Source organism: Molossus molossus, unplaced genomic scaffold, assembly GCF_014108415.1.
Source record: "Molossus molossus isolate mMolMol1 unplaced genomic scaffold, mMolMol1.p scaffold_m16_p_2, whole genome shotgun sequence".
Taxonomy (NCBI): domain Eukaryota; kingdom Metazoa; phylum Chordata; class Mammalia; order Chiroptera; family Molossidae; genus Molossus; species Molossus molossus.
Window position 1 is genome coordinate 7,825,617 of NW_023425355.1, and position 72,089 is coordinate 7,897,705.

A 72,089-nucleotide genomic window follows, 5' to 3' on the forward strand; every position below is an offset into this window, starting at 1 on the left:
GGAATAAACTTAACCAAAGAAGTAAAGGACCTATTTACAGAAAACTACAGGTCATTGAAAAAAGAAATAAAGGAAGATATAAAAAAGTGGAAGCATATACCCTTTTCATGGATTGGAAGAATTAACATCATTAAAATGTCCATACTACCCAAAGCAATTTATAGATTCAATGCAATCCCCATCAAAATACGAATGACATATTTCATAGAACTAGAACAAATACCTCAAAAGTTCATATGGAATCAAAAAAGACCCCGAATAGCCACAGCAATCTTGAAAAAGAAGAACAAAGTAGGTGGGATCACAATACCAGATATCAGGTTATACTACAAAGCGACTGTAACCAAAACAGCCTGGTACTGGCACAAGAACAGGCATATAGACCAGTGGAACAGAACTGAAAACCCAGAAATGGACCCAAGGCAATACGCTCAATTAATATTTGACAAAGGTGGCAAGAGCATACAGTGGAGTAAAGACAGCCTCTTTAATAAATGGTGTTGGGAAAATTGGACAGCTACATGCAAAAAAAAATGAAACTAGACCATCAACTTACACCATACACAAAAATAAACTCAAAATGGATAAAAGACTTAAATGTGACCCGTGAATCCATAAAAATTCTAGAAGAAAATGTAGGCAACAAAATTTCGGACATCATACGGAGCAGAATTTTCACTGATACATCACCTAAGGCAACAGAAACAAAGGAAAAAATGAACACATGGGACTACACCAAACTCAAAAGCTTCTGCACAGCAAAAGAAACAATCATCAAAATGGAAAGGCAACCCACAGTATGGGAGAACATTATTGCCAATGATGTATCAGATAAGGGGATAATTTCCAATATATAGAGAGTGATCATACAACTCAACAAAAGGAAGACAAAGAATCCAATTAAAAAATGGGCAGAGGAACTAAATAGACAACTCTCCAAACAGGACATACAAATGGCCAAAAGACATATGAAGAAATGCTCATCATCACTAATCATCAGAGAGATGCAAATTAAAACAACAATGAGGTATCACCTCACACCTGTCAGAATGGCCGCCATCAACAAATCATCAAACAACAATTGTTGGCGAGGGTGTGGAGAAAAGGGGACTCTAGTGCACTGCTGGTGGGAATGCAGACTGGTGCAGCCTCTGTGGAAAACAATATGGTGTTACCTCAAAAAATTAAAAATTGAACTTCCATTTGACCCAGTGATCCCACTGCTAGGAATATACCCTAAGAAGCCTGAAACACCAATCCGGAAGAATATATGTACTCCCATGTTCATAGCAGCATTATTTACAATATCTAAGATCTGGAAACAGCCCAAGTGTCCATCAGTAGACGAATGGATAACAAAGCAGTGGTACATATACACAATGGAGTACTATGCAGCGGTAAGAAAGAAAGATCTCTTATCCTTTGAGACGACATGGAGGGACCTGGAAAGTATTATCCTAAGTGAAAGAAGCCAAGCAGAAAAAGACAAATACCACATGATCTCACTTATATATGAAATATAATGAACATAACAGTCTGAGGAATACAGTAGACCCAGAAACATGGAAGTAGGGCACAGACTGACATCCCTCAGAAGAGGGGGTGGGGGGGGGTGGGAAGAGATAAACCACAGAACTTATATGCATGTATGCATGACCAATGGACATGGACAACTAAACCAGGGATGGGGCGGGGGTGGGGTGGGGAGGGGGGTTGCCAGTGGGGTAAAAAAGGTAAAATATCTGTAACAAAAAAATGAATACAAAATTTATAAATAAAAAAACAAACAAACAAAAAAAAAAACTATCAGAACTAATAAATGAGTCCAACAAAGTTGCAGGAGACAAGATAAATAAAAATCAGTTGTATTCCTATACACTTGCACTGAACAATCTGAAAATAAAATTTAAAAAATACCATTTACAATAGCAAAAGAAGAAGAATAGAAATAAATTTTTAAACTGTGTACTCTGAAAATGACAAAAATTAAAAGAAATGTGGATATCTAAATAAATAAAAAACATTGCATGCTCATAAATCAAAAGATTTAATATAGCTAAAATGGCAATACTTCACAAAATGATGTACAAATCCAACCCAGTCCCTATCAGAATCCCAGCTCAGTTTTTTTTCATACAGAAAATGGTTTATTCATTGTAGTGGTTTTTCTTGTGGTGTACTTTTTTTGTTTGTTTGTTTGGTTGGTTGATTTAGTTTAATGTATGATTAACAATTATGATTCCAAAAGTGGTTAAATAATATAATCTATTGGATAAGTGATGCTCTTTACAGTAAGGCACACATTCAATATATTTTTAACTTACTTCACACTGAAATTATTTGTATCAAATATCTTTTTATATATTTTTTAAATTTCTTTAAAAATTTTTTCTTTATTAATTTTAAAGAGAGAGTAAGAGAGAGGGAGAGAGAGAGAGAAACATCGATGAGAGAGAACATTGATTGGCTGCCTTCTGCATGCTGCCCACTGGGGATTTGGCTCACAACCTGAGCATGTGCCCTGACGGGGAATCAAGCCAGCGACCTCTTGGTGCATGGGTGGACGCTCAAGTGCTGAGCCACACAAGCTGGGCTGTATCAAATATCTTTAAATCAAATAATCAAATGCAGCTAGTCATAATAGATCATTTCATTATGATTTATTGTATAGCAAGATTTTTACTCCTTGCCTTTTTCCAAAGTACTTTGTTAGACACCATTGATACTCATTTTTATTAGAAAGAGATCTGTCTAGATTTCCTGATAATTTTGTGAGAACTTTAGCATGCCTCGGTCATTATTCATTACACAGACAAAATCTAACTCATAATCTTAAAAAAAAAAAAAAACCTTCACATAGTGTATTTGCAAGTAACTTGAGTTTACCATGTTCAGTCTCAGCTCAAGTCTTGAATATAATATAAAGTAAACCAGGTGAGATCTTTGTAGAAATTGACAAGTTGATTCTGAAATCCATATGGAATTTCAAGGGATTCAAAATAGTCAAGACAATTCTGAAAATGAAGAATAAAGTAGGAGGACTAATACTTCCCAATTTCAATTTTTACTGCAAAGCAGTAGTAATCAAGACAATGTGGTCCTGGCACAAGGACAGACATATAGATCAGTATCATACAATTGAGAGTCTAAAACTGAACCTATCCATCTATGGTCAATTAATTTCAACAGGGGTGTCAGTACTGTTTAATAAGGAAATAAGAGTCTCTTCAAAAAATTGTTCTACAACAGGGTAGACACATGCAAAATAATGAAATTGAACACTTAACTTCACCATATACAAAAATTAACTCAAGATACATCAAAGCTCTAAAAGGAAGAGCAAAACCTATAAAATTTTTAGAAGAAACATAGGAGTAAATCTTCACGACCTTGGATTTTGCAAAAGCACATGCAGCAAAAGAAAAAAGAAAAATAAGACTTCATCAAAATTAAAAACTTGTGCTTCCAAGGACACTATGAGGAAAGTAAAAAACAAGCCTGGCTGGTGTGGCTCAGTGGTTGAGCATTGACCCATGCACCAAGAGGTTGCTGGTTTGATTCCCAGTCAGGACACATGCCCAGGTTCTGGGCCCGATATGCAGGAGGTGGCTAATTGATGTTCTCTCTTGTTGATGTTTCTATCTCTCTCTTCCTCTCTCTCTGAAATCAATAAAGAAAAAATTTTTTAAAAGAAAGTAAAAACCCACAGAATAAGAGAAATGTATATAAACCACATATCTGGTTTAGATATGGGAATAGAAGAAAATTGCTTCAGTTTGATAGAGTATCTACACACACACACACACACACACACACACACACACACAATGGTGAAAGACTGAATGTTTTCCCCTTAAAATTGGGAACACGAATGGATAAAAATGCTGTGGTACATATACACAATGGAGTACTATGCAGCTGTAAGAAAGAAAGATCTCTTATCCTTTGAGACTACATGGAGGGACCTGGAAAGTATCATCCTAAGTGAAACAAGCCAAACAAAGAAAGACAAGTATCATATGATCTCACTTATTTGTGAAATATAATGAACATAACAGTCTGAGGAATGGGGTAGTCCCAGAGACGTGGAAGTGGGGTACAGACTGACAATCCCCAGAAGAGGGGGTGGTGGGGAAGAGATAAAGTACATAACTTATATGCATGTGTGCATGAACAATGGACATGGACAACAAAGCTGGGGACAGGGCGGGGAGGGAGGGGGAGGGGGGAATCAGTGGGGAAAAAAGGAGAAATATCTGTAACAAAAATTAATTAATAAAAAAAATTGGGAACAATGCAAGAATGTCTACTCTCAGCTCTCTTATTCAACATACTACCAAAAGTTTTAGCCAGTTCAATAAGGTAAGAGTAGCTAAAGCAATTACGGAAAAAGAAGAAAGTTGGGTGGAATCACTCTACCCATCATTAAGACTGATATATAGCCACAGTAATCAAAAGAGTGTGGTATTGGTGGAGTAATAAATACACAAATCAATGGAATAGAACAGAGAATCCAGAAATAGATCCACACAAATATGCCCAATTTTTTTTTTACAAAGGTGAAAGATTTTAATTAAGGAAGGTATGAACAAATTGGGCTAGAGCAATTAGATATCCATAGGCAAAAAGTTATTCTCACTCTCTATACAAAAAATAACTCAAAATGTATCAAACTTCTAAGTACAAAATATAAAGCTATTAAGCTTTCAGAACAAAACATGAAAGAAAATCTTTGGGACCTACAGTTGGTAAAGAGTTCTTATATCTGATACCAAAAGCATAATCCATTAAAGATAAAATTGATAAATTGACCTGACCTTATCTATGTTAAAAACTTTTGCTCTGCAAAGGAGCCCATTGAAATAATGGAAAGACAAGCCATGGGTTATAATAAAATATTTGCAAACCCCAAAATTGTCAAAGGACTTGTATCTAGAATATATGAAGAACTCACTTGGTTCCCAGAATTTGTCAAATTTGAGCACTGTCTAGCGTTTATTTCTATGTTTGCAAAACATTCCTAAACTTTCTATCACCAGGCTGGTGTCAATCTGACCTTTATATTTCAGACCCCTAGTGTGATTCTGATGCCTAAAAAAACTGCACAGGCTGTCATACCTTGGTACAGGAAATCTAAGCCATTTACCATGAATTTACAAACACTTGGCTGCTCACAAACTGGCCTGAGAATACCTCCATGTAAAAAAGGATCGACAGTACCTGGCCTACCAAAAAGAATTAGGTGACTTTGGTGGAAGAAGTTATTTATTTATTTATTTATTTATTTATTTATTTATTTATTTATTTATTTTTATTGATTAATTAATTTATTTTTGTTACAGATGTTTCTCCTTTTCCCCCCACTGATTCCCCCTTTCCCCTCCCTTCCCGCCCTGTCCCCAACTTTCTTGTCCATGTCCATTTTTCATTCATACATGCATATAAGTTCTGTGGTTTATCTCTCCCCCACCACCACCTCTTCTGGGGATTGTCAGTCTGTACCCTACTTCCACATCTCTGGGACTACCTCATTCCTCAGACTGTTATGTTCATTATATTCCACAAAAAAAGTGAGATCATATGATATTTGTGTTTCTCTGTTTGGCTTGTTTCGCTTAAAATAATACTTTCCAGGTCTCTCCCTGTCGTCTCAAAGGATAAGATATCTTTCATTCTTACAGCTGCATAGTACTCCATTGTGTATATGTACCACCACTTTTTTATTCATTTGACTACTGATGGACATTTGGGCTGTTTCCAGATCTTAGCTATTGTAAATAGTGCTGCTATGAACATGGGGGTACATATATTCTTTCTGATTGGTGTTTCAGGCTTCTTAGGGTATATTCCTAGAAGTGGAATCACTGGGTCACATGGAAGTTCAATTTTTAAGTTTTTGAGGTAACACCATATTGTTTTCCATAGTGGCTGCACCAGTCTGCATTCCCAACAGCAGTGTACTAGAGTCCCCTTTTCTCCACACCCTCGCCAACACTTTTGCTTGATGATTTGTTGATGGCAGCCATTCTGACAGGTGTGAGGTCATACCTCATTGTTATTTAATTTGCATCTCTCTGATGATTAGTGATGTTGAGCATTTCTTCATCTGTCTCTTAGCCATTTGTATGTCCTGTTTGGAGAGGTGTCTATTTAGTTCCTCTGCCCATTTTTTAATTGGGTTCTTTGTCTTCCTTTTCTTGAGTTATATGAGCACACTATCTATATTGGAAATTAACACCTTATTTGATATATCATTGGCAATTATGCTTTCCCATACAGTGGGTGGCCTTTCCATTTTCATGATTGTATCTTTTGCTGTGCAGAAGCTTTTGAGTTTCACATAGTCCCATGTATTCATTTTCTCCTGTGTTTCTCTTGCCTTACATGATGTATCAGTGAAATTTCTGCTGCATATGATGTCCGAAATTGTGTTGCCTACATTGTCTTCTAGGATTTTTATGGATTCACGAGTCACATTTAAGTCTTTTATCCATTTTGAGTTTATTCTTGTGTATGATGTAAGTTGATGATCTAGTTTCATTTTTTTGCATGTAGCAGTCCAATTTTCCCAATACCATTTATTAAAGAGGCTGTCTTTACTTCATTGTATGCTCTTGTCACCTTTGTCAAATATTAATTGAGCATATTGCCTTGGGTCCATTTCTGGGTTCTCTGTTCTGTTCCACTAGTGTGTATGTCTGGTCTTGTGCCAGAACCAGGCTGTTTTGAGTACAGTGGCTTTGTAATGTAACTTGAAATCTGGTAATGTGATCCCTCGAACTTTGTTCTTCTTTTTCAAGATTGCAGTGGCTATTCGAGGTCTTTTTTGCTTCCATATGAACTTTTGAAGTATTTCTTCTACTTTTATGCAGTATGTCATAGGTATTTTGATGGGGATTGCATTGAATCTATAGATTGCTTTGGGTTGTATGGACACTTTAATGATGTTCATTCTTCCAATCCATGAACAAGGTATGTGCTTCCACTTTTTTATATCTTCCTCTATTTCTTTTTTCAATGACCTGTATTTTTCTGCGAATAGGTCCCTTATTTCTCTGGTTAAGTTTATTCCTAGGTATCTTAATTTTTTTGCCACCATGGTAAATGGGATTGTTTTTTCAGTTTCTCTTTCTGAGTTTATCACTGGTGTATAAGAATGCCATCAATTTCTTGACGTTAATTTTGTAACCTGCTACTTTGCCAAATTCATTTATTAAGTCTAGTAGATTTTTGATGAAGTCTTTGGAGTTTTCTCCATATAGTATCATGTCATCTGCAAATAATGACAGTTTCACTTCTTCATTTCCATTGGGATCCCTTTTATTTTTTCTTCCTGTCTGATTGCTGTGGCAAAGATTTCCAGTACTATGTTAAATGAGAGTGGTGAAAGTGGGCATCCTTGTCTTGTTCCTATCTGTAAGGAAAATGCTTTTAATTTTTGCCCATTGAGTATGAAGTTGGCTGTAGGTCTTTCATATATGGCCTTTATTATTTCGAGATATGATCCCTCTATTCCCAGATTGCTGAGCATTTTTATCAGAAATGAGTGCTGGATTTTGTCTAATGCTTTTTCAGCGTCTATTGATATGATCATATGATTTTAATCTTTCAGTTTGTTTATGTGGCGTATCACATTTATTGATTTGCAAATATTGTAGCAGACTTGCATCCCTGGGATGAATCCCACTTGGTCATGATGAATAATTTTTTTTGATGTATTGCTAGATTCGATTTGCTAGTATTTTGTTCAGGATTTTGGCAGCTATGTTCATCAGGGATATTGGCCTGTAGTTTTCTTTCTTTGTAGTGTATTTTTCTGGTTTTGGAATTAAAATTATGCTGGCCTCATAAAACGAGTTTGGAAGTCTTCATTCTTCTTGAATTTTTTGAAATAGTTTGAGAATGAGTATTAGTTCTTAGCATGTTCGGTAAAATTCCCCCATGAAGCCATCAGGGCCTGGGCTTTTGTTTGTTGGGAGAGTCTTGACTATAATATCTTCAATTTCTTTTGTTGTTATTGGTCTGTTTAAGTTTTCTTTCTCTTCCTGGATCAGTTTTGGGAGACTATGTGTTTCTAGAAATTTGTCCGTTTTGCTTAGATTGTCGAATGTGTTGCCGTATAATTGTTCATAATATTTGTTAACAATCCTTTGTATTTCTGTGGTGTTGGTTATTATTTCTCCTCTTTCATTTCTGATTTTGTGTATTTGGGTTCTCTCTCTTTGTTTCTTGGTGAGTCTAGCAAAGGGTCCATCAATCTTGTTTATATTTCAAAGAACCAGCTCTTTGTTTCATTGATTCTTTGAATTTTTTTTTTTTGGTCTCTATGTCATTTATTTCTTCTCTGATCTTTACTATTTCCTTCCTTCTACTTGATGTGGGGTTTTCCTTTCGTTTGCTTCCTAGTTCGTTAAGTTGTGAGGTTAGATAGTCTATTAGAAATTTTTCTTGCTTCTTGAGGTAGGCCTATAGTACTATGAACTTCCCTCTTAGAACTGCTTTCGCTGCATCCCATAGATTTTGTGTTGTTGTATGTTCATTTTCATTGGTTTCCAGGAAGTTTTTAATTTCTTCCTTGATCTCCATGGTAACCCATTCATTGTTTAATAACATGCTATTTAGCCTTCATGTTTTCAAATGTCTTTGCATATTCCTGTTGAAATTCATTTCTAGTTTCATGCCATTGTGATCTGAGAAGATGCTTGATATGATTTCAGTCTTCTTGAACTTGTAGGGACATAGTTTGTGTACTAACATGTGGTCTATCTTTGAGACTGTCCCATGTGCACTTGAGAAGAATGTGAATTCTGCGGTTTTGGGGTATAATTCTCTGTAGATATCTATTAAATCCATTTGATCTAGTGCTTCATTTAGAGTGTGTGTTTCCTTGTTAATTTTTGTCTAGAAGATCTATCCAGTGATGTCAACGAGTTATTGAAGTCCCCTGCTATGATCGTATTGCTGTTGATTACTCCTTTGAAGTCCTCCAAAATATTTTTAATATATGTTGGTGCTCCCAAATTGGGTGCATATATGTTTATCAAGGTTATATCTTCCTGTTGGATAGATCCTTTCAATATTATGTAGTGGCCGTCTTTGTCTCTAGTTATGGTCTTCATTTTGAAATCTATTTTATCAGATATGAGAATTGCTACCCCAGCTTTTTTTTGCTTTCCATTTGCTTGGAAAATTTTTTTCCATCCCTTCACTTTCAACCTATGTGAGTCTTTTGTTGTGAGCTGGGTCTCTTGTAAACAACATATAGATGAGTCATGCTTTCTTATCCAATCAGCTACTCTGTGTCTTTTTATGGGAGCATTCAATCCATTTACATTTAAGGTGATTATTGATATGTACTTATTTATTGCCATTTTTGTTTACTGTGGTTGTTTTTCTTCCTATTTCTTTTAATAATTACAGAAGTCCTTTTAGCATATCTTGCAGTGCTGGTTGGGTGTTAATATATTCCCTTAGCCTTCTTTTGTCTGGGAAGCTCTTTATTTGACCTTCTATTTTGAATGATAGCCTTGATTAATAGAGTAGTCTTGGATTCAGATCCTTGTTTTTCATGACCTTGATTACTTCATGCCACTCCCTTCTGGCCTGTAGTGTTTCTGTTGAGAAGTCAGCTGAAAGCCTTATGGGGTTTCCTTTGTAGGTAACCTGGTGCTTATCTCTTGCTGCCTTTAGGATTCTCTCTTTGTCTTTAATTTTTGGCATTTTAATTACGATGTGTCTTGGTGGGGGCCCGTTTGGATTCTTGTTACTTGGGGCTCTCTGTGCTTCTTGATCTTGAATGCCTTCTTCCTTCACCAAGTTCAGAAAGTTTTCTGTCACCATTTTTTTTAAATATATTCTCTAACCCTTGCCCGTTTTCTTCCTCTTTGGGGACTCGTATGATGTGAATGTTAATACATTTCCAGTTGTCCCACAGTTCTCTTAAACTGTCTTCTTGTTTTTTCATTGTTTTTTCCTTTTGGTTTTCTGATTGGTTGATTTTTTTCTACCCTGTCTTCTAATTCACTGATCCAGTCCTTACCTTCCTCTACTCTGCTGGTTAGTCCTTCCAATGTGTTCTTAATTTCTGTTATGTCATTCTTCATTTCCACTTTGTTTGTTTTTCAATATTTCTATATCTTTACTCATGGTGCTGATGTCCTTACTCATGCTGTTGAGCTTCCTCAAGATCATGGCTCTGAACTCTACCTCTAATAATTTGCTTAGCTGCATTTCATTTATCTCATCTTCAATAGAGTTATCTTGTTCTTTCATTTGGGATTTCTTTGTTTCACTATTTTGGCTATCTCAGTTGGCTTTGGAGCCTGCCAAATTTTCCCTGTGGGTGTTGGTGATCTGCTGTTGTGGCTTGCTCTACTGGGTTTGGATGAGCTGGGTGGGCCCACGTTAAACACCACTGTCAAGTCTTACTTTCCTGGGTAGATTTGCAAGCCCAGGAAGGGTTCAGTTATCCTCTACCTTTTTCCTGGTGGCTAGTAGTCTCAGTTACTCAGTGCCTTGGAATGTAGCCCTGGTGTTCTGCATAAGAGGATTTCCAGAGGGTGGGATAGATGCTGGTTATTAATGAGCCTGAATTTGCATTTCTTTGCCCCACCTGGGAAAGGCTGAATCTCCAAGGAGGGGGGGGGCGGTGTGCTGCTTTTCCCCACAGCTCTGGGAAGGAGTACACTGGCCACTGTCCTTTGTGACCCTAGACCTTCCAAAATGGTGGGACCTCCCTGCAGCCCAGGGAGAAGCGCCCTGAAGGGCCACTTACAGAGGTAGTTGGCTGTTCCCATCCACAGCACAGGAACCTTCTGCTCTGAGTCTCTGTACTGCTTGGGTTTGGTAGTCCAACTTCACGTCCACTCACACCCTCTCACACACTTGCTCACTCTCTCACACACTCACCCTACCTCCGGTCCTGCCCACCACCATCTTCTCTTTATTTTTTTTTAATTGATTGATGTGAGAGAAAGAAGGAGAGAGAGAGGAGAGAGACAGAGAGACAGAAACAGCTATTGGTTGTTCCACTTATTTATGCATTTATTGGTTGATTCCTGTATGTGCCCTGCCTGACTGGGGATCGAACCAGCAACCTTGGCATATCAGAATGACACTGTAGCCAAGTGAGCTACCAGGACAGGGCCCAAGATGTTTTACTAAAGTATTATTATCTTCATCTTCTGGACTGGACTAATGAGGAGCTAAGAGATGCAGTGAATTGCCCAAGATATATACCTAAGTAGTAGATAGCATTGCTGGGACTAAGACCCAGAGTTTTTGCTTCCTGGTAGGATGTTCTTTCTCTATACCTCATAGTATTTATCATACCGTGCTCCCTAACAGCAAAATGTAATAATACCTAAAAGAGATTTTCTTCTTATCCTCACCTGAAAACATTTTTGCATTTATCTTCAGATAGAGCAGGAGGGAGAGAGGGAGGAATAGAAAGAGAGAAACATCAATGTGAGAGAGACACATCAACTGGTTGCCACCCACACAACCCTAACTGGGACAAACTGTAACCAAAGTTCATACCCTTAGCGGGAACCAAACCCTGGACTCTCTTTTCCACAGGCTGATGCTGTAACTGCTGAATCAAACCAAGCAGGGCTAAAAGAGATGTTTTAACTCTTCCAGGTGATAGAATTTGTAGGATGTAAAATTCAGTAATATGCTTATTCATAATTTCAACGAACATATGCTGAGATCTTACTATATTGCAGTTTTGTGGAAATATTTGAGGTACTCAAAGAGCAATCACTACTGAATAATTCTTATTAAACAAATCTCTAGGAGCACTAATAGATATAACAGTCTGAATTTTTATGAAATACCTGTTTATAATTCTACATTTATTTTTATTTTATCCTCAACCGAGCACATTTTTGCATTTATCTTCAGATAGAGGGAGGGAGAGAGGAAGAGAGAGAAAAACATCAGTGTAAGAGAGAAACATCGAGTGTTTGCCATCCACAAGACCCCAACTGGGACCGGGGACAAACTGCAACCGAGGTACATGCCCTTAACTTGAACTGAACCCGGTACTCTCCAGTCCGTGGCTGATGCTCTAACTATTGAGCCAAACCATCCAGGGCTATAATTCTACATTTAAAAGGGATTGCCAGAGATCACACTATTCATTTTCTGCCTCCAAGTAGAGGTGCACCCATCTTAAGACAACTATAATCATGGTTAATGCTAATGTAGTATCAAGCACTGATATAAGCACTACACATACATACACACATGCACACAGAGTGAGAGGGAGGGAGGGAGGGAGAGAGAGAGAGAGATTGATTCAATCTGTACAATAATTCTAAGAGATAGACATTATTATCTCTGCTTTAGAAATGAGGAAATTAAGGTATAGGAAGATTAAGTGACTTGTCCATGACCATATGGCTGGTAAATAGTCAAGCCAAGATTTGAACTCAGTCTGTTGTGAGAGTTTACACTATTAATCACTTCACCCTACAGTCCTACATTATTTTGTGGGTATCTCTACTAATCTAAGGTGAAACACAGAAATCAAAAAGGAGGAAACAAAATAGAAGTCTAATTGAGTAATTGAATACTCTATTTACCTTTAAATTCAGAGAAATGTATCCCAACATAGGGATAAAAAACAAAAGCCATGAGTTTTCATAAAGAAGAGATGAAGAGGTTAAACTTGGACTTTTATTAGATTCCCTTACAAGGTAGTACAATTGAAAATGTTCTGGGGGGAGTTTCTTGGGGTGGTTTTATTTTTTATTTTTTGGTCTCTTTAATACAGTCTCAACTAGACATTACATGGAAAAAAATGTAGCATTTCCACTGAGCCTTTGAGTCCTTTGACATATGCTCCAAAAGTGTTACTCATCCTAACCCCACCCCCACTCCAACTACCACCCCCACAATGTAACAATCCAAGAACTAGTACAATGTACCTTTTGGGGAAAGTGACTCTTTGCAATAGTTTTGGATCATAAGAATGTATTCTTTTCTCCCTTGATGATTTTCCACCTCAATTTCCCAGCAAACAGTATTTCCTAATGCCTAGACTGTTGGCAGTATTTCTACCAAGAAAAGCTGCTTCCCAGTCCTGCCCTTAAGGCTACAGTCTCAAGTGGACAGTAATGCTGTAAACCCAAATAACTCTGCCAGGAAGAGGGACAAAGAAGTAGGATACCTGTCCAAGGATTTCTACAGGAATAATGTTTCTATGAGACATGTTATCCTGAAAGAACACACCCACCAGACTAACCTGTGTCATAGGAAATAAATGAAGAAACGTGTGAGTACTGAGGAGGGGTGGAAGAGTATAAAGAGCACATGAACAGAGGGCTGTTTCATGAATGGAGAGAAAAATGGAGGACAACAGATTGTAACACTTTTATCCTTCCCCAAAGAGTATGATGACAGTTTTGCAGAGAAGAATTTGACTTATTGAATATATGCCACTGGAGGAGTCACAATAGAACTGATCGATCTATCACAGAATCTTCAGACTAGGTTATATATCTTCTCATCCCCTGACTTCCAGCCAGAGAGCACTACAAAATAACATACCTGCCATGCTATGTAAAAATGCTAGCCTATTTCTATAGACTCACCAAAAAAGGTTTGTCCTCCCTTGCTCATTTCATAGCCAAGTTCTTCCTCTGGTCCAACCCAAATATTTTTAGACACCAATAAAACCCAATCCCCTTCAGATGGTGTATCTTCCTGGCCTTTGGTTTGAAGTTCAGGTACACACAAGCATGCTATAGTCAATCCATCTGACTCATCCCTGAGATTGGGTGGGCCTCTAGTAAGAGCTTGGAAGGGGTGACTCCAAGATGATTATTCCTACTGACTCCTTAAATAATCCGCTAGTACCGTAGAGCCAAAGCCCCATTAGTCTGGCCTTATCTGGCAAAATTGCCCCTATTTATCTTAGCCAAGATGAAAATTACAACAAAATGTTTTTGTTCTGAGCAGCTTCAGCAGTGAGGAAAAATGAAGGCTCATATCACAGGTGTAGAAAAACTGAAGGTAGAGGATACCAGCCACTGCTTCATAGCACAAACACAGTAAATTTGGGTGTTAGAAGTAAGGAGTGGCAATTAGGAAAAAAAGACCAAAACTAAGCCTGAAAAAACCTTATTGCTAATTGCTTGCATGGCAGAAAGATGTTTAATAAACTGCTTTAAGTCTTGAAGGCAACCCCCACCCAAATACACACACACACACACACACACACACACACACACACACCAAACCCTGTATATGGTTCAACAAAAGATCATACAAAAATAGGATTGGGCCCTGGGTGATGTGGCTCAGTTGGTTAAGTGCTGACCTATACACTGAATGGTCAATGGTTTGATTCTTGGTCAGGGCACATGCCCAGGTTGTGGGCTTGATCCCCAGTAGGGGGTGTGGGCGTGGTAGCTGATTGATGTTTCTCTCTCATCTCTCTCTCTCTCTCTCTCTCTCTCTCTCTCTCTCTCTCTCCCCCTTATCTCTCCCTCTCCCCTCCTCTCTTTCTAAAAAATCAATTAAAAACATGTTTTAAAATACAGGATTGGGAAGATAAGATTTTTCAACAGCACAGACTTTTAATACTCAGGCCAATTTGGTTGATTCTGAGTTCTGGATGAGTTAATAAGCTGTCAAAAAGGCAAATATAAAATTAGGTTGTATCAACAGGAGTGTATGTCTAGAATTAGGGAGATGATAGTTCCACTCTATTTTGTGCTGGTAAGGCCACTTGATATATTGTTTTTACTGCTGGAAACCATATTTTATGACTGATATAGGTAAACTGGATTGTGTTACAAAATAGTGGCCAGGATGGTGAGTAAAGAGAAATCTGAAAACTATTTAATATGAGAAAAAGAAAAATGAACTATAGATGTTTATCATAAAAATAGACCTAGCTATTTTAAGTTCTATAATGGAAAACTAAATTAGACTTGCACTATATAATACAAATGAGAGTAGAACAACTAGGTGGAAGTTCCAGACAAGTGTAAATTTTATAATAAATCTGTGAATATGCCAGAACTAAAAGAGTTAAGTCTTTATAATCAGTTAAATTAACTGGTTACAGTGATTGCTTACCAATGGCAGTTAGAAGCACCAGTGAGCTGGCAAAAAGAAGCATCATCAGAGGGACCAGAATGCTGATAAGAAAAGCTGTCAATTTCATGGAGGTTAGGATAAAGTAAATTTAAAAATAACCAAAAAATCATAATGGAAAAGCAAACAGACAAGAACAAGGCAAGGTGGAGTCCAAGATAATATTAGTGAAAACAAACAAACAAACAAAACCAGAAGAAATGATCATAGTAATTGCAAATAAAGTCCAATTAAGAGAACCAAGAGACAAATAGTAGCCATGGCCAGCATCCAATGGTAATTGATTTTTACCTAGCAAGTTATGTCATAGCTCCTTCAGAAATTGAAACTTTTTGAGGGTGTGACTCAAAATGATAACTGGTTATAAAGGTCACTGTTCCCAAGTGGTTAAGGAATTTTAAAGCTAGGAAATACCTTAGGCAGCATATAGTCCATCCTCCATTTTAGTTCTACCTACCTTTGAAAATCTATCTTCTTCAGTGATAAGTGCACTCATCTATAGTATGCTTATTTCAAATTAACAACCAGACAGTGCACATAAATTTCACAGTTGAGCAACACCATTTACTTACAAGACAATTAGGTACCCTTCCTCACTAGGGAAGAGGTGTTTTACAACATTACAATGTACTTAATCTAAACACTACTTGGCATGCCAAATACCCATCATACTCCAAAGACTTTCTGCACCCAGTCTTTTTCCACAACTTTTTCCACTGTGAACAATTAATTTAAGTATTCAAAGCAGTATAGGCCTACCTCCAATTATTCCTTCAATAGCCCAAGGAGTTATATAAGTGGGCAGAAAGAAGGAGTACACCTCAAGGAGTTATGCTACCCCAGGAATAATAACGTGTAGTTGCTCAACCAATTTCTATTCCTCATGTTGTAAATTTCATAGCCTTTGATTAAAGCTATTATATATTTTCAACATCTATCCCATCTTCCACTGTTCCTCAGTCAGTCAGTCCCACATTCTAATCACCATACAAATGTCATTTTTTTTTCTCAAGTACAAGTAAAAGTGGAATATATACATAGGACTTCCAGTCTGGACAAAATAGTGTAGACTCATATCTCCATCCTTTTCATCTGCAAAGTACAATTATAAGTGACAAAGGAGAACTCTGAAAAGTATAACTTGCTAGGGACTCCCAGGGTTGCAGGCAGGAAAAACACAGTGACAGGGTGCCTTATATCATGCTGTTCAACAGAATAAAGTATCCTAGTCCTGCCATTTCCTGACCCCCTACTTAACTACAGAAGGTGGTTCAAGTAGACTTGTTCTTACCCCAGACCACTCAGAGTCCTGTTGTAATAATAGGCCAACCTAGCATCACAGGAAAGAGGGATTGATCATCCCACTGACAATAAGTGAAACTCCCTCCCTTCAATTACCAAAAGACACTGGGTAACTGGGTGACACTTTCAAAGAGATCCCACCACAACAATCACTGAATAGGAAGCATGCTTAATCCCAAAGACTAGAGATTCTATTCACCCACTTAGAAGCACAAGATGGCCTCGCTTGGAAAAGACCCTTCTTCCCATTTAATACACACTGACTGAGACGAGTTGGAGCCCAGTAGCAGAAGATGAACCAAACAAATAAGAACAACACTAGAAAGGTTCTGAAAATTACACTTTTATTGAAACCACAGCTCAAAACAGTAATCCAGGATCTGCATACCAAATCTTAACAGGGTGACTGCCTGCTAAAATTAAAAATTTAAATAAGGCCCAGAATCTTCTACCGTAATAGACAATAATGTTCAGGAAACAATAAAAAATCCCATGTTATACCAGGAACAATGAAAAACACAACTTGAAATAGAAAAGACAATTAACTGATGACAGCATCAAAATGAATCAGATGTTGGAATTATCTGATGGATTTTAAATCCAAAAATGATTCAACAAGCATTATAAATTCTTTTGAAAGACATAGAAAAATATCAGCAAAGAGAAGTTATAATAAAAAACCAAATAGAAATTATAGAACTAAAAATACAATAAAAGACCTTAAAAAATACATTAATGGCTCAATAGTCAAGTGTACATGACAGAAGACAGAATCAACAAATTTGAGAACATATCCATAGTATTTACCCAACCTTAACAACAGTAGAAATAGATGAGGGTGGGGAGAAATGAACAGTCTCAGAAATTCCTGGAACAATAGCAAAAAATCTGACATTCATATCATTGAACCCGAGAAGAGAAGAGAAGAGAAGAGAAGAGAAGAGAAGAGAAGAGAAGAGAAGAGAAGAGAAGAGAAGAGAAGAGAAGAGAAGAGAAGAGAGTTGAAAAGCTCTCAAATTTGTTGGAAGGTATAAAACCACAGATGCAAGAAGCTAAGTATATTCTAATGAGATAAATCTAAAGAAATCCATGTGAATACACATCATAATTAAACTTCTGAAAATTAAAGGTAAAGAAAAAAAGTTTTGAAATAAAAAATGAAGAAGGAATACATGAAGATCTGAACAAAGCTATACCACTGTTGGCTTCTGTACCTCAAAGTACGGAAAAAATTTGACCCAAAGACAATGTCTACCAATAATTTTATCACTCATCTCATATTCACCTTTTGTCCTCCAATTCAGTTACTATTTCCAAAAGATGATAGTACAAGTGTGCTCAGACTTCTGAGACCTGACAATCTACCCCAGAAAATATCCATTCTGTTACCCAAGCTACATGTCTTCATGTTTGCTCCTTAAAGTATTCTACCCTATGCTTTATATACTTGTGAATTTTTCAAGTTGCAGAGTTTCTATCTTCTCCCCTGAGAAGATGATGGCATCATTCCTAGTTTTGTCTACTAAGATATTTCCCCACCTTGTCAGCATACATTCTACCCACCCCTTGTTAATTTTATATCATTAATCTTACTTTTTCCTCCTGGTAATAGTCTACATAATTGATCTAAATTTTTCATATTTAAAGGCTATTATCATATTTCCCTCCTCTCCCTCATACCTTAGGAGGCAGTAAGCCAGTTTCCCCATTCCTACACCCTTTATGCTGTCTCCGTTCATCAGTAAGTCCTAGATTCTATTTGGCCGATCCTAGTTATCTTTGAATAACTCCCTTGAAATTTCTCCAATTTGCTGACCTCTGTTTAAAAGCAGGACACAACTGGGCCTTCCCTGAGCTACTGATCTTATTAACCAATATAAAAAAAAAAAAGGTAAGAAAAGCAATGTGCTATAAGTGGAAAAGGATTAGAATGGGAGTCTGCCACTGATTGATTTCTTGAAGACTTTGCACTAACAATGTGAACCTGAACAAATCATTTCATCTTTCTGGACCTTGGAGGATACTCATTGGTTTGGAACAGCTGACATTGAGATTTCTTCCAGTACTTAAATTATATGAATTGCCAGTGATGGAGATCTTCCCATCAGGCTTCAAATTACACCACCACAAAATCTATTTCAATTGTCAATGAACAAAGTTGTCCATAAACATGAGTTCTTTTCTTCTCCAGTTATGAGAGTGCAGAGAATGAGCAATTAATTCTTCCCAGGGGCTTTGTAATAAACTTCAAAGAGTCTATAATGTAAGAAGAACAAATAGGATAATTTTCAGGGGGCAAATGATAAAGAAGGACATTCCAGGTAGAGGGCAAAGTATATTAAATAATATCAAGTATGTAGGATTATTCTCTATTCAAGAAATATGGAGTGGTTGGGTAAGGCTTGAGGATTGGGTGTGTGGAAAGAAAGGTAAGAGTTAAACCTGAGTTAAATTAGGGTCAGACCATAAGTATCCTTGAATGCATTCTTGATATTAGAAATTAAACCAACAGGGTTAATCCAAATGGATAGTCACTGTGGATTTGTAAACTAGGAAGTCACAGAATCACATCTGTATTTTAGGACAAAAAACCTCTGGCTACAGTGTAAAGGTCATATTTGAGGAGAGAAGCCTGAAGGCAGAGAGGCTTGTTGCAGAAATCTAAACAGAAAGTGATGAGAACCTGAAAATCTCTTTCTAGAAGAGAATGAGAAGGGTGATGAGCAAGGAAAGATGGATGGTACTATTAGGGGAAAGTAATATCAAGTCAACCATGCTGCTATCCCAGGGCAAGAACAAAGCCTTACACTTCTGTGTCCCACAATGCCCACTGGGCTCACAACAGACATAGGATACATTAATCACCAAAGGTTGAAGACTCAGGAAGTTTGGCTCTACTAAGCCTTCTATGTTAGCTTTAAGTTGAGGTACTACAGGATTGCGTATGGAAGAGTCCACACAGAAATGCTCCAAGTGAGTCAAGAAGTCTAGTTTGGATAACTTTAAGCTCTTGTTTTCTTGACAAAGGAGTGATTTGGCAGTCTCTACCAATGCGGCAGCACTAGGCTTTAGTAAAAGGCTTATAAAATTCTCCTGGGAGATTTGTGTGCATCTTTTAATTAGAACTCTTATTTCTTGGACCATATTACCTATTTTATTTACTTTAATCAAAAAGTAAATCTTGCCTTGGCTGTTGTAGCTCGGCGGTTAGAGCCACACACTGAAGTGTCACAGGTTATATTCCCAGTCAAGGGCAAGGGCACATATGTGGGTTGCAGGTGCAATCTCCAGTCCTAGTTGGGAGGCAACCAATCAATGTGTCTCTCTCACATCAGTCTCTCTCTCTGTGTCTCTCTCTCCCCCCCCCCCCTTCAATTCACTCTAAAAATCAATGGAAAAATATCCTTGGGTGAGGATTAACAACAAAAATAATTTTAAAAATTATACCTTAAGGAGACCGAAAAATGGCGGCGGAGTGAACGGAGCTACACAGACCGTCTCCCAGAACCAAACTGGAATTACAACTATAACACAGACAAATCGACGGGAAAAACCAACAGAAAAGCAGCTTGCGAGGACCATACAACGAGGGACACTGACTCCATCCCGGTAGGCTTGCGAAGGCGCGAGACGGGGCTGGGAGCGCACAGTCAGCAGCTCGGCAGCGGCCTCAGCTATAAGCGGCGCCCGCAGGTTACACTCCCAGGCGGCCCCGCAGCGCAGCCGGGACAGAGGCTGAAACAGCCACAGCCACTCACCTTGGGCTCCGGCGGAGGGAGGGCGGACTGGACTGGAACTGTGTCGGGACACTCGGGGTTTGGAGGGTGCCCAGAGCTTTGGCTGAGTGCAGCCACTCAGGACTGTGGCCACATTGCTCCTTCCCAGGGCTCTGAGAGAGGCAGCAGCCCCTCCCTTGGAGATCCAACCCCACCCTGTGGGCCATTGAAGTGCTAATTGAGGCTCACTAACAACCAGCATCTGCCCCACCCTCCTGAAAGCCCCTTGGCTGAGCACCAGAGGGAGTTTTTCAATCAACTGACAACCCAAAACTGATCAATTAACCTAGACTGCTAGCCACCAGGCAAAAAGCTAGAGGATAACAGTACGTTTCCTGGGCTGGCAACTTTAACCAGGAAAGTAAGACTTGACAGTGGTGTTCAACGCGGGTCCTCCCTCGCTCATCTAAACACAGGAGAGGGAGCCACAAACAGCAGAACACCAACACCCACAGGGAGAACTTGACAGGCTCCAAAGCCCACAGTGATAGCTAAAATGGTGAAACACAGAAACAGAAGCCAAATGAAAGAGCAAGACACCTCCACCGAAGATGAGATCAATGTGGAGCAATTAGGCATGTTAACAGAGCTAGAATTCAGAGCCATGATCTTGAGGAAGCTGAACAGCATGAGTAAGGACATAGAGACACTGAAAATAAGCCAAATGGAAATTAAAAACCAACAAGAAGAGATAAAAAATGACATATCCGAAATGAAAAACACATTGGAAGGTTTAAAAAGCAGAGTAGGGGAAGCTGAGGACCGGATCAGTGAATTAGAAGACAGGGTAGAAAAAATCAACCAATCAGAAAAACAAAAGGAAAAAACTATTAAAAAACAGGAAGACAGCTTAAGAGAACTATGGGACACCTGGAAACGTAATAATATTCGCATCATAGGAGTCCCCGAAGAAGAAGAAAAGGAGCAAGGGATAGAGAATATATTCAAAAAAATAGTGAGAGAAAACTTCCCTAATTTGGTGAAGGAAGAAGGCATTCAAGTTCAAGAAGCACAGAGAGTCCCAAGTAAGAAGAACCCAAACAGGCCCACACCAAGACACATAGTAATTAAAATGCCACAAATTAAAGACAAAGAGAGAATCCTAAAAGCAGCAAGAGATAAGCAACAGGTTACCTACAAAGGGAACCCCATAAGGCTCTCAGCTGACTTCTCACAAGAAACACTACAGGCCAGAAGAGAATGGCATGAAGTAATCAAAGTCATGAAAAACAAGAATCTGAATCCAAGACTACTCTACCCAGCAAGGCTATCATTCAAAATAGAAGATCAAATAAAGAGCTTCCCAGACAAAAAAAAGCTAAGGGAATACATTAGCACCAAACCAGCACTGCAAGAAATGTTAAAAGGACTGCTGTAATTAGCAGTAGAAATGGGAAGAAAAATAGAACCACACTAAACAAAAATGGCAATAAATAAGTACATATCAATAATCACCTTAAACGTAAATGGATTGAATGCTCCCATAAAAAGACACAGAGTAGCTGATTGGATAAGAAAGCATGACTCATCTATATGTTGTTTACAAGAGACCCACCTCTCAACAAAAGACTCACATAGGTTGAAAGTGAAGGGATGGAAAAAAATTTTCCAAGCAAATGGAAAGCAAAAAAAAGCTGGGGTAGCAATTCTCATATCTGATAAAATAGATTTCAAAATGAAGACCATAACTAGAGACAAAGACGGCCACTACATAATATTGAAAGGATCTATCCAACAGGAAGATATAACCTTGATAAACATATATGCACCCAATATAGGAGCACCGAAATATATTAAAAATCTTCTGGAGGACTTCCATGGAGAAATCGACAACAATACAATCATAGCAGGGGACTTCAACACCCCGTTGACAGCACTGGATAGATCCTCTAGGCAAAAAATTAGCAAGGAAACAGAGACTCTAAATGAAGCACTAGACCAAATGGATTTAATAGATATCTACAGAGAATTACACCCCAAAACTACAGAATACACATTCTTCTCAAGTGCACATGGAACATTCTCAAAGATAGACCACATGATAGGACACAAACTAAATCTCTACAAGTTCAAGAAGATTGAAATCATATCAAGCATCTTCTCAGATCACAATGGCATGAAACTAGAAATCAATTGCAACAAGAACATGCAAAGACATTTCAACACATGGAGGCTAAATAGCATGTTATTAAACAATGAATGGGTCACCGAGGAGATCAAGGAAGAAATTAAAAACTTCCTGGAAACCAATGAAAATGAACACACAACAACACAAAATCTATGGGATGCAGCGAAAGCAGTTCTGAGAGGGAAGTTCATAGCACTACAGGCCTACCTCAAAAAACAAGAAAAATTTCTAATTGACTGTCTAACCTCACAACTTAAAGAATTAGAAAGCAAACAAAAAGAAAACCCCAGAGCAAGTAGAAGGAAGGAAATAGTAAAGATCAGAGCAGAAATAAATGACATAGAGACCAAAAAAACAATTCAAAGGATCAATGAAACAAAGAGCTGGTTTTTCGAAAAGATAAACAAGATAGATGGACCCTTAGCTAGACTCACCAAGAAACAAAGAGAGAGAACCCAAATACACAAAATCAGAAATGAAAGAGGAGAAGTAACAACCAACACCACGGAAATACAAAAGATCGTTAACAACTACTATGAACAACTATATGGCAACAAATTCAACAATCTCAGCGAAATGGACAAATTTCTAGAAACACACAGTCTCCCAAAACTATTCCCGGAAGAGATAGAAAACTTGAACAGACCAATAACAACTAAGGAAATTGAAGAAGTAATCAAGACTCTCCCAGCAAACAAAAGCCCAGGCCCAGATGGTTTCACAGGGGAGTTTTACCGAACATTCAAAAAAGAACTAACACCCATTCTCCTCAAACTATTTCAAAAAATTCAAGGAGAAGGAAGACTTCCAACCACATTCTATGAGGCCAGCATAATTCTAATTCCAAAACCAGAAAAAGACACTACGAAGAAAGAAAACTACAGGCCAATATCCCTGATGAACATAGATGCCAAAATCCTGAACAAAATACTAGCAAATCGGATCCAGAAATACATCAAAAAATTATTCACCACGACCAAGTGGGATTCATTCCAGGGATGCAAGGCTGGTACAATATTCGCAAATCAATAAACGTGATACATCACATAAACAAAATGAAGAATAAAAACCACATGATCATATCAATAGATGCTGAAAAAGCATTCGACAAAATCCAGCATCCATTTCTGATAAAAACGCTCAGCAATGTAGGAATAGAGGGATCATATCTCAACATAATAAAGGCTATATATGAAAGACCTACAGCCAACATCATACTCAATGGACAGAAACTAAAAACATTTCCATTAAGAACAGGAACAAGACAGGGATGTCCACTTTCGCCACTCTTATTTAACATTGTACTGGAAGTCTTAGCCACAGCAATCAGATGTGAAGAAAAAATAAAAGGGATCCAAATTGGAAAGGAGGAAGTGAAACTGTCATTATTTGCAGATGACATGATATTATACATAGAAAACCCTGAAGAATCCATCAAAAATCTATTAGACTTAATAAATGAATTTGGCAAAGTAGCAGGATACAAAATTAACGTCAAGAAATCGACGGCATTCTTGTACATCAATGATGAGCTCACAGAAAGAGAAACTGAAAAAACAATCCCATTTACCATCGCTCCAAAAAAATTACGATACCTAGGAATAAACTTAACCAAAGAAGTAAAGGACCTATTTGCAGAAAACTACAGGTCATTGAAAAAAGAAATAGAGGAAGATATAAAAAAGTGGAAGCACATACCCTGTTCATGGATTGGAAGAATTAACATAATTAAAATGTCCATACTACCCAAAGCAATCTATAGATTCAATGCAATACCCATCAAAATATCAACGACATATTTCATAGAACTAGAACAAATACTTCAAAAGTTCATATGGAACCAAAAAAGACCCCGAATAGCCACAGCAATCTTGAAAAAGAAGAACAAAGTTGGAGGGATCACAATACCAGATATCAGGTTATACTACAAAGCGACTGTAACCAAAACAGCCTGGTACTGGCGCAAGAACAGGCATATAGACCAGTGGAACAGAACTGAAAGCCCAGAAATGGACCCAAGGCAATACGCTCAATTAATATTTGACAAAGGTGGCAAGAGCATACAGTGGAGTAAAGACAGCCTCTTTAATAAATGGTGTTGGGAAAACTGGACAGCTACATGCAAAAAAATGAAACTAGACCATCAAGTTACACCATACACAAAAATAAACTCAAAATGGATAAAAGACTTAAATGTGACCCGTGAATCCATAAAAATTCTAGAAGAAAATGTAGGCAACAAAATTTCGGACATCATACGGAGCAGAATTTTCACTGATACATCACCTAAGGCAACAGAAATAAAGGAGAAAATGAACACATGGGACTACATCAAACTAAAAAGCTTCTGCACAGCAAAAGAAACAATCATCAAAATGGAAAGGCAACCCACTGTATGGGAGAACATCATTGCCAATGATGTATCAGATAAGGGGTTAATTTCCAATATATACAGAGTGCTCATACAACTCCACAAAAGGAAGACAAAGAACCCAATTAAAAAATGGGCAGAGGAGCTGAATAGACACCTCTCCAAACAGGACATACAAATGGCCAAGAGACATATGAAGAAATGCTCAACATCACTAATCATCAGAGAGATGCAAATTAAAACAACAATGAGGTATCACCTCACACCTGTCAGAATGGCTGCCATCAACAAATCATCAAACAACAAGTGTTGGCGAGGGTGTGGAGAAAAGGGGACTCTAATACACTGCTGGTGGGAATGCAGACTGGTGCAGCCGCTATGGAAAACAATATGGTGCTACCTCAAAAAATTAAATATTGAACTTCCATTTGACCCAGTGATCCCACTGCTGGGAATATACCCTAGGAAGCCTGAAACACCAATCAGGAAGAATATATGTACCCCCATGTTCATAGCAGCACTATTTACAATAGCTAAGATCTGGAAACAGCCCAAGTGTCCACCAGTAGACGAATGGATCAAAAAGCTGTGGTACATATACACAATGGAATACTATGCAGCGGTAAGAAAGAAAGATCTCTTATCCTTTGAGACGACATGGAGGGACCTGGAAAGTATTATCCTAAGTGAAAGAAGCCAAGCAGAGAAGGACAAATACCACATGATCTCACTTATATACGGAATATAATGAACATAACAGTCTGAGGAATACAGTAGACCCAGACACATGGAAGTGGGGCACAGACTGACATCCCTCAGAAGAGGGGATGGGGGGTGGGGGGGTGGGAAGGGATAAACCACAGAACTTATATGCATGTATGCATGACCAATGGACATGGACAACTAAGCCGGGGACAGGGTGGAGGGGGGGTGGGGTGGGGGGTGCCAATGGGGTAAAAAGGTAAAATATCTGTAACAAAAAAATAAATAAAAATTTAAAAAAAAAAAAAAAATTATACCTTAAGGTTTCTTTTATTTAACTAATCCTCATTCCAGCCTAATACAAGAACCCTCTCCTAAATGAACACATGGGACTACATCAAACTCAAAAGCTTCTGCACAGCAAAAGAAACAATCATCAAAATGGAAAGGGTACCCACTGTATGGGAGAGCATAATTGCCAATGATACATCAGATAAGGGGTTAATTTCCAATATATAGAGGGCTCATAGAACTCAACAAAAGGAAGACAAAGAACCCAATTTAAAAATGGGCAGAGGAACTAAATAGACACCTCTCCAAACAGGACATACAAATGGCTAAGAGGCAGGTGAAGAAATGCTCAATATCACTAATCATCAGAGAGATGGAAATTAAAACAACAATGAGGTATCACCTCACACCTGTCAGAATGGCCGCCATCAACAAATCATCAAACAACAAGTGTTGGCGAGGGTGTGGAGAAAAGGGGACTCTAATACACTGCTGGTGGGAATGCAGACTGGTGCAACCACTGTGGAAAACAATATGGTGTTACCTCAAAAAATTAAAAATTGAACTTCCATCTGACCCAGTGATCCCACTTCTAGGAATATACCCTAAGAATCCTGAAACACCAATCAGAAAGAATATATGTACCCCCATGTTTGTAGCAGCACTATTTACAATAGCTAAGATCTGGAAACAGCCCAAATGCCCATCAGTAGACGAATGGATAAAAAAGCTGTGGTACACCCCATGTTTGTAGCAGCACTATTTACAATAGCTAAGATCTGGAAACAGCCCAAGTGTCCATCAGTAGACAAATGGATAAAAAAGCTGTGGTATATATACACAATGGAGTACTATGCAGCTGTAAGAAAAAAAGATCTCTTATCCTTTGAGACGACATGGAGGAACCTGGAAAGTATTATCCTAAGCGAAACAAGCCAAACAAAGAAAGACAAGAATCATATGATCTCACTTATTTGTGCAGTATAATGAGCATAACAGTCTGAGGAATGGGGTAGTCCCAGAGACATGGAAGTGGGGTACAGACTGACAATCCCCAGAAGAGGGGGTGGTGGGGGAGCGATAAACCACAGAACTTATATGCATGTATGCATGAAAAATGGACATAGACAAGAAAGCTGGGGACAGGGCGGGGGGTGGTGGGAGAGGGGGGAATCAATGGGGAAAAAAGGAGAAACATCTCTAACAAAAATTAATTAATTAATTAATTTAATTAAAAAAGAACCCTCTCCATATCATCCCTGACAAGTGTTAACCAGCCTACTATCTACCTAAAATTCCCCAAGGATTGAATACCTGCTACTTCCAAAGTAACCTATATTCAGAACCTAAGGGCAGAGTAGGTATTTTATGACTATGTACTACTTTTTCAAAGCCAAGGCAACTATTTTGGGCATGCAGAAGTTTGCTCTTGGCACCTCTCAACCCCCTACCTTCCACTAGTATTCTGTTTATATGTTAGTAGAAAATAACACACAAATTTAAAACACTCATTATTTTGGCAATACTTATTGAACTCTTACTATGTGCATGGTACTGCTGTGGCTGGGCAGGAGGGAGGGAAATGTGGCAGAATGAGGATAAAGAGAGAAATTAGATACAGGCATTACCTTCAATGAGGTTAACATCTGGTCAGACCAGATCACTAGTTCCAAATACAGCACAAGGCATTGGTGCCAAAGATCATTTACAAAGGTAGATATGATTAGGAACATGGCTGAATCTTCTAGGAAGAAAAAACAATTTTTCCAATAGATATAAATGTATCCACTTATGAAAAAAGTGTATCTCTTACTTTCAGTTTTAGTTGACATACAACCACCTACTCTATGGGTAGCTTTTAGATTGTGATAGTGAATTATGGCCTCCAAATGCCACCACCACTTGAGCCCATTAATCATGAATACTGTCCAGTAAAGAAACTGGATTTTAAAATGTTTCCTTAAGGATTCAAGTGTTTGTTGATGATATTCAATCTAAGAAATATCTAAAACCATTACTCCCTCCCTGCTCAGACCTCAAAGGTCTCTAGTTTCCATGAATTGCCAAAAATAAATTCCATTAGCATTTTGCAGAAGACACAAAAGAGCACTATACTACCATGTTTCTGTTTGTGACCTATCAAAGTCCAATAGACTTTATTACCAAGAGTATCCCATCCTGCCTTTTATCATTTGGACTGTTATTCCCCCCAAAATAACTGCTTATTTTGTTTGGAAATCATTTGATTTATAACCCTTTTTCTCAGTATGAAAAAAATCCAAAGTGTTGTGAGGCTTTTCAATTTTACTTGGAAGAGTATCTCAGAAACCTATTTGTAGGAACCATGAATTCCATATGAACAAAATAAATATAATTTAACTTTATCTTAATGACGCAACGTTATCATTATAAGCATGAATTGCTGTATAGGTAAATTAGCCCCTAAACTAACTGATTCCAAATTACTATTTTTTTTTTTATTCCTCACCCAAGGATATTTTTGCATTTATCTTCAGATAGAGTGGGAGGGAGAGAGGAAGAAAGAGAGAGAGAAACATCGACATGAAAGTGACACATCAATTGGTTGCCACACGCACAACCCCAACCGGGGCCGGGGACAAACTGCAACTGGGATCCGTGCCCTTAGTGGGAATAGAACTTGGGACTCCCCAGTCCGCAGGCCAACGCTCTAACCACTGAACCAAACTGGCCAGGGCCAAATTACTATTCTTAAATGGTTCTCTCCACTTTTCCCTCCTCACTGTAAGCTATCTGGTCTTGTTGCTGTCAGCTTGTTTAACTCTAGATTAAATGGCTGCTTTCTGCTCCATAACGGATTAACTAGTTATCCTTCTCCACAATGATTAACTAGTTATTTTACTAACTAATTGAGCTAAAAAGTAATAGATAAAAATACTTGCCAAGCTGGTGTGGCTCAGTGGTTGAGCACCAACCCATGCACCAAGACATCCCTGGTTCCATTCCCAGTCAGGACACATGCCCAGGTTGTGGGCCAAATCCCCAGTGGGGGGTATGCAGGAGGCGGCCAGTTGATGTTCTCTCTCATGATTTTTCTATCCCTCTCTCCCTCTCACTTCCTCTCCCTCTAAAATCAATAAAGAAAAATAAATTTAAAAATATATTTTAATACCCCTTATGGATATACCAACTTTAAATGAACCTAAACTTCTTTCCAAACAATGTGCTCAGGCTGTACAACCTCTGAAAATAATTTCCATGTGCTTAACAACCCTTTTATTTTCCTTGAAATCTTATTATGCAGTAATATACAGCCCAGTGAAAAATTCTAGAATTTTGTAAAAAATTCCAAGTTCATCTAATCCACATTGTTACAGACTTCAGTTAGAACCCTCTCATTTCTGTCTTTCTGAACAATGAGGTCCCATCTTTTCACACTATCCGTCTTTAATGTCTTATGATATGCTCTTCTTCTAATACCTTTTGCAAATGGTATTTTTTAAAGATTTTAAAATTTATTTTTAGAGAAAGAGGAAGGGGGAGAGAAAGAGAGAGAGAGAGAGAGAGAGAGAGAGAGAGAGAGAGAGAGACATCGATGTGAGATTAGAACATCAATTGACTGCCTCCTGCATGCCACCTACTACGGATCAAGCCCACAACCCAGGCATGTACCCTGACCAGGAGTCGAACCAGCAACCTTTTGGGGAACAGGATGATGCCCAATCAACTGAGCCACAGTGGCCAGGGTGCAACTGGTCCTTTTTTTTTTTTTTACCTTCTTCCCTTTCCACACATTTTTTCTTTTTCAGGATCATTACATATTTTCTCACTCACAGTGATAAGGCATTTGAGCAATGCTTCTCTGTATTGCACACTGAAAAAAATATGTGTCCTTTATTTGTAACTTAGTAGATATCACCTTGTATCCTTTATCTTTGTGTGATCAATAGAAGCCAATATTTAATATTTAATAAATGAGGGATACAGAAAGAAATAAACATCTTTTTTCATGACATTGCTAATTTCAAATAGTCTACCTAAATGTTTAGATGATGTGCTCAAATTTTTGTTTGGAAAATATGGTCACCGTTAGTACAAAGTATACATGAAAAATATCACACAGTAAATAATTAGATTGGCACAATTCAGTGCTAGAGAGAAAATTACCTTAAATAAGGGCTAGACGAGTTCAAAGAAAAGATAGACTGGTGTGGTCTAAAGCAACTAGAAGGGCTTCACAGCCGAGATAGGACTGAATGGGGCCTCACATATGGGTCATATCTGCATACGGTGGGGATAGAAATGGGTGTGAGGGTCACCATCAGAGCAGATTAGTGGGCCCACTGATAAAATGCCAAATTCTGCTTAGTAGCATCTCATGCCAACCAAATCCTTGGCACCTATATTAGATTGTGTGGTCAATTGTCAGAAGACCCTACCCAGGCACTCAGGTTTCTCACTTGTTCCCACATCCCATCTTGCCATCTCATTCCCTGGCCACATCTTACTGGGCTCCAGTTCCTTAAGCCAATCATAAGCTGGCCCTATCTGTTTAATTGTCTAGATGGACTAGAAATGTTTCTGCCTGAGAGGGTAAAGAATTGCAATCAGCAATTTGATATGACTTTAGCATCAAAGGTTAGATAAATTCAACTTTGTTTTTCTTCATCTCCAAATTGGATTGGATTACATACATATAGCCCATAACAGACAATGCTGACATAAACCCACATGTAGATCATCTGAAAATAGTAAATAAAAATAAGATAAATTTGTCCAGGAACCAAATAAGTAGAATTAAACAATTATACCATGTGTAGACCCAGGCCCATTGCAGGAGAAGTAAACAAGGACAAGCAAGAAAGTTTCATCTTTAGACAGACTGAGGTAGGTAAAAGTTATTGCACTGTTGTATGTGTGTGTTTGGGTTTGTTTTTTGTTTGTTTGTTTGTTTGTTTGTTTGTTTGTTTGTTTGTTTTATGAGTGGTCTAGGAAAGCTTGGAATAGTTAGAGTATCAAAAACTACTTGGGTAGAGTGTAGTGGGCTAGACGAAAAGGCAAGAGAGCTTGGGCTAAAGCTTCTACACAGCAATAAGAAAATTTAGATGGGGCCTTAGAATATCTGACAAATAAGATTCCTTTTATTCTTATATATTAGTTTCTTAATTTCCCAGTGCCTCTTAAAATGAGCATTCCCAAAGCCCTGGATCACCAAACAACCGGTAGAAATTCAGGAACCCGTAAGAGCTATAAAAATAAGGTAGTATTGTTATTACTAGCATTATGGTTAGTATCTAGACATATATAAACAGATAAATAAGTAGAATTGTTAAAGCAAATGTTGCAATCCAGGGATGGTATAGTGATGGCCAGTTAGCTTCTTGAAGGTCTCCTTTATATTTCAGGCATCTTGCTAGTTGCACATAAGTTACAGGTATTGTGAACAATTTCTAGGAATGACTTACAAACATTATACACATTTCCTAGGAATTGTTTACAATTCCTGATTTAACATTCTACCTGTAACATAAATACTAGTTAAATACAAGGAACTTGAACATACACTGGCATCAAATCATAAGGCAGCATTTCTGCAGGACTGTCATATAACCAGAATATTGATTTGCATATTGAAATGTAACTCAACATAGTTAATGGCCAAATAACCGTACTGTACCTTTTAAGATCCATATGAAAAAGACTATGTATGAATTGATTAAGTGCAAGGAAAAATGGGATCCAGTGCTTTTTAAACTAAGCTAATTGTATAACTACTTACTGAGTTGTACAACTTTAAGTCCAAGCATATTATGGATACATATAAAAAACCTAACTGTTTTTTTAAGTTTTCTCTTTTTTTGCTTCATTGTTTTTAAACAAATTAACTGCTAACTTAATATTTATTTTAAGAACATACTAGAACTTATACATACAAATGCATGCTATACTTTTCAAAGTAGTCCCCTTGGAAATAAATATGTATATATTTCTATAAATAAGTATATATTAAATACTTATTCTGATTACATTGCTATTTCTCAGCATATTTTTGAAATGATGCTTTTGTAACTGCCTGCAGAGCCAGTTTATGAAGTACACAGTGAAAAGTCACATCACTTTCTTGTATTTCAAAGGTAATATATACAATATACATCAGCTATACAGTATATCAGTTATATAATTTACATAAACCAGATAAATCTGATAAATCAAAATACAGTCAGATTATTATTAAAGCCCTTTCCCAAACCACCCTTTGAAACTTTTCTCAGGCTAGATTCAATACCATCTCTTACCTCTTCACCAAACCCTCCCTCCCAGAAGACACACCCGGTTGAAAAGTATTGACCATCATTTGTTTCAAAAAGCTAGACTAAACTTACCCCAATAAAATTTCTTAGAATACAAAATTTGGCCAGACTGGGCAGCTAGAATGTAACATTAATAACAGCAGGCACTTTGGTTTACTGCTGTATCCCCAGTGCCCAGAACAGTGTCCGGCACATTATAGTTGCTCAATGAACAATAGTTGAATTAATTAATTAATTAATTAAATTACTTTAAGAGTTTGTATGGATCAACAAACATAGATGAACAAATATGAAATACCAAGGTGATAGCTATATTGAAGTAAGACCATGCTTTTATCTGACAATGAGGGCAAGAGATCACTGTTTGTCAGTGATTAACAAAAATTCTGGTGGTGATTATATAATGTCTTGGGATTAGGAATCAATTAGCTTAGTGTGACTTTAGTGGCTGATACCATGCTCCTTATGGACCAGTTTGCATGTACCATATTCCATTCACAGATTAGACCTCCAGTACATGCCAGTTGGCTTGCAAATAAGCGCCATGGAGTTTTATTTTTAAGGGTAGTTACTGAAATCCAGCAAGTGGTTTGGGCTAGGTCATGTAGCAAACTAATGAAGAGTGGAGAAGCTTGGGTCTGAGATAAGAGAAAAACAATGCCAGGTCCCTGCACTGCTATGATATTTACCCCATTCCAACATAAAACTACAGTCCTACAATCTTCTTCCTTGATACTACCACCTTCCACATAAGCTACAAAATCATGACCTTGAGGCCCTCTTAAACTTCCCAACTCATTTGAGAAAAAACCTCAGTAATAGTAATAGTAGTAGTAGTAGTAGTAGTAGTAGTAAATAGTTATATAGTCTTAGTAGTAATAGAAAAAACAGAAGAGGTAAAAGTACTGCTAACAGTAATATTAACAATACTGTTTAGCACTTATTGAGTGCTTAATACATGACATGCACTATGAAAACTCTTTATATGTGATATCTCCTTAGTCCTTTTCACAAATCTATCAATTCAGCAATGTTATTGCCCCTATTTTAGAGATGAGAAAACTGAGGCTCATAGAGGTGAAGTCACTCAGCTAGTTAGAGATCTAAGCCTTTGCTTGCCTAACTTGGAAGCTGAGGCATGGAAGCACAAAAGAATGCTGTCTCTTGGGATTCCAAAATGGTGGCAGATTAAGTGAAAACTACACTGACCTTCTCCCAGGACCAAACTGGAATTAAAACTAAAATATAGAAAAATCATCCTGAGTAACCAACTGAAGACTAGCTGGAGAGAACCCTTATAACCAAGGATGTAAAGAGGAGTCCACATTAAGACTGGTAGGAAGTGCAGAGGTGAGAGAGAGCTATCTGGGCTCCCATAGGCAGCAGCTGAAGTTCTGTAGGAATCTCTCAGCTGTGGGGAGGTTCCCCTTGAGAATGCTGGGGTCTAAACCCCAAGCTGGGATCCCCAGCCCAAAGTAATGGAACCGGGAAAGGTGCCCACATAACACCTGGCTGTGAAAAGCACCAGAGGTTCTGTCTGGCACGGAGAGATGGCTATAAACACAGGCACTCTGTCAAAGTGCCAATGTACTAAATTTCATTTCCATCCACTCACCTTGGGCTCCAGCAGAGGGAGGGCACAGTGGACTAGAGCTACATGAGGATAGTCTGGGATTGGTGGCTCTGGGGAGAGAGTTGGGAATGCAGCCACCAGGATTCCTGTGCTGAGTCATTCCCTCACACTGCAGAAGCCATCTTTCTGAGGCAGAGTTTTCCCATCAAAGCAGCTTTAGCCTGGGGGCAGCAATTGCCCCACCAGTTGGAAGATCTCTCACCCCACCCTGTGAAGTATATGCCTGGCTGAGGACTATAGCTTCAAGCTCATTAAGTTACTGAAACTAACTGTCAGCCTGAAAGCAGAGGTGGATCTCTGGGTGCTTTGAGTCTTTTCTTGACCAGCTCCTCTGCTCCAGGCTAGTAACACCAGACCTTGGTGTTCAGCTTGTTTTTTTTCCATACATATACAGCCCCAGCAGAGGGAGCCACAAGCTGAAGATTGCTGATAGCTTCAAATAGAGGGTACTCAGGGCCAGTCACAAATACCATCTGGCATTGGTCTGCACCAGAGAACCTCCAAAGAGGCCCCAAACCAATAAACCCAGTGACTAGCATCAATCAACAACAGAGCAGGTTCCAATAAGCTTCAAAAGTAGTATGTCCACAGAAAGATTTTGGCAGGCTCCAAACCCTGCTGAGGCAAATTGCGCTTCATGTGATAAGCTCTGCACAGAAGCCTGTATTCTGTGTTGGGGGTCCAGCATCACTGTCAGCCAGAGAGTCAAGCCCACACATGAACAAACCAATAGCAATCAAGACTCCATTACAACAGGAGGGCTCACACAAAGCACACAAGGAATGGCATTAGAGTATTCAGGTCTGGTGATCAGCGATATTGTGCCACTGGGTCCCACAGGTCATATACTACATAAGACCATCCTACCTAGACTGGAAGTCATAGTAGATCTACCTAATACATAGAAACAAACCCAAACAGGCAGACAAAATGGTGAAACAAAGAAACAAGCCCCAAATGAAAGAACAAGAAAATTCTCCAGAAGAAGAGCTAAATTAAATGGAGATAAGCAATTTATCAGATATAGAGTTTAGAGTAATGATTATATAGGTGCTCAACAGCATGAAAAAAGATATAGACCAATGGTTCTCAACCTTCCTAATGCCATGACCCTTTAATACAGTTCCTCATGTTGTGGTGACCCCCAACCATAAAGTTATTTTTGTTGCTACTTTATAACTGTAATTTTGCTAATGTTATATCTTAGGCAAGCCCTGTGAAAGGGTCATAGGATCCCCAAAAGGGTCATGGCCCACAGATTGAGAACTGCTGATATAGACACTATAAAAATCAACCAGTCAGAAATGAAGAATGACATAAAGAACACATTGAGCACTGGCCCATGGGCCATCAGCCCACGGACCAAGGGGTTTTGGTTAGATACCTGGTCAATAGCATATACCTGGGTTACAGGTTTGATCCCTGGCCCTGGTTGGGGTCATGTGGGAGGCAACCAATCAATGTGTCTCTCTCACATCAATGTTTCTCTCTCACTGTCCCTCCCTCCCTTCCACTCTATAAATCAATGGAAAAAATATACTTGAGAGAGGATTAACAAAACAAAACAAAAAAACACACATTGGAAGGAATATACAGCAGATTAGAGGAAGCCAAGGGTCAGATCATCAAATTAGAAAACAGGGCAGGAAAAATAATCCAATCAGAGAACCAAAAAGAAAAAGAAAAAAAGAAAAAAACAAGAGGACAGTCTAAGAGAGCTGTAGGACAATATAAAACATAACAATATCTACATCATAGGAGTACCAGAAAAAGAAAGTAAGCATGGGTTAGAGAACCTGTCTGAAGCAGTAGTGGCAGAAAAGATTCCTAATCTGGTGAAGGAAAAAGGCAAACAAGTTTAGGAAGCACAGAGTCCCAAGCAAGAAGAACCAAAAGATGCACACAACAAGATATATCATAATTAAAGTGCAAAAATAAAAGACAATGAGAGAATCTTAAAGGCAGCAAGAGAAAAGCAATGGGTTACTCCTATAAGGCTGTCAGTTGATTTCTCAACAGAAACACTACAGACCAAAAGAAAATGGCATGAAATATTCAAAGTAATGAAAAGCAAAGATCTGAAACCAAGACTACTCTATCTAGAAAGCTATCATTTAAAATAGAAGGTGAAATAAAGAGCTTCCCAGACCCACCCACCCCCCAAAAAAAAGGCTGAAGAAATTTATTACCACCAAAATTAGCATTGCAAGAAATGTTAAAAGGACAGCTGTAATAATAAGAAATAGAAACATGTATAATGAATAAAAATGACAATAAGTAAGTACCTATCAATAATGATCTTAAATTTATATCAATTAAATGTTCCAATCAAAAGACATAGGTGGATAAAAAGCTGGGGTAGAAATATTCATTTCTAATAAAATAGACTTCAAAATGAAGTCCATAACAAGAGACAAAGAATGTAACTACATAATACTAAAAAGTTTGATCCAACAAGAGGATATAACTCTGGTAAACATACAGTCACCCAATATAGGAGCAACAAAATATATTTCAAAACTTCTGGAGAACTTAAAGGAAGAGATTGACAGCAATACAATCATAGCAGAGGACTTTAACACCCCACTGACATAAATGGATAGATCTTCTAGACAAAGAATTAACAAGAAAACAGAGACCGCAAACAACACACTGTATCAGGTGGATTTAATTGATATTTACAGAGCATTTCACCTCAGAGCTGCAGAATATACATTCTTCTCAAGTGCACATGGGACATTCTCAAAGATAGACCACATGTTATGTTAAAAACTAAGTTTCTACAAGTTCAAGAAAATCAAAATCATATCAAACATCTCAGATCGAAATGGCATGAAACTAGAAATCAATCACAATAAAACACTCAAGAATGCTGCCTCCTCAGCATTCTTCTGTTATCTGACCCATCCTACTTCTGGCCCATAATAAAGTTACAAGAAAAATCTGAAGAGCCACTGTAGTTGAAACCTTGAAGTGATTTGATTCTACGTTTAGCATTCAAGAATAATGGCTGCAAAGCAACACGATCCTAAAGACTGAACATCTGTTTTAAGACCTCAGTGACTATGTTTTTCTGGTGTATCCCCTTAGAAATATTTTTTTGAACATTTGTTCAAACAAGTTGAGTTCTGGACACTCTCTGATGCCTTTCTCAATTGGTTATGTGCCAAGTATGACATGATCCTTCTGCATGTGGTTTGAGTTAGGTGGAAGCATTATGCATGCCTGAGATACTGGGCAAGCCCTACAGAGCTGCCCCTAGACACAGACAAGCAGGCCCACTGAGGAAATGGCAGCCCTGCGTTGTCTGGACTGAGACCACTGATTGGCTAGGTCACATCAGAACTTCCATTGAGGAAACAGCCTTTGCCTGACAGTTAGGGCATTTGTTCTCTAACCTTTCCTTTGCCTTCTGCCTGAATATTTTCTGATTTTTGGAAGAGGTTCCAGAGACACCCAATGGAATTTTTGTGCCTTGTGACTTAAGAGTTTCAGGAGCTCCAAGCCTACAAATCTAGCCCAGGGCTGCTTTAGCCTTACTTTCCTGCTACAAACCACCTGAAATCTACCTGCATACCATGAAATCATTAGGAAACTGATTAATGTTATTGGCAGGTGCCTCAGTGCACATAACTGGAAGAGACTACAGTTCCAGACAGTTTTACAGCTTTGGCAGGATGCAAGTATACTCTGTGGATAGATTGAATGTCACCTCTTGGCCTGTGTTTGTGGGAGATGGCTGCAGAGACCATCAGCAAAGCTTCCACGTGGCCAAGTACATGTGAGTGATGGAAACATGACTGTAGTAAGAGGCCAAGTTTGGTAATGAGGGAGGAGACATCGAAACCTAAGGGAAATCCCTCAATCCCCAACATCTGTGAGATGGATCAGATGAAGGTAGAGGGCAAAAAAAAAAAAAAGGAAAAGCATTCAACTAATATAGGCATATAAGGAAAAAAGCAAAGAGGATCAAATATTATGTTGTAGCCAAGGTAAAAGTTATAGATGTCGGGTGTGTTTAAACATCCAAATTAGGAGATAAAATATACAATGGGAGTGTTATGGAGTTAGACACAAATCTAATTATGGGAGCATCTTTCCTTAGTCCATTATGAACTGAAATTTCCTCCAACTGCTCCAAAAAGTAATGCAAATTCATACTATTCTATCTTCACCTCTCTCAGTGCAAAATGCACTTACAGGACTGAAAACTGAGAATATCACCTCTCCATCAACTTGCTTGCTATAACACCACTGGTAGGAAAATAAACCAAACTAAAAGTTGCTGCAAATTTTTTTAAAAAGTTATTCTTGTAAATACTACAGATGTCCCTCCTTTTTTCTTCATTAAGACCCTCCTTCCCACCCCTGCCAATCCCGGCCTTCACTGCATTGTTGTCTGTGTCCATTGTTTATGCATATATGCATATAAGATCTTTGGTTCATCTCTTTCCGTCCCCCAACCCACTTCCCTCTGAGGTTTGCTGGTAGGTTCCCTACTTCCATGCCTCTGAATCTATTTTATTCTTCAGCATATTTTGTTCATTATATTCCACAGATAAGTGAGATCCTGTGATACTTGTCTTTCTCTGACTGGCTTAGTTTGCTTAACATAATACTATCCAGGTCGCCCCCCCCCCCCCCATGTTGTCTCAAAGGGTAAGAGATCTTTCCTTCTTACAGCTGTGTAGTATTCCATTGTATAAATGTACCACATTTAATCCATTTATCTGTTGATGGATGCATAGGCCTACAGTCCATACATACAGTAATTGTAATTGTAATTGTAATTGTAATACAAGGGTATATAATTGACTCAGACAACTGAGCATGCACTGTATCATTTTCACTGTCTCACTCAACTTTTTAATGAATATATTTGAAAAAACTGTGATAGAGTGAAGCCATGAAAGTCAAAGTGTGAAGTGGCGAGGGACGACTATATATTCTTTCTGAATGGTATTTCAGGATTCTTAGAATATATTCCTAGAAGTGGATCATAGGGTTAAATGGAGTTCCATTTTTAATTTTTTTGAGGAAACACCACATTGTTTCCCATAGTGGCTGCACCAGTCTGCATTTCCAACAGCAGTGTACTAGAGTCCCCTTTTATCCACACCCTTACCAACACTTGTTGTTTGATGATTTGTTGACAATAGCCATTCTGCAGGTGTGAGGTGATACCTCATAGTCATGTTACGTTGCTTCTCTGATGCTGAGCATTTTTATTTTCATGTCTCTTGGCCATTTGTACGTCCTGTTTGGAGAAGTGTCTATTAAGGTCCTCTGCCCATTTTTTTTTAACACATCTTTATGTATTATAGATGTTCCCCCTTTTTATTCCCCATTGACGCCTCCTCCACAATCCTGCCCCCCTCTTGCCTTCCCCATACTATTGTCAGTGTCCATTGGTTATTCATATATGCATAGAAGTTCTTTGATTTATCTCATCCTGCCCTCCCTCCCCTCTTCCCTTTGAGGTTCATCAGTCTAACAACCAATCTTTCCTTCACCTTTTTCACCCATCCCTCCAGCCCCCACCCATCTGGCAAGCAACAAAAAGTTTTCTGTATCTATGAGTCTGTTTCTGTTCTGCTTGCTCATTTTGTTTGTAGATTCAATTGTTGATAAATACATATTAACTGCCATTTTATTGTTCATATTTTTGTTCTTCTTCTCCTTTAAGAAGACCCTTCAACATTTCATATAATACTGGTTTGGTGGTGTTGAACTAACTCCTTTAGCTTTTTCTTGTCTTGGAAATGATATTTCCATCAATTCTAAATTATAGCTTTGCAGGATAGAGTAATCTTAGTTGTAGGTCGTTGTTTTTCATCACCTTGAATATCTCTTGCCATTCCTTTCTTACCTGCAAAGTTTCTTTTGAGAAATCAGCTGACAGTCTTATGGGAGCTTCTTTGTAGGTAACGGACTGCTTTTCTCTTGCTGCTTTTAAGATTCTCTCTTTGTATTTAACCTTTGTCATTTTGATGATATGTCTTGGTGTGGACCTCTTTGGGTTCAATTTTTTGGGACTCTCTGTGCTTCCTGGACTTGTATGTCTGTTTCTTTCACCAAGTTAGGGAAGTTTTCTGTCATTATTTTTTTCAAATAGGTTTTCAATTACTTGCTCTCTCTCTCTTCTCCTTCTGGCACTCCTATGATGTGAATGTTAGCATGCTTGAAGTTGTCCCAGAGGCTCCTTACACTATCTTCATTTTTTTGGATTCTTTTTTTTTTTTTTTCCCAGTTCTGATTGGGTGTTTTCTTCTTTCTTTTTTTTTTTTTTTTTTTTTTTTTTTTTTATCCTCACTGGAGGACATTTTTCCATTTTTTGTTCAGGTAGAGTGGGAGGGAGGGAGAGAGAGGAAGAGAGAGAGAGAAACATCGACGTGAAAGGAACACATCGAGTGGCTGCCACCCTCACGACCAACCAGGGCCGGGGACAAACCGCAACCGAGGTAAGTGCCCTTAGCGGGAACCAAACCCGAGTCTCTCAGGACCGCAGGCCGACGCTCTAACCGCTGAGCCAAACCGGCCAGGGCTCTTCTTTCTTATATTCCAAATTGATGGTTTGCTTCTTGGCTTTACATACTCCATTATTGAATCTCTGTAAATCATTCTTTATTTCAATTAGTGCATCCTTCATTTCTGACTGGTCCTTTTTTATGTTGTTGATGTTCTCACTAAGTTCCCTAGAGGTCTCCTTAAGTTCCTTGAAGGTCTCACTAAGTTCCTTGAATGTCTCACCAAGTTCCTTGAGCAACCCTATAACTTGCATTTTGAACTCTGCTTCTGATTGATTGATTATCTCTATTTTGTTTAGTTCTTTTCCTGGAGTTTTGTTTTTTTCTTTCATTTGGGACATGTTTTTTTGTCTCCTCACTTTGGCTGCTTCCCTGTGATTGTTTCTATGTATTAGGTAGAGTTGCTATGTTTCCTAGCCTTCGTAGGTTGGCCTATTGTTGTAGGTGTCCTGTAGGGTCCAGTGGCACAGCCTCCCTGATCACCCAGCTGGGTTCTTGAGGTGCACCCCTAGGGTGGACTGTACACCCTTCTGTTGTAATTGAGTCTTGATTGCTGTTGGCACGTCAATGGGAGGGATTTACTCAGGCTGATCAGCTGTGAGGACTGGCTGAGCCCACTAGCCACTGGCCTCTGACTACCTTGGAGGATCAGCTGTGTAGGAACCCATAACACAGAGCAAGACTTACTTCAACAGGGCTCTGGTACCCACTGAGTCTACTCATTGAGTGTGTCACTTGTGGAGGTGGTTAGGTGGGTGTGTTTTGATGTGGTCTGAAGCTTTCCACTGGGTGTGCTGGCTCTGGGGCAAGGTCAGCCACTCCTGTGTTCCACCCAGGGCCACCAGCATCAGTTACAAAGTGATCTGAAGATGGCTGCTTCTTGTGCTGAGCTTAGAGATGTCCAGGCAAAGCCAGGTTGTGAACCAAGGCTGGTTGCTACTAGTTAGGCCTAGGGCCACTTAGCAAGAGGTATGGGGCTTGCTGAGACCAGATGCTGCTTGTTTGAGAGATTTTAGGAAATTCTGAAGCAGGATTTAAGACAGACCAATCCTATGGTAAAGCTTGTGGAAACAGCTTGGGTGGGACCAAAAGCTGGGTGGGACAGGACCTCAGGGAATCACCAGGATGGGACAAAAAATGTGAGCCAGGTTGCAGGAGTCCCAGATATTGCAGGAGTCCCAGTCTTGGTGTGGCTGTTTCTTTAATTTTGTAGTTGTAGGACTTCCATTCAGCTCGATTTCAGGCAGTTCTGAATAATGGTTGTGTTGTAGTTTTGTTGTACTTTTGATGTGGTTGTGGGAGGAGGCAAGTACCGTGTTTACCTATGCTGCCATCTTGACTGGAAGTCCCTATGCCCATTTTTTTTTTATCCTCACCCGAGGACATTTTTCTATTTTTTGTTCAGATAGAGTGGGAGGGAGAGAGAGGAAGAGAGAGAGAAACATCGATGTGAAAGGGACATATCGAGTGGCTGCCACCAGCACAACCAACCAGAGCCAGGGACAAACTGCAACCGAGGTACATGCCCTTAGCGGGAACCGAACCCGGGTCTCTCTGGACCGCAGGCCGACGCTCTAACCGCTGAGCCAAAGCGGCCAGGGCCCTCTGCCCATTTTTTAATTGCATTGTTTGTCTTCCTTTTGTTCAGTTCCATGAGTTCCTTATATATTTTTAATTTAAACCCCTTATCTGATGTATCATTAATGAATATGTTCTCCCATACAGTGGGTATCTTTACAATTTTGATTCTGGTTTCTTTTGCTGTGCAGAAGCATCTTAGTTTAATGTAGTCCCATTTATTAATTTTCCCTGTGTTTCTCTTGCCCTAGCTGATGTATCAGTGAAAATTCTGCCATGTGTGATGTCTGAGATTTTACTTTCTTAAATTTTTTAGGACTTTTATGGTTTTGTGACTTCCACTTTAAGTCTTTAATCCATTTTGAGTTTATTCTTATGTATCATGCAAGCTGGTGTCTTGTTTTAGTTTTTTGCATGTACCTGTCCAATTATCCCAACACCATTTATTGAAGAGACTGTCTTTACTCAATTGTATATTCTTGCCCCCTTTGTCAAACATTAATTGAACAAAATGTCTTAGGTCAATTTCTGGGTTCTCTGTTCACTTCCATTGACCTACATGACTGTTCTTGCGCCAGTACCAGGTTATTTTAATCACAATGGCTTTGTAGTAAAACCTGATTATCTGGTACTGTGATCCCTCCAAATATAATTTTCTTCTTCCAGATTTCTATGGCTATTCAGGGTCTTTTTGGTTCCATATAAACTTTTGGAATATTTTTTCTATATCTGTGAAATATGCCATTAGTATTTTATTAGGGATCACATGATATCAATATATTGCTTTGGGTAGTTTGAATATTTTAATACTGTTGATCATTCCAATCCATGAACATAGTATACACGTCCACTTTTTTATATCTTTCTCTATTTCTCTTTCAGTGGCCTGCAGTTTTCTGAGAACAGGTCTTTTACTTCCTTTGTTAAGTTTATACCTAGGTATCTTAATTTTTTGTTGCAACAGTAAATGGAATTTTTCTTTTAGTTTCTGTTTCTGGGTGTTCATTATTGGTGTATTAAAATGCCATCAAGAATTCCAAAACGGCAGCAGAATGAATGGAAACTACACAGCCCATCTCCCAGCACAAAACTGGAATTACAACTAAAATAAAGACAAATCGTTGGGAAAAAGCAACAGAAAAACAGCTTGTGAGGACCATATAACCAGGGATACTGACTCAATCCTGGTGGGATTATGGAGGTGTGAGAGGGGGCTGGGAGCCAACAGACAGCAGCGACCTTAGCTGTGAGCAGTGCCCTTGGGGTTAAACTCCCAAGAGGCTCCACAGCACAGAGCAGGACTGAACACCAAAAGAGCCACAGTCACTCACCTTGGGGTCCGGCAGAGGGAGGGTGGACTGGACTGAAACTGTATGGGGACACTCGGGATTTGGAGGGTGCTCATAAATTTTGCTGAGTTGTCACCACACAGGACTGTGGCCATCTTACTCCTTCCCAGGGCTCTGAGGAGAGGTGATGGCCCCTCCTTCAGAGATTCAACAACTCCCAGGTGGGCCATTGAGGCTCATTAACAACCAGCATATGCCCCATCCTCTGGAAATCCCCTTCCTCTGAACACCTGAGGGAGTTTTCATTCAACTGAGAAACCAAGGCTCTTCAAGTAAACAAAACTAATAGCCTCCAGGAAAAAAGCAAGAGGATAACTGAACCTTTCCAGGGCTTGCAACTCTACCCAGGAAAGTAAGACTTGACAGGGGTGTTTAACGTGGGTCATCCCTCGCTCATTCAAACCCAGTAGAGAGAGCCACAAACAGCAGAATACTAACACCCACAGGGAAAATTTGGAAGGCTCCAAAACCAACTGAGATAAACAAAGTGGTGAAATAAAGAAACAAATCCCAAATGAAAGAACAACAGACCTCTACCAAAGATGAGGTAAATGAAATGGAGTAAAGCAACATAACAGAGCTAGAAATCAGAGCCATGGTCTTGAGGAAGCTCAACAACATGTGTAAGGACATGAGCACCATGAGTACAGACATAGAAACATTGAAAGACAAAGAATTGGAAATTAAAAACAATGGAGAAGAAATGAAGAATGACATAGCAGAAATAAATAACACATTGGAAGGTCTAAACAGCACAGTAGAGGAAGCTAAGGACTGGATAAGTGAAATAGAAGACAGGGTAGAATAAACTTAACCAATCGAAAAACCAAAAGGAAAAAAAAACAATTAAAAAACAGGTGGACAGCTTAAGAGAACTGTGGGACAACTGGAAACATAATAATATTCACATCATAGAAGTCCCTGAAGAAGAAAAAAATGGGCAAGGGTTAGAAAATATATTTGAGAACATAGTGACAGAAAACTTCCCTAATTTGGAGAAGAAAGAAGGCATTCAAGTTCAAAAAGCACAGAGAGCTCCAAGTAAGTAGAACCCCAACAGGCCAACACCAAGACAGTTAGTAATTAAATGCCAAAAAATTAAAGACAAAGAGAGAATCCTAAAGGCAGCAAGAGATAAGCAACAGGTTACCTCCAAAGGACACCCCATAAGGATATCAACTGACTTCTCAACAGAAACACTACAGGACAGAAGAGAATGGCATGAGGTAATCAAAATCATGAAAAACAAGGATCTGAATCCAAGACTACTCTACCTAGCAAGGCTATCATTCAAAATAGAATGACAAATAAAGAGCTTCCCAACAAAAATAAATAAATAATTAATTAAAAATAAATAAATGAATAAATAAATAAATAAATAAGTAAATAAATAGCTTCCCAGACAAAAAAAAGGCTAAGGGAATACATTAGCACCAAACCAGCACTGCAAGAAATGTTAAAAGGACTATTATAATTAGTGGAAGAAATAGAAAGAAAACTACAACCACACTAAGCAAAAAGTGGCAATAAATAAGAACATATCAATAATCACCTTAACTGTAAGTGGATTGAATGCTCCCATAAAAAGACACAGAGTAGCTGATTGGATAAGAAAGCATGACTCATTGATATGTTGTTTACAAGAGACCCACCTCACAACAAAAGACTCACATAGGTTGAAAGTGAAGGAATGGAAAAAAAATCTTCCAAGCAAACAGAAAAGAAAAAAAAGCTGGGGTAGCAATACTCATATCTGATAAAATAGATTTCAAAATGAAGGTCATAACTAGAGACAAAGACAAAGGCCACTAACTATAATATTGAAAGGATCTATCCAACAGGCAGTTTAACCTTGGTAAACATGTATGCACCCAATATAGGAGCACCAAAATATATTCAAAATCTTCTGGAGGACTTCAGAGGAGTATTGACAGCAATACAATCATAGCAAAACACTTCAACACCTCACTGACATCACTGGATAGATCCTCTAGGCAAAAAATTAGCAAGGAAACAGAGACTCTAAATGAAGCACTAGACCAAATGGATTTAATAGATATCTACAGAGAATTACACCCCAAAACTACAGAATTCACAATCTTCTCAAGTGCACATCAGACATTCTCAAAGATAGACCACATATTAGGACACAAACTAAGTCTCTACATGTTCAAGAAGATTGGAATCATATTAAGCATCTTCTCAGATCACAATTGCATGAAACTAGAAATCAATTACAACAAGAACATGCAAAGACATTTAAACTCGTGGAGGATAAATAGTATGTTATTAAACAATGAATGGGTTAATGAGGAGATCAAGGAAGAAATTAAAAACTTCCTGGAAACCAATAAAAATGAACACACAACAGCACAAAATCTATGGGATGCAGCGAAAGAAGTTCTGAGAGGGAAGTTCATAACACTGCAGGCCTACCTCAAGAAACAAGAAAAATCTCTAATAGACTATCTAACCTCAAAACTTAAAGAAGTAGAAAGCAAACAAAAAGAAAACCCCACAGCACGTAGAAGGAAGAAAATAGAAAATATCAGAGCAGAAATAAATGACATAGAGACCAAAAAATCAATTCAAGGGATCAATAAAACAAAGAGCTGGTTCTTTGAAAAGATAAACAAGATTGATGGACCCTTAGCAAGACTAACCAAGAAACAAAGAGAACCCAAATACACAAAATAAAAAATGAAAGAGGAGAAGTAACAACTGACACCACAGAAATAAAAAGGATTGTTAACAAATACTATGAACAATTATATAGCAACAATTTCGACAGTCTTAAGTGAAATGGACAAATTTCTGGAAACACATAGTCTCCCAAAACTGGACCAGGAAGAGATACAATATTTGAATAGACCAATAACAATTAAGGAAATTGAAGAGGTAATCAAGACTCTCCCAGCAATCAAAAGCCCAGGCCCGGATGGCTACAAGGGGGAGTTTTAACGAACATTCAAAGAAGAACTAATACACATTCTCCTCAAACTATTTCAAAAAATTCAAAAAGAAGGAAGACTTCCAAATACATTTTATGAGGCCAGCATAATTCTAATTCCAAAGCCAGAAAAAGACACTACAAAGAAAGAAAACTACAAACCAATATCCCTGATGAACATAGATGCCAAAATCCTGAATAAAATACTAGTAAATCAAATCCAGTAATACTTCAAAAAAAATTATTCACCATGACCAAGTGGAATTCATCCCAGAGATGCAAGGCTGGTACAATATTCACAAATCAATAAATGTGATACACCACATAAACAAAATGAAGAATAAAAACCACATGATCATATCAATGGATGCTGAAAAAGCATTAGACAAAATCCAGCACCTGCTTCTCATAAAAACACTCAGCAATGTGAGAATAGAAGGATCATATCTCGACATAATAAAAGCCGTATATGAAAGACCTACAGCCCACATTATACTCAATGGGCAAAAACTAAAAGCATTTTTCTTAAGAACAGGAACAAGACAAGGATGCCCACTTTCGCCACTCTTATTTAACATAGTACTGGAAGTCTTAGCCACAGCAATCAGACATGAAGAAAAAAATAAAGGGACCCAAAAAGGAGGAAGTGAACCTGTCATTATTTGCAGATGACATGATATTATACATAGAAAATTCTAAAGATTCCATCAAAAATCTACTAGACCTAATAAATAAATTTGGCAAAGTAGCAGGATACAAAATTAACGAAAAAAAATTGATGGCATTCTTATACACCAATGATGAAGTCACAAAAAGAGAAACTAAAAAAAAAACAATCCCACTTATCATCATGGCAAAAAAATTAAGATACCTAGGAATAAACTTAACCAAAGAAGTAAAGGACCTATTTGCAGAAAACTACAGGATATTGAAAAAAGCAATAGAGGAAGATATGAAAAAGTGGAAATACATACCTTGTTCATGGATTGAAAGAATTAATATCATTAAAATGTCCATATTACCCAAAGCAATCTATAGATTCAATGCAATCTCCATCAAAGTACCAATGACATATTTCACAGAATTAGAACAAATACTTTAAAAGTTCATATGGAATAAAATAAAACCCCGAAATCTTGAAAAAGAAGGACAAAGTAGGTGGGATCACAGTACCAGATATCAGATTATACTACAAAGCTACTGTAATCAAAAAAGCCTGGTACTGGCACAAGAACAGGCATATAGACCAGTGGAACAGAACAGAGAACCCAGAAATGGACCCAAGACATTATGCTCAATTAATATTTGACAAAGGAGGCAAGAGCATACAATGGAGTAAAGACAGCCTCTTTAATAAATGGTGTTGGGAAAATTGGATAGATACATGCAAAGAAAATGAAACTAGACCATCAACTTACACCGTACACAAGAATAAACTCAAAATAGATAACAGACTTAAATGTCACACGTGAATCCATAAAAATCCTAGAAAAAATGTAGGCAACAAAATTTCGGACATCATATGCAGCAGAATTTTCATTGATACATCACCTAAGGCAACAGAAACAAACAAGAAAATGAACACATGGGACTACATCAAACTCAAAAGCTTCTGCACAGCAAAAGAAACAACCATCAAAATGAAAAGGACACCCACTGTATGGGAAAGCATAATTGCCAATGATACATCAGATAAGGGGTTAATTTCCAATATATAGAGAGTGCTCATACTACTCAACAAAAGGAAGACAAAGAACCCAATTAAAAAATGGGCAGAGAAGCTAAATAAACACCTCTCCAAACAGGACATACAAATGGCCAAGAGACATATGATGAAATGCTCAACATCACTAATCATCAGAGAGATGCAAATTAAACAACAATGAGGTATCACCTCACACTTGTCAGAATGGCAGCCATCAACAAATCCTCAAACAAGTGTTGGCAAGGTTGTGGAGAAAAGGGGACTCTAGTGCATTGCTGATTGGAATGCAGACTGGTGCAGCCACTATGTAAAACAATGTGGTGTTACCTCAAAAAATTAAAAATGTAATTGCCATTTGACCCAGTGATCCCACTTCTAGGAATATACCCTAAGAAGCCTGAAATACCAATCAGAAAGAATATATGTACCCCCATGTTCATAGCATCACTATTTACAATAGCTAAGATCTGGAATCAGTCTAAATGTCCATCAGTTGATGAATGGATAAAAAAGCTGTGGTTCATATACACAATGGAGTACTATGCAGCTGTAAGAAAGAAAGATCTCTTATCCTTTGAGACGACATGGAGGAACCTGCAAAGTATTATCCTAAGTGAAACAAGCCAAGCAGAGAAAGGCATATATCACATGATCTCACTTATTTGTGGAATATAATGAACATAACAGTCTGAGGAATGGGGTAGATCCGGAGACGTGAAAGTAGGGTACAGACTGACAACCCTCAGAAGAGGGGGTGGTGGGGGGAGGGAAGAGATAAACCACAGAATTTATATGCACATATGCATAACCAATGTACATGGACAACAAAACCGGGTATGAAGTGTCGGGATGGGGAGGACAGTGTCAATGGGGAAAAAAAGGAGAAACATCTGTAACAAAAATAAATGAATAAAAAACTATAAAACAATAAAAAATAAATTAAAAATAAATAAAAATGCCATCAATTTCTGGATGATCATTCTGCCAAATTCACTTATGGAATTTAGTAGATTTTTCATGGACTCTTTAGGGTTTTTTTATGTATAATATTATGTCATCTGCAAATAATGACAGATACACTTCCTCCTTTCCCATATTGATTGTTTTTTCTTGTCTGATTGCTGTGGCTAAGACTTCCAGTACTATGTCAAATAATAGCAGTGAAAGGAGAAATCCCTGTCTTGTTTCTGTTCTATAGGAAAATACTTTTCACTTTTGCCCATTGAGTGTGATGTTGACTCCAGGTTTGTCATATATGACCTTTATTATGTTGAGGTATGATCCCTCTATTCCTGCTTTACTGAGTATTTTTATCAGAAATGGGTGCTGGATTTTGTCAAATTCTTTTTCAGCATCTATTGATATGATCCTATGACTTTTATCTTCCATTTTGTTTATGTGGTGTATCACATTTATTGATTTGCTAATGCTGTGTCATCCTTGCATCTTGGGATGAATCCCACGTGGTTGAGGTGAATAATTTTTTGATGTATTGCTGGATCTGGTTTCCTAATATTTTGTTGAGGATTTTGGCATCTATGTTCATCAGGGATATTGGCCTATCATTTTCTTTCTTTGTAGTATCTTTATCTGGTCTAAAAATTCAAATTGTGCTGGCCTCATAAAAAGAGCTTGGATGCCTTTCTTCCTCTTGAATTTTTTAGAATAGTTTGAGGAGAATAAATGTTAGTTCTTTGAAAGTTTGGTAAAACTCCCCTATGAAGCTGCCCAGAAAAGGGCTTTTGTCAGGAGTTTATTGATTACTGTTTCAATTTTCTTAGTTGTCATTTGTCTTTTCAGGTTTTCTTAATCTTCTTGGTTGTGTTTTGGAAGATTGTGTGATTCTAGGAATTTTTTATTTTGCCTAGGTTGTCCAACCTATTGGCATATAATTGTTCATAGTATTTTTTTACAAGCCTTTTTATTACTTTGGTGTCAGTTTCCACTTCACCTTTTTTATTTCTGATATTATTTATTAGGGTTATCTCTTTTTGTTTCTTGGTGAGTCTGGCTAGAAGTTCATCATTCTTATTTATGTTTTCAAAGAAGCAGTTCTTAGTTCCATTGTCTTTTGGATCTTTTGTACTGTTTTTTTGTTTGTTTGTTTTTTGGTCTCTGTGTCATTTATTTCCATTCTGATCATTATTAATTTTTTCCTTCTACTTACTCTGGGTTTTCTTTTTGTTATCTTTGTCATTCTTTAAGTTGTAGGGTTAGATAGTTTATTTGAAATTTTTCTTGTTTCTTGAAGTAGGCCTATAAAGCTTTGAACTTCCCTCTTAGGACTGCTTTCACTGTGTCACCTTGATTTTGTGTTATGTGTTTATTTTCCTTTGTTTCCAGGAAGTTTTTCATTTCCTCCCTGCTTTTATTAGTAACCCATTCATTATTTAATAACATGCTATTTAGCCTCATAATTACCCGAGAAGATGCTTGATATGATTTCAATCTTCTTGAACTTGTAAAGACTTACTTTGTGTTCTAACCTGTGACCTATCTTTGAGAATGTCCCATGTATACATGAAAAATATATATATTTTGAAGTTTGGGGATGAAGTGTTCTGTAAATATCAATTAAATTCATGTAATCTAGTGCATAACTTAGGATCTCTGTTACCTTGTTATTTTTTTTGTCTAGAAGATCTAGCCAATGATGTCACTGGGGTGTTAAAGTCCCCACTATGATTGCCTTGATTTTTCTCTCTCCCTTAGAATACTACAGCAGCTTTAAAAAATATGATTTATTAAATTTTTTTAGAGAGAGAGGAAGGGAGAGAGAAATAGAAACATCAATGTGAGAGAGAAATATTGATCAGCTGCCTCCTGCAGGTACCCTAAGGAGGACTGAGCCCACAACCCAGGCATGTACCCTGACCAGGAATCAAACCAGACCTCTCAGTCCATGGAATTTTTCTCAATCCACTGAGCCACACAAGCCGGGCCTCCAGAAGCTTTTTAATATATTTTTGTGCTCCTATATTGAATGCATGTATGTTGACCAGGGTTATATTTTCTTGTTGGACCCATCCCTTTAATATTATGTAGTGGCCTTCTTTTTTTCTCTTATTATGGCCTTCATCTTTAAGTCTATTTTTATCAGATATGAGTATTGCTACCCCAGCTTTTTTTTTTTTTTTTTTTTTTTTTTTTTTCCATTTGCGTGGGAAAAAAATTTTCTATCCCTTCACTTTTATCTTGTGTGAGGCCTTTTTTCTGAGGAAGGTCTCTTGTAGACAGCATATACATGGGTCATGTTTTCTTATCTATTCAGCTACCCTTTGTCTTTTGATTGGAGCATTTAAGCCATTTATATGTAAGGTTATTATTGATATGTACTTATTTGTTGTCATTTTTATTATTTATGCCTGTGTTCCTCTCTCTCTCTCTCTCTTTCTCTCTCTCTTCTTTTTCTTACAACAGTCCCTTTAGAATTTCTTGCAGTGCTGGTTTGGTGATAGTAAACTACATAGCCTTTTTATTTTTTATTTATTTTTGTCTGCAAAGCTCTTTTATTTCACCTTCAATTTTGAATGATAGTGTTGCTAGATAGGGTAGTCTCGGATTCAGTCCCTTAATTTTCATTACTTTGTATAATTCATGCCATTCCCTTCTGGCCTACAGTATTTCTATTGAGAAATCAGATGACAGTCTAATAGGAGCTTCCTTGTAGTTAACTTTTTACCTCTCTTGCTGCCTTTAAGATTCTTTCTTTGTTTTTAATGTTTGCCATTTTAATTATGATATATCTAGGTGTGGGTCTTTTGGGTTTATCTTGATTGGGACTCTCTGTTTCCTGGAGTTGGATGAAATTTTTCTTCACTTGATTAGGGAAGTTTTCTGCCATTTTTCTTCAAACAGGTTCTCTTTTCTTTGCTCCAATTTTTCTTCTTATGGTACCCCTATGATGCAACTGTTGTTACATTTCATTTTGTCCCAAAGTTCCCTTAAACTATCCTCCTGTTGTTTTTTCTATGTGTTGGTCTGATTGTTTTTTTTTTTCCCTACATTGTCTTCTAATTATCTCATTCATTCCTCAGCTTCTTCTAATCTGCTGTTCAATCCTTTCAGGGCATTCTTTATTTGAACTATGTCATTTTTCATTTTCTATTGGTTCTTATTTATTGTTTCTATATCTGTTTTCATGCTGATAACATTTTCTACTAAGTCATTATACTTGTCACTAAGTTGTGTGAACATCCTTATAAACATTCATTTGAAACCTATATCTGATCAATTGCTTGCCTCCATTTAATTTAGCTCTTTCTGGATATGTCTCCTCTTCTTTCACTTGGGGCCTGTTTCTTTGTTTCCTCATTTTTTCTGTTTCTTTGTGTGCTTTACCGTGTATAGGATAGACTGCTATGCCTCCCAATCTTGGTGGGGTGGCCTTTTGTTGTACCAAGTGGAGCAGTCTCCTTGATCTCAGTTGGGTGCTGTAGAAATGACCCTTGTGCAGGTTACGTGTGCTCTTTTGTTGAATTTGCATTTTGATTGCTGCTCTCCATTTGTAGATTGGCTTAGCCCCCAGCATTGTTGACTGTGAGTCTCAACCCCACCCTGTTGTGCCAGTTGTTATATAGGTACTGACAGAGCAAAACAAGACAAAACCAGACCAAACCAAAAAGAACCTTAAAACAAATCATCAACCACAATAATAAAAGTAACAGCCCCATCAAAAAGATTAAAGGGCAAACAAACAATCAAAACATACACACACATGCACACACACAAAAATACTAGAAGGCATGAGAACAAAAGAATTAGAGGAGGGGGTGAAAAGCAAGAAAAAAAGAATATTAAAGCAAAGAAGAAAGAAACCAGAAATAGGGTTAGTATAAAAAGTAAAAGCTAGAAAATAATGAATGAAATAATAATTTTTGAAAGTAAAAATGCTAAATAAAGTATAAAAGAGGAAGTAAAAAAAATGAAAAAAGAAAAAAAGTTGAATTAAAAAAAAAAACACGAGAGAAAAAATGGCATCGGAGTGAATGGAAGCTACACAGGCCATCTCCCAGGACCAAACTGGAATTACAACAAAAATAAAGACAAATCGTCAGGAAGGGGCAACCGAAAGGCAGCTTGGAGGACCACATAACCAGGGACACCGACTCAATCCTGGTAGGCTTGTGAGGACATGAGAGGGGGCCAGGAGCCCACGGTCTGTACCGGCCTGGACTGGGACCAGCAGACTCGGCTGGAAGCTGTGCCCTAGGTTGGGTCTTGCGACCTCGGCTGGGTCCTATGGCCTCGGCTGGGACCTGTTGCTGCCTCAGCTGGATCTTGCGACCTCGGCTGGGTCCTGCAACCTCGCCTGGGACCAGCAGCTTTGGCTGGAAGCTACGCCCTCGGCTGGGTCCTGTGGCCTCAGCTGGGACCTGTAGCTGCCTCCGCTGGGTCCTGTGGCCACCACGGCTGGGTCCTGCGACCTCGGCTGGGTGTTATGCCCTCGGCTGGGTCCTGTTACCTCGGCTGGGTGCTACATCCTCAGCTGGGTCATGCAACCTCGGCTGGGTGCTACGCCCTTAGCTGGGACAAGCAGCCTCAGCTGGAAACTGCGCCCTCAGCTGGGTCCTATGGCCTTGGCTGGGACCAGCAGCTGCCTCAGCTGGGTCCTGCACACTCAGCTGGGTGCTACGCCCTCGGCAGGGAGCTGCCACAGCCACAGCTGCCCTTAGCTGGGAGCAGCACCCTCGGGTTAAAGTCCCAGGCGACTCCACGGCACAGAGCCACACAGAGGCTAAATTGGCAGTAGCCACTCACCTTGGGCTGTGGCAGAGGGAAAACAGACTGAACTGGAACTGTGTGGGGACACTCAGGATTTGGAGGGTGCTCAGAGCTTTTGCTGAGTGGAACCACGCAGGACTGTGGTCATCTTACTCCTTACCAGGGCCCTGGGGAGAGGCAGCAGCCCCTCCCTCAGAGATTCAACCCCACCTGGTGGCCATTGAAATGCTAATTGAGGCCCATTAACAACCAGCATCTGCCCCACCCTCTGGAAATCCACTTACACTGAGCACCTGAGGGAGTTTTTCAGTCAACTCAGAAACCAAGGTTCTTCAGGTGACCTCTACTAATAGCCTCCAGGCAAAAAAAGGTAGAGGAAAACTACCATTCCCTGGGATAGCAACTCTAACCAGGAAAGTTAAGACTTGACAGTGGTGTTTAAAGTTGGTCCTCCCTGCCTCATCCAGACCCAGGAGAGGGAGCCACAAACAGCAGAACACCAACACCAAAGGGAAAATTTGGCAGGCTCCAAAGCCCACTGTGATAGCCAAAATGGTGAAAAACAAAAGCCAAATGAAAGAACAAGAGACCTCTACCCAAGATGAGATAACTGAGGTGCAGTTAAGCAAGTTAACAGAACTAGAATTCAGAGCCATGATCTTGAGGAAGTTCAACAGCATGTGAAAGGACATGAGCACCATGAGTAAAGACATAGAAATGTTGAAAACCAACCAGTTGGAAATTAAAAACCACCACAAAGGAATGAAGAATGACATATCAGAAATAAAGAACACATTGGAAAGTCTAAATAGTAGAGTAGAGGAAGCTGAGGACCATATCAGTGAATTAGAAGATAGGGTAAAAAAACCAACCAATCAGAAAAACATAAGGAAAAAATAATTAAAAAACAGGAAAACAGCTCTGGCCGGTTTGGCTCAGTGGTTGGAGCGTCGGCCTGCGGTACAGAGAGACCCGGGTTCGGTTCCCGCTAAGGGCACGTACCTCAGTTGCAGTTTGTCCCCAGCCCTGGTTGGTCGTGCGGGTGGCAGCCACACGATGTGTCCCGTCACATCGATGTTTCTCTCTCTCTCTCTTCCTCTCTCTCCCTCCCGCTCTATCTGAACAAAAAATGGAAAAATGTCCTCAGGTGAGGATAAGAAAGAAAGAAATAAAAAAAAAAACAGGAAAACAGCTTAAGAGAACTGTGGGACAACTGGAAACGTAATAACATTCGCATCATAGGAGTCCCCGAAGAAGAAAAAAATGAACAAGAGTTAGAGAATATATTTGAAGAAACAGTGATAGAAAACTTCCCTAATTTGGTGAAGGAAGAAGGTATTCAAGTTCAAGAAACACAGAGAGCCCCAAGTAAGAAGACCCAAACAAGCCCACACCAAGACACATAGTAATCAAAGTGCCCAAAATTCAAGACAAAGAGAGAATCCTAAAAGCAGCAAGAGAGAAGCAACAGGTTACCTCCAAAGGAAACCCCATAAGGCTCTAGAAATCAGCTGACTTCTCAACAGTAACACTACAGGCCAGAAGGGAATGGCATGAGGTAATCAAGGTCATGAAAAACAAGAAACTGAATCCAAGACTACTCTACCCAGCAAGGCTATCATTCAAAATAAAAAGACAAATAAAGAGCTTCTCAGACAAAAAAAAAGGCTAAGGGAATACATTAGCACCAAACCAGCACTGCAAGAAATGTTAAAAGGACTGCTGTATTTAGCAGGAAAATGGGAATAAAAAATAGAACCACAAGAAAAAAAAATGACAATAAATAAGTACATATCAATAATCAACTTAAATGTAAATAGATTGAATGCTCCCATGATAAGACACAGAGTAGCTGATTGGATAAGAAAGAATGACTCATCTATATGTTGTTTACAAGAGACCCACCTCACAACAAAAGACTCACATAGGTTGAAAGTGAAGGGATGGAAAAAAATCTTCCAAGCAAACTGAAAAGAAAAAAAAAGCTGGGGTAGCAATACTGATATCTGATAAAATAGATTTCAAAATGAAGGCCATAACTAGAGACAAAGAAGGCCACTACATAATATTGAAAGGATCTATCCAACAGGAAGATATAACCTTGATAAACATATATGCACCCAATATAGGAACACCAAAATATATTCAGAATCTTCTGGAGGACTTCAAAGGAGAAATCGACAGCAATACAATCATAGCAGGGGACTTCAACATCCCGCTGACATCACTGGATAGATCCTCTAGAAAAAAAAATTAGCAAGGAAACAGAGACTCTAAATGAAGCACTAGACCAAATGGATTTAATAGATATCTACAGAGAATTACACCCCAAAACTACAGAATTCACATTCTTCTCAAGTGCACATGGGACATTCTCAAAGATCAACCACATGTTAGGGCACAAACTAACTCTCTACAAGTTCAAGAAAACTGAAATCATATCAAGCATCTTCTCAGATCACAATTGCATGAAACTAGAAATCAATTACAACAAGAACATGCAAAGACATTTGAACACATGGAGGATAAATAGCATGATATTAAACAATGAATGGGTTACCGAGGACATCAAGGAAGAAATTAAAAACTTCCTGGAAACCAATGAAAATGAAGACACAACAACACAAAATCTATGGGATGCAGCGAAAGCTGTTCTGAGAGGGAAGTTCCCAGCACTGCAGGCCTACCTCAAAAAGCAAGAAAAATCTCTAATAGACTACCTAACCTCACAATTTAAAGAACTAGAGAGCAAACAAAAAGAAAACCCCACAGCAAGTAAAAGGAAGGAAATAGTAAAGATCAGAGCTGAAATAAACGACATAGAGACGAAAAAACAATTCAAAGGATCAATGAAACAAAGAGCTGGTTTTTCGAAAAGATAAACAAGATTGATGGACCCTTAGCAAGACTCACCAAGAAACAAAGAGAGAGAACCCAAAAAACAAAATCAGAAATGAAAGAGGAGAAGTAACAACTGACACAAGAGAAATGCAAAAAAAACTGAACAACTACTATGAACAATTATATGGCAACAAATCTGACAATCTAAGCGAAATGGACAAATTTTTAGAAAAACATACTCTCCCAAAACTGGACCAGGAAGACTTAGAAAACTTGAACAGACCATTATCAACAGAAGAAATTGAAGATGTAATCAAGACTCTCCCAGCAAACAAAAGCCCAGGCCCGGATGGCATCACAGGAGAGTTTTGCCGAACATTCAGAGAAGAACTAACACCTATTCTCCTCAAATTATTTCAAAAAATTCAAGAAGGAAGACTTCCAAACTCGTTTTATGAAGCCAGCATAATTCTAATTCCAAAACCAGAAAAACACTACAAAGAAAGAAAACTACAGTCCAATATCTCTGATGAACATAAATGCCAAAATCCTGAACAAAATACTAGCAAATCAGATCCAGCAATACACTAAAAAAATTATCCACCATGACCAAGTGGGATTCATCCCAGGATTGCAAGGCTAGTACAATATTTGCAAATCAATAAATGTGATACACCACATAAATAAAATGAAGAGTAAAGACCACATGATCATATCAATAGATGCCGAAAAAGCTTTCGACAAAATCCAGCATCCATATCTGATAAAAACACTCAGCAATGTGGGAATAGAGGGATTATATCTCTACATAATAAAGGCCATATATTAAAGATCTACAACCAACATCATACTCAATGGGCAAAAACTAAAAGCATTTTTCTTAAGAACAGGAACAAGGCAAGGATGCCCACTTTCACCACCCTTATTTAACATAGCACTGGAAGTCTTAGCCACAGCAATCAGACAGGGAGAAAAAATAAAACGGATCCAATTTGGAAAGGAGGAAGTGAAACTGTCATTATTTGCAGATGACATGATACTATACGTAGAAAACCCTAAAGTCTCCATAAAAAATTTACTAGACTTAATAAATGAATTTGGAAAACTAGCAGGATACAAAATTAACATCAAGAAATCAATGGCATTCTTATACACCAATGATGAACTCACAGAAAGAGAAACTACGAAAACAATCCCATTTACCAATGAGGTAAAAAAATCAAGATACCTAGGAATAAACTTAACCAAAGAAGTAAAGGACCTATTTGCAGAAAACTACAGGTCATTGTAAAAAGAAATAGAGGAAGATATAAAGAAGTGGAAGCACATACCCTGTTCATGGGTTGAAAGAATTAACATCATTAAAATGTCCATATTACCCAAAGCAATCTATAGATTTAATGGAATCCATTAAAAAAAAACAACGGTACACTTCACAGAATTAGAACAAGTACTTCAAAAGTTCATATGAAACCAACAAAGACCCCGAATAGCCACAGCAATCTTGAAAAAGAAGAACAAAGTTGGAGGGATCACATTACCAGATTTCAGGTTATACTACAAAGCCTCTGTAATCAAAACAGCCTGGTACTAGCACAAGAGCAGGCATATAGACCAGTGGAACAGAACCCAGAACCTAGAAATGGACCCAGAGCAATATGCTCAATTAATATTTGACAAAGGTGCCAAGAGCATACAGTGGAGTAAGGACAGCCTCTTTAATAAATGGTGTTGGGAAAATTGGACAGCTACATGCAGAAAAATGAAACTATACCATCAACTTACACACTACACAAGAATAAACTCAAAATGGATAAAAGACTGAAATGTGACTCATGAATCCATGAAAATCATAGAAGGAAATGTAGGCAACAAAATTTCAGACATCACACTCAGCAGAATTTTCACTGATACATCACCTAAGGCAATAGAAACAAAGGAAAAAATGAACACATGGGACTACATCAAACTCAAAAGCTTCTGCACAGCGAAAGATGCAATCATCAAAATGGAAAGGCTACCCACTATATGGGAGATCATAATTGCCAATGATATATCAGATAAGGGGTTAATTTCCAAAATATATAGAGTGCTCATACAACTCCACAAAAGGAAGACAAAGAACCCAATTAAAAAATGGGCAGAGGAACTAAATAGACACCTCTCCAAACAGAACATACAAATGGCTAAGAGACATATGAAGATATGCTCATCATTACTAATCATCAGAGAGATGCAAATTAAAACAATAACGAGGTATCACCTCACACCTGTCAGAATGGCTGCCATCAACAAATCATCAAACAACAAGTGTTGGTGAGGGTGTGGAGAAAAGGGGACTCTAGTACACTGCTGGTGGGAATGCAGACTGGTGCAGCCACTATGGAAAACAATATGGTGTTACCTCAAAAAATTAAAAATTGAACTTCCATTTGACCCAGTGATCCCACTTTAAGGAATATACCCTAAGAAGACTGAAACAGCAATCAGAAAGAATATATGCACCCCCATGTTTGTAGCAGCACTATTTACAATAGCTAAGATCTGGAAACAGCCCGTGTCCATCAGTAGATGAATGGATAAAACAGCAGTGGTACGTATACACAATGGAGTACTATGCAGCTGTAAAAAAGAAAGATCTCTTATCCTTTGAGACTACATGGAGGGACCTGGAAAGTATCATCCTAAGTGAAAGAAGTCAAACAGAGAAAGACAAGAATCATATGATCTCACTTATTTGTGCAGTATAATGAGCATAACCGTCTGAGGAATGGGGTAGTCCCAGAGACATGGAAGTGGGGTACAGACTGACAATCCCCAGAAGAGGTGGTGGGGGAGAGATAAACCACAGAACTTATATGCATGTATGCATGAACAGTGGACATGGACAACAAAGTTGAGGACTGGGCAGGGAGGGAGGGGCAGGGGGAATCAGTGGGGCAAAAAGGAGAAACATCTGTAACAAACATTAATTAATAAAAAAAAATACAACCACCATCACAACAAAAAAAAAACTTGGACCTGCTATTTGTAGAGCCCACTGGGTCTTCCTTGATGTTGTTGGATCTGGTCCCTTGCTGTGTGAGTCCCTGTCCTCTTGGGCTGCTCTCTGGTGCAGGTCAATGTGAATTACTGTCCCTGCCTGGCCCTGGGCAACCTGGCTGAATCCCTGCAGGGTGGGACCCCAAGTAGTCTGGTGGGCAGGATTTGCCTATCCAGAGGCTGGGCCTGCTTCAAGCTCACTCTTGAATGTACTTGTTCTGGGCTGCTTTCCCTTCCCCCACAAAACTGGGCTCTGTGGTGTATCGGGTCCAGCCAGGATGATTTAAACAGATTTACGTTAGGGTGGTGCCTGTAGGTTGTAGGGGGTGCAGTCACTCACTTCCTCTCCTTCCAATGTTTCAGCTCTGTCTGAGTTGCTGGCACCCCTGGTCACCACCCCAAGCAGGGGAGGATAGAATTTAAAAAATTAAAAGGAGAAAAGAACAGTACTGCTTGGCTCTCTAATGTTTCAGAGCCACCAGTTCTCACTGGGTGAGGCTTCTTCCAAGGCTTCCACCAGGCAAGATGTCCAAATCCCCATGGCTGCCAAGGCCAGCTGCCAGGATGCCCATTTTCAGCCCAGAAATTTCCCACAGGTTAGGGAAAGGATGCCTCTTTGCTCAAGGTGGAGAGGATTGCACTTCTTTCCCAGGGCACTCTGACCAGCACCTGGCAAAGTTGTTTCAGTGAATAATCAGCCCCTCAGATTTACTGCTCAGACCCCTCCACAAGTCTGGAGTTCTGCTTAGTGGCTCTTCCCACCAACCACAATCAGGATGAGCTTCCCAAAATGGTGTATCCAAGCACTTACTTTTAGCCTGGGATAGTGCTGTCTGTGTCCCCCTAGTGGGCCAAATCACCTCTGATTCCCACTGTCTGATGCTACATGGGCTCCCTTTTTCTTCTCTTTTGCTCTTGTTTGGGGATCCCTGTGTGGGGCTGAGTCCTCCTGCTCTCAGGGGGTAGGAACTGCACTGCTGCACCCTCCCTTCAGCTTCCTACACACGCTGCACAGCTACATAAGTTGCCTCACCCACTTCAAGTCTTGTGTCTGCTCTCCATAATCCTCACTCACACAATTTCCAATCAGCTATTTTCAGGTGGTTTTTCAAGTCAAATGTTCTGAGTTTAGCCTCAAGTCTGGTCCCATGCTAGGAGGAAATGAGCAGAACTTTATTAGGCTTCAAACATCTTGCCTCCACCCATATTCCCAGTCTTATAATTGCAATATCTTGCAATATTTGAATCTGGTTCTGATGCTTATTATATTTATTCAAACTGTAGGAGGAAGGGGTTGTCTTTTAGTATGTCTTTTAATTTTTTGTTGATAGCCAAACATGATGTATTAGGTAAAAGGAATTGAGGTAAATAGGCCTTCATTGTGAGGTTTTATGTTTATCTGACTAGGAGTTAGGCTGTATTTACTATTTGTTTTAGTTATAGATGTCAGAGAAAAAAAATTATTCTGGTGCCACTTTTTGTGTGTGTGTGTCCTCTGTTGCTTTTGGGTTTCCCTAGAGATGTCTTTAATAAGATCTGAGACTCAAGTTCTTTCAATTGCATTCCTCTATAATTATACAAAAGTTTTTTCTTTTAATTAATTTATTTTTGTTACAGATGTTTCTCCTTCCCACCCCTGATGCCCCCTCCCCCTCCCTCCCCGATCTGTCCCCAGCTTTGTTGTCCATGTCCATTGTTCATGCATACATGCATCTAAGTTCTGTGGTTTATCTCTCCCCCACCACCCCCTCTTCTGGGGATTGTCAGTCTGTACTCCACTTCCACGTCTCTGGGACTACCCCATTCCTCAGACTGTTATGTTCATTATATTCCAAAAATAAGTGAGATCACATGTTTTATCAATGGAATGATAAAAGGTGGAGCAAAAGGAAGCATTCTGTAAGTCCTATCATTAGACCTCAGTGTTTTAATAAGCCTCTGCCTCTGGACTCTGACCTTCACAAATGCTTCTCAGTTTTTAACCCCTTTAGTGAGATAGGAAGGCTAGGGGGTGTGGAGTTGGTTATTTACCTTACCACAAAGGTAACTTACATGGCTGCAAAACCCCAGTCAGTTTGGCTCTGGTAGAATAATTTTCCTTCAGGACAGGCCTTGTTAAGAGGAGCAGAATGTTCTGAGCATATTTGAAGATACCCATTTCCCTCCTTCCCTATACTGAAGCATGAGGGGATTTTTCTTGGATCCTTACTGTGAGAGCATGGTAGGGGTCCTGGAGGTAAAACTCATGAAAATGTAGGGGCTTACCTAAAACTGGAACATCTGGTGTTTTTAACTCACAAGATTGTCTGCACTGAGCCTCTAGCAATTCAATTACAGTTTGTTTTCCTAAACCAGTACTATTTCCAGTGGCAGTTTCTGTACCTGGGTTCACCTCTGGTAAGCTGTGATTCTCTATACCTACCTGTCTATCTCCCCAATTTTGGAAGCAGCAGTTTTCTCTGTACTGAAAATTCTCCACTACATCTAAGAGTTCTTGATGTTCAATTTTTTTCATTTTTCTTAGTATGAGAACAGGAGGGATGATTTCCTTACATGCCGGAGACCCCCCCAGAAGTTTTATGTTACCTCAACATACAAGATCTTATATTTTCAGTTTTAGCCACTTTCAGCTCAAAGCACTTTATTTCTTTAAATGTTAATTTAATTTTTAAGGGTGACATTGGTTTAAAAAATTATATAGAGTTCAAGTGTACAATTCTATAATACATCATCTGTATATTGTATTGTGTGTTTAACACCCAAAGTCAAGTCTCCTTCCATTACCATTTATCTCCCCATTACCCTTTTCTATCTGCCCCATCTCCCTTTACCATATCGTTGTCTTTGTCTATGAGGTTTTTTCCTTTGCTTAATCCCTTCGCATTTTCCACCACCCCACCAACCCACATGCCCTATGACAGTTATCAGTCTGTTCGCTGTATCTACAAGTCTGCTTCTACTTTGTTAGTTTGTGTATTTTGTTCATCAGACACCACATATCAGTGAAATCACATGGTACTTGTCTTTCTCTGACTGGCTTATTTCACTTAGCAAAATACTCTCCAGGTCCATCCATGTTGTTGCAAAATATAAGAGTTCCTTCTTTTTTACAGGTGAGTAGTAATTCATTGTGTAAATGTACCACATTTTTTTTAATCCATTCATCCAATGATGGTTACTTGGACTGCTTCCAAATCTTGGCTATTGGAAATAATGCTGCAGAGAACATAGGGGTGTATATATTCGTTTGAATTCGTGTTTCTGTTTTCTTTCTATGTATTCACAGAAGTGGAATTGAGGGTCATAAGGCAGTTCCATTTTTAATTTTTTGAGAAAACTCAAGACTACTTTCTACAGTGGCTGCACCAAATTGCATCCACATCAAGAGTGCACAAGGGTTCCCTTTTCTCCACATCCAGCCAACACTTGCTTGTTGATTTATTGATAATAGCCATTCTGACAGGTGTGAGGTAATATCTCATTGTGGTTTTAATTTGCATTTTTTTAAATGATTAGTGACATTGAGCATCATTTCATGTCTATTGGCCATCTCTATGCCCTCTTTAAATAAGTGTCTATTCAGGTCCTTTGCCCATTTTTTAATTTGATCATGTGTGTTTTGTTTTTTGTTTTTTGTGTATGTGTGTGTTTTTTGTTTTTTTGTTTTTTTGGTGTTGAGTTTTATTTTTTAGAAGGTCTATATAAATTTTGGATGTGAATCCCTTACCTGAATTATCATTGACAAATATGTTTTTCCATTCAGTGGGTTGTCTTTTCATTTTGTTAATGGTTTCCTTTGTTGTGTAAAAACTTTTTAGTTTAATGTAGACCCATTTGTTGCTTTTTTCTTTTTTCTTTCTTAATTAATTAATTTTTGTTACAGGTGTTTCTACTTTTTGCCCCACTGATTCCCCTACCCCTCCCTCCCTGCCCTGTCCCCAGCTTTGTTGTCCATGTTCATTGTTCATGCACACATGCATATAAGTTCTGTGGTTTATCTCTCCCCCACCACCAGAGAGGCCTGTTTATTTTTTCTTTTGTTTCTCTTGCCCGAGGACATATATCAGAAAAAACATATTGCTATGAGACATGCCTGAGATTATACTGCCTATGTTTTCTTGTAGGATTTTTATGGTTTTTACTCTAACATTTAAATCTTTCATCCATTTTGCATTTATTTGTGTGCATGATATAAAAAGGTGATCTAGTTTCACTTTTTTTGCACATATTTCTTCAATTTTCTCAACATTATTTGTTGAATACACTATCTTTAACTCACTTTATGTTTTTGCCTCCTTTGTCAGATATTAATTGGTCATAAAAGCATGGGTTTATTTCTGGGTTCTCTAATGTTCCATTGATATATATGTCTGTTCTTATACCAGGACCATGATTTTTTTATTACTATGGCCTTGTACTAAAGTTTAATATCAGGTAGCATAATTCCTCCAACTTTGTTCTCTCAAGATTGCTGTGGATGTTCAGGGCCTTTTGTGATTCCATGTAAATGTTTGGAATATTTGTTCTAGTTCTGTGAAATACAGAACTAGAAATATTCAGTGGAATATTTGTTCTAGTTCTCTCATTGGTATCTTGATAGAACTGCATTGAATCTTTAGATTTCTTTGGGGAATGTGGACACTTCAACAATGTTAATTTATCTTAGTCATGAATTAGGTATGTGCTTTCACTTATTTGTATCTTCTTCAGTTTCTCTTGTCAGTGTCTTATAATTTTCCAAGTATAGGTTTATTTATTATATATATTATATATGTTATATATATATTATATATTATATATATTATATATATCTCCAAAGATATATATATATAAATTTATTCTTAGGTGTTTTTTAATGTAACTATAAATGGGATTATGGGATTGTTTTCTTAGTTTGTCTTTCTGATAATTCATTATTGGTGTATAAAACTGAAACTGATTTCTGGATAGTTATTTTGTATCCTGCTACTTTACTAATTTTACTTATCAGTTCTAGTATTTTATTGTTGGAATCTTTAGGTTACACTATGTACAGTATCATGTCATTAGCAAATAATGATAGTTTTACTACTTCCTTTCTATTTTTGATGCCTTTTCTTTCTTTTTCATGTCAGATGGCTGTGGTTAGGACTTCCAGTACTATGTTAAAGAAGAGCCCTGGCCGGTTTGGCTCAGCGGTTAGAGCGTCGGCCTGTGGTCCCCAGAGACCCTGGCTCAGTTCCCACTAAGGGCACGTACCTCCGTTGCAGTTTGTCCCCTGCCCTGGTTGGGTTGTGCGGGTGGCAGCTACTCGATGTGTCCCTTTCACGTCGATGTTTCTTTCTCTCTCTCTCTCCCTCCCACTCTATCTGAACAAAATATCAAAAACTGTCCTCGGGTGAGGATAAAAAAAAAAGAGAGTGGTAAAGCAGACATCCCTGTCTTGTTTTTGATCTTAAGGGAAACACTTTTTTCCTGTTGACTATGATATTGGCTGTGGGTTTGGCCATTATTATGTTGAGTTATGTTCACTGTATTCCTATTTTGCTGAGAGTTGGGGTTTTTTTTTGTTTTGTTTTATCCTCATCCAAGGACATTTTTCCATTTTTTGTTCAGATAGAATGGGAGGGAGAGAGAGGAAGAGAGAGAGAAACATCAACATGAAAGGGACACATCGAGTGGCTGCCTCCCGCACGACCCAACCAGGGCCAGGGACAAACTGCAACCGAGGTACGTGCCCTTAGCGAGAACCGAACCTGGGTCTCTCTGGACCGCAGACTGACGTTCTAACTGCTGAGCCAAACCGGCCAGGGCTTTGCTGAGAGTTTTTATCTATTGATAAAATTATGTGATTTTTATCCTTCATTTTGTTTATTTGGTTTATCAAGTATATTTTTCCAGTTTTTGCTATTTTATTTTTTTGTAATTTATCCTTATTGTTTAGAGTATTACAGATGTCCTCCATTTTTTCCTTAATGGCCCCCTCCTCCCTGCCCTATTGTGTGTGTCCATGAGTTATGCATGAATGCATATAGGATCATTGATTAACCTCTTCCTGCCCTCTCCCACCCCTCTTCCCCCTGAGATCTGTCAGTCTGTTCTATACTTCCAGGTCTCTGGACCTATTTTGTTCATCAGTTTATTTTGTTCTATAGATTCAACGTATAAGTGAGGTCATGTGATATTTTTCTTTCTCTGGATGGCTTATTTAACTTAGTATAACATTCTCCAAGTACCTCCATGTTGTCTCAAAGTGTAAGAGATCCTTCGTTTTTATGGCTGCATAGTATTCCATTGTGTTAATGTATCACAACATTTTATTCGCTCATCTGTTGATGTGTACTTGGGTTGTTTCCAGATCTTAGCTATTGTAAATAATGTTTCTATGAACATAGGCATGCATATATTCTTTCTCATTGGTGTTTTGGGGTTCTTAAGATGTATTCCTAAAAGTTGAAACACTGGGTCAATGGCAGTTTCATTTTTTTAATTTTGAGGAAACTCCACATTGTATTCCATGTGGGCTGCACCAGTCTACATCCGCACCAGCAGTGCACTAGGGTTCATTTCTCTCCACATCTTCACCAGTACTTGATGTTTATTTATTGATGGTAGCCATCTATCCTGGCAGGTGTGAGGTGATACATCATTGTAGTTTTAATTTGCATCTTTCTGATGATTAATGATATTGAGCATTTGTATGTTTTTTGGCCATTTTTATGTCCTCTTTGGGGAAGTATCTATTCAGATCCTTTGCCCATTTTTAAGTTGGATTATTTGTCTTTCTTTTGTAGAGTTGTATGAGTTCTTTATATATTTTTAAAATTCACCACTTATCAGATGTATCATTGGCAAATATGTTCTCCCAAAGAGTGGGTTCCCTTTTCATTTTGATGCTGGTTTCTTTTGCTATGCAGAAGCCTTTTAGTTTGATGTAGTCACATTTGTTTGTTTTTCTTCTGTATCTCTTGACCTAGGAGATATATCAGTGAAAATTCTATTATGTGAGATGTCTAAGATATTGCTACCTAGGTTTTCCTTTAGAATTTTTATGGTTTCATGATTTACATTTAATTTTTCTATCGATTTTCTGTTTTATTCTTGTGTATGGTGTAAGTTGGTAGATTAGTTTTATTTTTTTGCATGTAGCTATCCAATTTTTCCAACAGCATGCATTGAAGAGACTGTCTTTACTCCATTGTATGCTCTTGACTCTTTTGTCAAGTATTAATTGAGTGTAATAGCTTGGGTTAATTTCTGGGTTTTCTGTTCTGTTCCATTGATCTATATGTCTGTTCTTGTGACAATACCAGCTGTTTTTGATTACAATGGCTTTGTAGTATAAGTTGATATGTGGTATTGTGGTCCCTCCAATTTTGTTCTTCTTTCTGAAGATTGCTATGGCTATTCAGGGTCTTCTTTGGTTCTAGATACATTTTTGGCGTATTTGTTCTAGATCTGTGAAATATGCTGTTGGCATTTTAATGGGGATTGCATTGAATCTCAATATTACTTTGGGTACTATGGACATTTTAATGATGTTAATTCTTCCAATCAATGAACACAGAATGTGCTCCCAGTTGTTTGTATCTTTCTGTATTTCTTTTTTCAATATCCTGTAGTTTTCTGAGTACAGGTCTTTTACCCCCTTGATTAAGTTTATTTCTAGGAATCTTTTGTTGTTGCGATATAAATTGGATTGCTTTTTAATTTCTCATTTAGTTCATTATTGGTGTTTAAAATGACATTGATTTCTGGTTGTTAATTTTATATTCTACTACTTTGACAAATTTATGTAGTTTTAGAGTGGAGTCTTTAGGGTTTTCTATGTACAATATCATGTCATCTGTGAATTATGACAGTTTTACTTCATCTTTTCTAATTTGGATACCTTTTACTTTTTCTTCTTGTATGATTGCTGTGGCTAAGACTTTCAGTACTATGTTGAATAAGAGCAGTGAAAGTGGACAGTCCTGCCTTGTTCTTGTTCTTGAAGAAAATGCATTTAGTTTTTTCCCATTGAGTATGATATTGGCTGTAGGTTTGTCATATATGGCTTTTATTATTTTGAGGTATGATTCCTCTATTCTCACTTTGCTGAGTTTTTGTTTTGTTTTGTTGTTTTTTTTACAAATGGGTGCTCAATTTGTTGAATACTTTTTCTGTATCTATTGATATGATCATGTGATTTTTATCTTTCATTATGTTTATGTGATGTATCACATTTGTTGATTTGCAAATATTGTACCAGCCTTGTATCACTGGAAGAAATCCCACTTGTTCATATTTTATTATCTTTTAATTATATTGCTGGATCTGATTTGCTAATATTTTGTTGAGGATTTTAACATCTATGTTCATCAGAGATTTTAGCCTATGATTTTCTTTCCTTGTAGTGTCTTTATCTGGTTTTATAATTAGGATAATGCTGGCCTCATACAAAGAGATTGAAAGTCTTACTTCCACTTCATTTTTTAGAATACTCTGAGGAGGATAAGTGTTAGTTCTTCTTTGAATGTTTGGTACAATGCCCCTGTGACGACTTCCTGACCAGGACTTTTGTTTTCTGGGAGATTTTTATTACAGCTTCAATCTTATGAATTATTATTGGTATATTCAGGTTTTTAGCATCTTCATGGATGAGTATGGGAAGATTGTATATTTCTAGGAATTTGTTCATTTCACCTAGCTTGTCCAATTTATAGGCATATTGTTGTTCATAGTATTTTCTTATAATCCTTTGTATTTCTGTGATGTCAGTTGTTAGTTCACCTTTTTGTTTCTGATTTTATTTATTTGGGTCATCTCTCTTTGTTTCTTGATGAGACTAGCTAAAGGTTTATCAATCTTGTTTATGTTTTCAAAGAACCAGCTCTTGGTTTCACTGATCTTTTGTATTGTTTCTTTAGTGTCTATGACATTTCTTTCCACTCTGATATTTATTATTATTTTTTCTTCTACTACTCTGGGCTTTACTTGTTTTCCCTTTCTAGTTGTTTTAGTTGTAGGGATAGATTTTTTTTAGAATTTTTTGGTTTTTTTTTAGTGAGGTTGGCCTGTAGTGCTATGAACTTCCATCTCAGGATGGTTTTTGCTGTATCCCCTTGATTTTGGATTGTTGTATGTTCATTTTCATTTGTTTCCAAAAAGTTTTTACTTCTTCTTTGGTCTCATTGGTAACCCATTCATTGTTTAATAACATGCTATTTAGTCTCCATATGTTTGAATATTTTTGAGTGTTTTTATTATAGTTGATTTCTACTTTTATGTCGCTGTGACCCAAGAAGATGCTTGATATGATTTCAATCCTCTTGAACTTGCAGAGACTTTGTGTCCTAACTTGTGGTCTATCTTTGAGACTGTCCCAGGTGCACTTGAGAAAAACATACATTCTGCAGCTTTGGGGTGAAATGGCATATAAATGTCAATTAAATCCATCTGTTTTAGTGTGTCATTTAGGGTCACTGTTTCCTTGAGTGTTTGTCTGGAGGATCTATACAGTGATGTCAGTGGGGTGTTAAAGTTTCCTACTATGACTGTATTGCTGTCAATATCTCCCTAACATCCTCCAAAAAAAGGTTTTTTTTACAGTTGCTACTATATCAGGTGCCTATGTTAACCAGGGTTATATCCTCTTCTTGTATCGATCCCTTTAGTATTATGCAATGGCTTTATTTGGCTCTTATTATGGCCTTTGATTTGAAGTCTTTATTATCAGATATAAGTATTGTGACCTCTGGTTATTTTGTTTGTTTGTCTGTTTCCATTTTCATGGAAATTTTTCCATCCCTTCAGTTTTATTCTGTGCATGTCTTTTGTTCTAAGCTCCGTCTCTTTTAGACAGCATATATATAGGTCATGTTTTCTTCTCTATTCGGATATCCTATGTCTTTTGATTGGAACATTTAATCCATTTACATTTAAGGTTATTATTGATAGGTACTATCAATGGTATTATTACCATTTTTATTCTTTTAACCTGTGTTTGTCTCTCTGTTTCTTATTCTTCTTACAGCAGTCTTTTTAACATTTTTTGCAATGCTGGTTTGGTGGTAATAAACTCCTTTAGCTTTTTTTATATGGGAAGCTCTTTATTTCACCTCCAAAATTAAATGATAGTCTTGCTGGATAGAGTAGTCTTGGTTTCAGATCCTTTTTTGTCATTACCTTGAGTACTTCATGCCATTCCCTTCTGACCTGTACTGTTTCTGTTTAGAAATCAACTGACAGACTTATGGAAGTTCCTTTGAATGTAAGAAATTGCTTTTCTCTTGCTTCCTTAAAGATTCTTTCCTTGTCTGTAATTTTTGGCATTTCAATTATGATGTGTCTTGGCATGGGTCTCTTTGGGTTTTTCTTGCTATGGACTTTCTGTGCTTCCTGAACTTGTGTGACTTTTTCCTTCACCACGTTAGGGAAGTTTTCTGCCATTATTTCTTCAAACAAGTTATCAATCCCTTGCTCACTTTCTTTGGTACTCCTTCTATCATGTGGACATTGCTACATTTCATGTGTTCCCAAAACTCCCTTAATCTGTCCTCCTGTTTTTTTTAATGTTTTTTTTTTTCTTTTTCTTTTTGGCTCTCTGAGTGATTTTTTTAATACCCTGTATTCTAATTCACTGATTCATCCTCTGCTTCCTCTAATCTGCTGTTTATTCCTTCTAGTGTATTCTTTATTTCTGCTATGTCATTCTTCTTTTCTGACAGGTTGTTTTTTATAGTTTCTACATATTTTTCCATGCTGTTGAGCATCCTTATAATCATTACTCTGAACTCTATATCTGATTAATTGTTTATTTCCATTTCATTTATATTTTCTTCTGGAGAATTCTCTTGTTTGTTTATTTGGGGCTTGTTTCTTTGTCTCCCCATTTGGTTGCCTCTTTGTGTGTGTGTGTGTGTGTGTGTGTGTGTGTGTGTGTATTTAGGTATATCTGCTATGACTCTCATTTCTGTTGAGCTGACCTTCTCTAGTGCATGTCTGTGGGAGCTAGTCCTGTAGTTTCCTTGATCTTCTGGGATGGACGATCTAGAGCTGTCCCTTTTGTGGGTTATGTGGGCCCCCCTATTATAATTGGCTCTTGATTGTTGTTGTCTCTTTCATGGGTGGGCTTGGTCCTCAGGCTGGCTGACTATGAGGCTCAAATCCAATCATGTCATGGCAGCTATTATACAGGTTCTGACAAAACAAGACAAGACAAAACAGGACCTAACCAAAACAACACACACACACAACGAATAAAAAGAACCAAAAAAACCCAACCAACAACAAAAAAAGAATAAGAAAATAGAAGTGAAATAAAGAGAAAAACTATAATAGAAGAGTTCAGAAGAATTAGAGCAGAAAGAAGGAAATAAAGGAGGAGAGTGTGAATAAAAAGAAGGTGGAGAGAATAAAGAGAAAAATAGGAATAAAGATTTTATAAAAATAATATTAAAGAAATAAAAGAAAAAGTGGAGTTCTGCTCTGCAGCTTTTGCTGACTACTGCTTTCACCCTTTGGAACTGATATTTGTGGCACTCACTGGATTTTGCTCAGATCTTGTCCAAAAGTAGCCCCTTGGTGTGCTGGTCACAGGCCTCCTGGTAGATTATGTGGTGCAATCAATATCAGTTGCTATCCCTGCCCTACTTTTGGCCCCCAGTCTGACACTTGGCAGGGCATGTTCCCAAAAAATCTGGAGGATAGGACCTCTGAAGCCCAGAGACTGGGTCTGCCTCAGGTCTCGCCCCTTGAATGTCCCTGCTCTGAATTTTTCTTCCTTTCCCCGTGGATCTTTGCCCTGTGGGAGTATCTGGGACCTGGATGGGTGAAGCAGTCTTGTGTTGGGGTAGTGCTTGTAATCTAGGAGTGTGGGTGGGCACTTCCTCATTTTCCAGGGCTGTGCTAGCTCTACTTACTGCGAAGCTTGGATCTACTTCCCTGTAATGTTGCCAAAGGGTCCAGCATGCACCCTTCTGTTTCCCATACAGAAACCTACCTGGATAGAAACCCACCTAGGAGACACTGTTGCAATACCTCAGCTCTGCCTGGCTTTCTGAAACTCCCTTGACCTTTTCAAAGTAGGAGGGAATAAACAAACAAACAAAAAGATAAAAGTCAGCCCCTCTTAGCATTTTAATCTTTCTATGCAGCTGGATGCCCTTGGACGGGGCTTCTGCCCAGGCTCCAACTGGCTATATGTCCACATGTCCTGTGCCATCAGACCAAGCCATATGGATGCAGATTTCTAGCTCCACACCATTTTCCTTTGACTCAGATCACAGGAGAATGGTATAGTTCTAGCAGTTTTGCAGGTTGGGGGCATGGTGCCATCACTGCACTTAAGGTGGAAGTGAATTAGTGAAGTTAGATCTCTTTTTTTTCTCCCCTAGGCACACAGACCAGCCACTGTCTGGCTGTCTGCCCAAGGTTTTATCTGGGGATGGAGGCCTCTCTGAGTCACTGCTGATTTTACCGACCAGCTTCTTCTGCAGACAAGCTCTGCTGAGTTACCTTTTCTGCAGGAGCAGTTTCAGCTGCCTTAGGGTCAGTGGGATTGATCCAAAGAGACTCCAGTGGAGAATCTTTGTGGCCCCATCTGGAGAAGAGGGCTAAGCATTTCCTCCTGGTCCCAGACAATAGCCCCTGAAGGTCTCACACTTGGAATGTTTTGCTCTGCACTTTTCTGTCCCCCACCAAACTGTGCCCAGTGGGGGTGTCTGGGCCTTCACAGAGCTGATCCAAGCCATCTCCTGTTGGAGGTGCTGTTCCCAGCCTGCATAAGGGGGAGATGAGCTCTGCCTCTTCT